Source organism: Arvicanthis niloticus, chromosome 1, assembly GCF_011762505.2.
Source record: "Arvicanthis niloticus isolate mArvNil1 chromosome 1, mArvNil1.pat.X, whole genome shotgun sequence".
Taxonomy (NCBI): Eukaryota; Metazoa; Chordata; class Mammalia; order Rodentia; family Muridae; genus Arvicanthis; species Arvicanthis niloticus.
In genome coordinates, this window is record NC_047658.1 from 119,598,824 (window position 1) to 119,670,912 (window position 72,089).

The 72,089-nt window shown below is 39.0% G+C and overlaps 1 protein-coding gene across 1 annotated transcript; it reads left to right on the forward strand.

Annotated features, from left to right (window-relative positions):
- Positions 1–29,866: 29,866 nt before the first annotated feature.
- Ms4a4a (membrane spanning 4-domains A4A) lies at positions 29,867–48,402 on the forward strand. The gene is made up of 7 exons (XM_034518482.2): positions 29,867–30,005; positions 35,934–36,093; positions 37,896–38,024; positions 41,665–41,721; positions 43,471–43,629; positions 45,531–45,632; positions 48,088–48,402. Exons 2-7 carry the CDS (start codon positions 35,950–35,952, stop codon positions 48,175–48,177), a joined length of 681 nt encoding a protein of 226 aa, XP_034374373.1. The 5' UTR covers positions 29,867–30,005; positions 35,934–35,949; the 3' UTR covers positions 48,178–48,402.
- The last annotated feature ends 23,687 nt before the right edge of the window (positions 48,403–72,089 follow it).

Consider the following 72,089-nt stretch of genomic DNA (forward strand, 5'->3'; position numbering starts at 1 on the left):
AGGCATTTTCTCAATTAGTGGTCAAGGGCCCATTGTGGGTGGTGCCTTCCCTGGGTTGGTGGTCTTAGTTTCTATAAGAAAGCAAGCTGAGCAAGCTAGGAGAAGCAAGCCAGCAAGTAACATCCCTCCACAGCTCCTGCTTCCTGTCCTGCTTGAGTTCTAGTCCTGACTTCCTTTGGTGATGAATAGCAATGTGGAAATATAAGCTGAATAAATCTTTTCCTCCCCAACTTGCTTCTTGGCCATGGTATTTGTGTAGGAATAGAAACCCTGACTAAGACACATACTTACAGTGTGAGTTAGGAGATCTCTACGTGTGTGTGTGTGTGTGTGTGTGTGTGTGTGTTTGAGAGAGAGAGACAGAGACAGAGAGACAGAGAGACACAAAGACACACAGAGAGGGAGATTTCTCCAAAGTACTCTTTGTGTCCCTACCTTTTGTCCTGTCCCATCATTCTACCATCTTCTTCATCTTTATTACTAAGTTCATTCAAGATGACATAAGACATATGCACCCTAGTATAGAACCAGAAAACTTAGGATCTAGCACTGAATCTTTTAAACTATTTTTGGGTTTTTGTTTTGTTTTGTTTGAGACAGGGTTTTTCTGTGTAGTCCTGGCTGTCCTGGAACTCATTCTGTAGACCAGGCTGGCCTCGAACTCAGAAATCCGCCTGCCTCTGCCTCCCAAGTGCTGGGATTAAAGGCATGCGCCACCACTGCCTGGCTCTAGCACTGAATCTTATGTCTTTCGGACTTTCAAACATATTTTCCAAGGTATAGAAATGTTCCCAAGGAAACTTGGTTGTCCTTCTAGGAACATGTCATGTACTTAGCACTTCATGGAAGCTAAAGTCACAAGGAAGCTCATTGAGAACTTTGAATAACACGTGCATGCTCTCTCACACACACACACACACACACACATACACAGTTGTACACACACGTGTACACACACTCACTCAAACACAGACACCCATACGCATAAACACATACTCATACACAAACACATACTCATACACATACAAATGCACACACTCATACACACTCATACCTTATATGTAGAGGTGCTGGGACTAGGCTGTACCTGAGAGGTAAAACACATGCTATAAATACAGAACAGTGGTTGGAAGGAGGGGAAGGAGTTAGAGACCTTCACATGTAGTTTCTTACACTAAAATCTGAGACATTATGATCTGAGGGAAGAAAGTGGCCTGTGAGCCAGGAGGACAATGAATGTTTGTTACCAATCAACTGTACTTGACTATTTTCAGCTTCCCTTCCTTGATACCCAACATCAATGTAATATATTTAATTGAGCCACAAGAGGGAGGTGGTGGGCAAGAATACATGCTCAGAATTCTCAGTGAACTTCTGTTGCCCTGGAAGGTTATCCTGAGATGCAGAAAGACATGCAAACGTGGCTCTGGGCAGTTGCATTCTCATATTTGTGGAAATATGACAGATACATTAATTCATTCTGCTGAAACTCAGTTTTAAAGGTATCATTGCTCATGCTAAGAGGTACTTGTAAAAGCAAATAATCCAATTAAGTAATGGGGTACAGAGATAAACATAATTCTCAACAGAGGAATCTCTAGGAAGCATTTAAAGAAATGTTCAACATCTTTAGTAATCAGTATCATGCAAATCAAAATGACTCTGAGATTCCATCTTACAGCCATCAGAATGGCTAATAAAAACAAACAAACAAACAAACAAAAACAAAAAACCCTCAGGGGACCACACATGAGAGTGCAAACTTGTACAACCACTTTGGAAATCAATTTGGCTGTTTCTCAGAATATTGGGAATATTCTACCTCAAGATCCAGCTCTACCACTCCTGGGAATATACCCATTAGATGTCACACTATACCACAAGGACATTTGCTCTGCTGTGTTCATAGCGGCTTTATTTGTCATACCCAGGAACTGGAAACAACCTAAATGTCCCTCAACTGAGGAATGAATTTTTAAAATGTGGTACATTTACACGATGGAATGCTAATCAGCTATTAAAAACAAGGGCATCATGAAATTTGCAGGCAAATGGATGAGACTAGGAAACACCATCCTGAATGAGGTAACACAGACCCAGAAAGACATGTATGGTATGTACTCACTTAGAAGTGAACGTTATCTATAAAATACAGGAAAACCATGCTACAATCTACAGACCAAAAAGAACTGTGTAATCAAGGGGTCCCAAGGAAGGATGTGTGAATCTCACTCAGAAGGGGAAACAAAATAGTCATTGGAGGTGGATGGAGAGAGGGAACTGAGTGGGAGAGGTGGGGAGGAAAGACACAGGGATAACAATTAGTTGTGGGTAGAAGGAAGCAGGGCAGGTCTGGGAGTGAGAATGGAAAATGGTGGGGGGCATCTCTGGGACTAGCTGTAGGCCTGGGATAGGAGAGGCTATGGGGAGTATATAGGGGTGCCTAGCTGAGATTCCTATCAGTGTGGGGATATAGAAACTGAAGTGGCCACTGCCTGTAGCTAGGCAGGACTTCCAGTGGAAAGAAGGGGACATCAACCCATTCACAAAACCTTCAATCCAAAAGTTGTCCTACCTAGAAGATATGCAGGGATAAAGATGACTGTAGAGTCTGAGGGAATAGTCAATCAATGACTGCCCCAACTTGAGACCTATCATCTCATGGGAGAGGTCTCTGACACTATTAATGATATTCTGCTATGCTTGCAAACAGGAACCTAGCATAACTGTATCCTGAGAGACTTCATCTAGTAGCCAATGGAAACTGAGGCAGGGTTCCACATCCAAACATTAAGCAGAGCTCAGGGATTCTTATGGAAAAGTTGGGGATAGAATTGAGCAAGCCAGAGGGGTCAAGATACCATTATATAGTCAACTAATCTGGGCCCATTGGGGTTCACAGAGATTGAACCACCAACCAAAGAGTATGCAGGGGCTGGACCTAGGCCTCTACACATTGGAGCTGATGTGCAGCTTGGTCTTCATGTGAGTCCTCGACAATTGGAGCAGGGCTGTCTCTGACTCTGTTGCCTTCCATTGGATCCCCTTCTACTCACTGGACTACCTGGTTAGCCTCTGTGGGAGAGGAAGTGTTCAGAAATACTGGGACTAGATGCCACAGGGCAGGGTCCTACCCAAGGAGGGGCAGCTTCCTTTTTCTGAGGAAAAGGGGAGGTGGTAGTGGGGGAAGGATGTTTAAAGGAGGGACTGGGACAAGATGAGAGGTAGGGAGTTGTGATCAGGATGTAAAGTGAATACAAAATTAATCAGAAAAGGTGCTTGTAAGAACATGAAAATAATTAACCAATTAATTATGATAGTGACAAATGTAGTTACAACTTCTAATTTCAGTGTGGTTTTGGTTTCTTCTACCTTCATTCTACCCTGTACTCTTGGTAGAGATAAGGGAATCATCTAGGTTTTGTCTCTTATTTACCCATGTTCCCTTTCCCTTCTTCAATGTTCTTATGACATAGGTGCTAGCAACTGACCCTGGTCCTCTGTAAGAGCAGCAACTTCCGCTAACCACTGAGCAATCTCTCTAGTCCCCCTAAATGTATTTGATCATATCTACTCCCCACTCCATCTCTCCATCTCATCCTCAGGCCCTCCCCAACAAATCTCCCTTCCAATTTCATGTATTTTTTTTAATCCCATTGTTTAAAATGAGAGAATATCGCCTCTAGCACTTTGAAAGCTAGCCAATAGGGATGAAGCTTCCACATCACTAGCGGCTTGATTCAGTCATGTTGTGTGACTCCTGTGTTGTGTCTTCAGTGGTAGGGTCTTACTCTCAAGTGTCAAAGGGTAATCAAGAGCAGTGGTAATAGCATGCTGACATTCGTAAAAGTGTAGCGTCATCTACGGGAGCATGAAAAACTATTGGTGGACACCCACCAAGGGACACTTACTGGTCTTCCCCTAGGAGCTATGAATTGCCAGTCGCTCCTCAGCTAGGGATGGGGCCTCAGCAGTGCTTTCTACTATATGCTAGAAATTTAACCTGCTTGGTCTCATGCAAGTCCTAAGGACATACCTACAGATTCAGTGATTTTAACATGTTTAACAGTGATATGCTGTCCAGAGCACTGCATTCCACAGCACTTCCAGGCTATTTCTTACCCTGTGGTTTAAGACATTTCATTCAGACTGTCAAATCTGTGGGCCAAGCACATGCTGGGAAAGTATGAGCAGCTGAGTTTGGATCCCCAGAACCGTGCAACAATGGAGGTGACCCTTCTGTAATCTCAGTTCTTCCTGCCATGAGATGGCAAGTGAAGGCAGAAGTCATGAAGACGTGTGGATCAGCCAGCCTGACATCTATAGCAGGAAACAGGAAACCCTTTGTCAAGAAAAGTAGACAGTGAGGATCAATGCCTGAGGTTGTCCTTTTCATACTGATGTGGCATGTACATGTACAAATGTATGAACACAAACACATACACATGTTCTACACACACATACAGGAAGATAAGAGGGAAAAAATGGCTAGTAGTTAAATTTATTCTGTACGTTTAAATTTGAAAAATTGTCAGAAGTAAATTAATTGTTATGAGTTGATTTTCAGAATGTGTAAAGTTCTTACATCAATAAGAACATCTTTTGTGGACTTTCCCACAAATTCAGAATGTAACCTGAGTTTAAAATGTCAGATTTTACCAACAAGCAATTGCTGATTACTCATTAGAACAGACATTTCTAATGGGTGGGTTAGAATCCGAGAAGTTACTCAAGGGTGGCAAGTTCCATTTATCTGTAGACAGATAAAGAGAACGAATGTTCAGAGTTTTAGCCTGATTTGTCTCACATTTGCAACAGGAGCTTAAGTTCAAGACTAGAGATGGGAATCCACTTTGAGATGTGGCATACAAATATGCATGCATCAGTACCAACAGGAATAATGGCTTCTACTGAGCATGTGTTGTGCTCTGGACACTCTACTGAAAGTTTTATTGTACAATTCCATGCCAAACAATCACTACAAGCTACCATCACTGTGTAGTGAAGACTCTAGGCCTTCAGTGTGTCAGATGCAGGAGCCAAGGTTAAGAAATAAACAGTGTTCTCTGGAAGAGCACAGGCAGGAGCCTAACCACTTTGCTTTTCTGATCTCATTTTGACTTCCCTTACCTGACCACAGAATTGGGTGTTTCCATTCTGCCACTTCATATTGAATTCTTTTCTAGGAACTGAGAGGGTTGTGAGGGTCACCTGCTGTGCCACTCAGGATCTGACAGCTCACCTCTCAGTGAGCTTTTGTTCAATGCTTTGAAATACTTGCTCATTTCCTGTAATCATCTTCATACTTTGTTTTCAAGTGTCATCTGTGAAATGTCACCTTTTTCCTTTTGATGTGGTACAGCTATACCAGTTGCTTGATCCTCTTAGCTTTGATTTATGTAGTTTCTCTGCCTTGTAAGAAACCTGAAAAAATATCTCCACAAGAGGTTTATTGTTTATGTTTTTGTTTTTCTGGTTTCACCATGTTTCCTTCAGGCACTTTTTATGTATAGTTCACATTCTTTCCTAGTGATAGTCCTCTAGGATGCTTTATAAATGTTTCAGTATTTAAACAAGACTCTCTATTCAATTATTCAACTGTCAAATTGACATTTTAATTTAAATATATATGCAATTGCTTTATAAAATGTTTTTCTAGCTATCTTACTGAATTTCTAAAAACTAATTTTCATTTAGTAATTTATAGAAGTCTGCTATATAAGTTTTATTCACATTTAAATAATAGTAGTTCTAAGCAGTTAGTTCAAATCTTTTCTTTAATGTTTGAAGAACAGTACCATGGAATATCTCCACTCATACACTGATTTTAATTTTAGTAAAGCACACCTACTATTTCCCTTTAAATATTTAATTACAACAAAGGGATTCTGATCAAGACATGTGTCAACACAGCATGATTAATGTTATTCTTCATCTATCATTATATGAAGAGTAATTTAAAATACTAGTGAGAGTTTAATTAGCATTGTAAATAAGAATATCAGGTTACATGTAATTTTTTTAAAAAAGATTTATTTCATTATTTTTCTTTATGTGTTTGTGTGTGTCTATGTATGTGTATATGCATTCCAATAGAAGGCAGAAGAAGACAGATATGGGTCTATTGACATAGGTACTGGAAGTTGAATTCTGATACTCAGCAAGAGCAGCAAATAGTTTCAACCACTGAGCCTACCTCTCAGTGATAGCCTTTCTTTTATACTATACATTTCAATTAGAGTTTCACATTATATGTATTTGTACGTTTAGAGTTGCTCACTTCAGTTTCTTACAGTTTGCACTCTGATCAGCGTTTGTCTCTGTGTTATCCGCTGTCTCCTACAAAAGGAAGTTTTCCTAGTAAGGGTTTAGAGATGAACCTTTTTCTTCTTTATGTGTTAAAACTATAGATGTAAGAACAAGAACACAAAAATTGAGTGGGTAAAGCAGAGGGAATGGGTCTGGGAGAAATGGGACCAGGAGGTAAATATGATCAAAATACATTGTATGAAACTCTGAAAGAACTAACAAAATGAAAAACAAAGTTTTGTGGGTTTGTTCTTTGTTTGTTTTGTTTTTTTAAACTCATAGTTTGAGAGGCATCATCCCTCTGGGTCTGTGCTCTAACTATGTGCTCTGACTATGGATCATGGTGGAAGACCATCGTGAAGCAAACTGTTGACCTCATGGTTGGGAGGACAGAGAAGAGAAAGGATGCTAGCTGCTGCTCTTCATTTTAAGGACAAGCTACCAGTAAGTCTCAGGCGCTCTCACTAAAGCCACTTCCTTAAGATTTCCCACCTACCCAATAGCTCTACCCTGGGTACCAGGAAAGGACCCTGGAGGGACAGTCAACTCTAAATCCAGGGCCATTTGTAGGAAAAGTTCACATTGTCCTGATTTACTTTCCATAGGAGGATGGATGGTTTTATTTTTTGTTATCTTCTAACAGAGATACTGAATTCATTCACAGGAATTACTTTTATCAGCTAATTAGAAATGTGCTGAAGATGATAGTGACCAAGCTGTTTAATTTAACTCATTTGAGTATTAGGATATCATCTTTAAACCTTCTAAAATCAAGCCTAACATACAAACAGCCAGGGCTGTCCTGCTCCATTGTACAAGCTTTGAAGTTCACACTAAATTTGAAGCTTACTTCTTATGGCAAGAAGTCATCTGAAGACCTCAATCTTGAAAGAAACAGGAACACATTTTTGACAAGAGATTTGAAATGAGACTAAAGCCAGAGACACATCAGGAGGCTGTAGAAAGAAGCATGGCAGGGAAACATGTCTTTGGAAGAAGAGTGAGGAGCTTCCAGTAATAGAGGCATTTGTGAGAATGTGGATGAATGGTGTCATTCCTTTCCATTCCCCTCAAGTCCAAGGCAGTAGAGAATGGAACATCACCAGCCCTGCTTCCCACTGCTCTGACAGGGATCTTCAACACTACCCTCAGTTTGATGGTTTTCATCAGATCCATGTTCCACAAGTATATTCCTTCTAATGACCAGGGCTTCTTGTGTTCTTGGATTTATGGTAGAATGAATTCTGATGTTCGTTGACTCCAACAGCATCCTTGAATAGTCATGTCATTTTTGAGAAGATAAAAGTGATGCACATAGTGAGGGTCTTTTATTTAGATGTGTTTCTTTATCTCCCTCCTGCTCTGGAAAAGACAATGATAAAGAAATTCAGAGCCATAAAATGCCCTCTTTAGAGACCAGTGTATCAGCTGCTTGTACCACTTTTTATTAATCTCAAAGCACATACGAGTAGATACTGTGATTCTTCTAAACTTAAAAGCAGAGGTTAGCATTGGAATGAAGAATACACTGAAATTTAGCTTTTACTTTTAGTTAAAACATAAAGAAACAAGTATCATTTGATGCACAACTGAAAGGAATTTGAAGTTGAACATTACACATCTGTTCTTAACTTTGAAGACTTCAAGGACTCCAGATGCACCACTAATGCCAGGGTTGCTTTGAACCCTTTAGAATTGTGCTTTATTATAAGATAGTTGAACATTGCTGCATTTAAAGTTTATCAAAACTGCACCCTTCTCCTTCTCCAAATCTTAAAATAAACAATTTCTTCATTTAAATAGTTACCTTTTGGGTCTTCATGTATTTGCTGTTGCTGTGCAGCAAGACAGGAGACTAGGTAGGATATTTGGGTGGGGAAATGGAAACTTACCTGTTTTGTTCAGGATCTGCAGATCTGATGAAGGTGGGTGTTGTGGATTGCCCATGTGCTCTTTGTATTTTGATGCTAATTCTGTTTTCCCAGGAGGGGCTGCCTAGGAAGGAGTAATCAAGTACTCGGGTGACTTCTTGTGAACCTTCTCCCCATTTTAACTTGTAAAATAAAGGCTAGAGCTGGTGACTGGGCAGTGGAAAGAGAAGGTGGAGCTGAAAAGTCTTAGGAGAAGGAGGTGAGGGGAAGAAAGAGGACAAGGACAGGTGAGGAGGTGAAAGGAAAATGGAGCAGAAGCACATGGCCTGGAGCAAGTTATAAGGGATCTCATAGCTGGGAAATACAGTAGTGTGGTGGTAGATCTGCCCAATCTAGGCGGGAAGCAGCTTGTATTCATATTAACTGAGTTGTGTTTTCTTTGCATGGGCTTATTTGGGTTGGAGATTTACCACAAGAGGTAGGTGCAGAGGTGGGTGCAGAATGGAGGTCTCTTTGGCACATTAGGTTGCTGAGGGCAGCTTTTAGTGCCCCTGAGGACTCAGTGAACAGGGAAGATGGTGGGAGGAGGAAAGCTAACCTGTGTGGTTTAGGCTCTTCAGATCTGATGAAGGTGTGGGGAGAGGTTAGGGTAGAATGGAGGTCCAGAGGGCATAGCAGCCTGCTAGGGCAGCTTGGTGTTCCCCAGAAGACTCTGCAATCAGGGGATATGAGTAGGTTTTTCTCAGTGACTTTGAAGTAGAAAATCTTAGAAAACAGGTTTACATTCACAAAGGCACATTCTTAATAATAGTTCAGCTAAGGATTTTTTTTTAGATCAGGAACAGGAACAATGGCAGCTTCCCTAGCACTGGCTGATGTTGGTCTTTTACTGCGGGTGGGCTGGTGATCAAGTGCTGATTAGTTTCTCATGCCCATTTTTTAACCTCAGCATCCTGATATGATTTAATAAAAAATTGGTAATAGGTAGATATGTACCCTGAGGATTTAAAGTAGAAATGACGGAATTTTTTTATATAAAAGTTTGGACTTACGTTTTTTTTAAGATTTTATAAGATCATTTTTTAATATTCAAAGTCCTTAGTCACCAAAGAAATGCAAATCAAAACAACCCTGAGATTCTACCTCACACAAACCAGAATGGCTAAGATCAAAATCTCAGGTGACAGCACATGCTGGCAAGGATGTGGAGAAAGAGGAACACACTTCTGTTGCTGGTGGGATTGCATACTTGTATAACCACTCTGGAAATCAATCTGGCAGTTCTTCAGAAAACTGACAATAGTTCTACCTAAAGATGTAGCCATACCACTCTTGGGCCTATACCCAAAAGACACTCTGCCATACCACAAGGACAGGTGCTCCTCCATGTTCATAGCAGCCTTATTTGTAACAGCCAGAAGCTAGTAACAACCCAGATGTCCCTTAACCAAAGAATGGATATAGAAAATATGGTTCATTTACAAAGTGGAATATTTTTCAGCTATTAAGAACAAGTTCATCATGAATGTTGCAGGCAAATGAATGGAACTAGAAAATATCATCCTGACTAAGGTAACTAAGACCCCAACAGACATTAGTGGATATTAGACAAAAAGTACAGAATACCTAGGATACAACAGCTTGTATAACAAGCAGAAAAACCCAAGTGAGGATGCTTCAATTCTACTTAGAAGGGGGAAGGAAATAATCATGGTAGGCAGAGGGAGGGAAAGACTTATGTAAGAGAGGGAACAGAAAAAGGGAACAGGATCAGGTATGGGGGTGGAGGTGAAGGAGAGAAGCCCAGAGTGTCAAGAGAATAAATGTTGCTAAGCAGCATCAGGGGTGAGAGGTGGGGACCCTCTAGAAAGTACCAGAGACCTAGCAGGTGACAGACTCTAAGGACTTGGTGGGGATGACCTTAGCCAAAATGCCCAACTCTGGGGAGAGGGAACTTGAAGAGTCCACCTCTAGTAGATAGAGAGGGCCTCAAGCGGAGGGACAGGGTTACTAACCCATCGTCAAAATTTGTGGCCCAGAACTGTTTCTGTCTAAAAGAACTTCAAGGACAAAAACAGAGAAGAGACTGGAGGAAAGGCAGTCCAATGACCAGCCCAACTTGAGATCCCTCTCATGGAGGTTTGGGGGGAACCAAGGCTGACACTATTACTGATGCTATGACGTGCTTACAGACAGGAGCCTGGCATGACTGTCCTCTGAGAGGCCCTATCAGCAGCTGACTGAGACAGGAACGGATTTACACACTAACTCAGACCCTAGGGAGATCCCAGAGACTAAGCCACCAACCAGGAGCATACATGGGCTGATCTATGGCCCCTGAAACAAACATAGCAGAAGTCTGCCTGGTCAGGCCTCAGTGGGAGAAGATGCACTTAATCCTGGAGAGAGTTGAGGCCCCAGGGAGGAGGTGGTGGGTGGGGAAACACCCTCTCTGAGACTAGGGGCAGGAGGAATGGGATAAGGAACTGTGGTAGGGGTGATTGAGAGGGGGGCAATGACTGGAATGTAAATATATAAAATAATAATAAATAAATATAAATTCTAAAAAAGGTAAATTATAAAATAACTAATGCTTTCTTTATAACTGCAAATTCTAGCCTGCTAAGAGAAAGTGGCTGAGAAAATTACCTTGCTTCCTTACAATTTGTTAATGTGTAATAAGTTGCTTAGTTATGAATGATTGTGGTCTCTTGGGAATAATTTGCTACTTCTTATTTGTAACATAAAATGTTTATTTGTGTCAGTCTATTGAGGAGCATATTTTTCTTTTATATACCCATTGTTATCATTCACTAGAAGAAAAACAATGTAAACACATTATAATTTTTATTCTGCTTGAAAGAATTTACTGGGATACATAAGGAGTGGGAGAATAATTAAGTTATTGGAACTTGCTTGATTAAGCTTTTTTCCATCCAGCTAATGTTCATAAGTGCATATATATGTAAACATATATGTGTGTATATGCATATATGTGCATATGTGTATTATGTATTTACATATATGTATGCGTATATATGTATATGTGTGCATATATGTACATGTGTATATGTTTATATGTGTACATATACATATGTGTATATATGTATATATAATTTGGTTGGAGGAAATGGGTGAATGTATGTATAGGTATAAATGTGTGTATGTATATAAGTATGTATGTATGTATGTATGTATGTATGTGTACATGTGAAGTTTCTGGAACTTGTCTTGCTTCATCCACTGTGTGTGTGTCTATGACTTTTTTTGCCCTCTTTTTTTTCCTACCTGACCCTCAGAGAGTTCAAAGAGTCTGTCACTGTCACAAGGTGTGCCAACCTCAGAGAATCAAGTTTTACTCATTCAAGAAATATATGCTAAGTGATCTGTCACCATCTCTAAGCCTTGGCTCAGGTCAACTTGGATGTCAAGGCTGGTTTTCAACAGTGTATCTGCTTTACCTGCATGTACATTTGTGTACCACATGTATGCCTAGAGCCCACAGAATCCAGAAGAAATCTGATCCCTTAAAACTGAAGTTATAGATATTTATGAGACACCCTGTGGTAATTGTAAATTGACCATGGTTCCTATAGAAGAGCAGCTGGAACCCTTAACCTGTGTACTATCTCAGACACCACAGAGAATGTTCTTGTCCTCTAACAGAAGAGTTACCTTTTATGAGATAAATGGACCCTTGACACTCAGTGGCTCCATCTAACCAACTTTATTCCTTAATTGTATTAAATCCTCTTAAATCTATGCGAACTGGGGCCATACTCTGGCACCCAGCAAGGGAATGGATATTCACAGCCACCTTTAGCCTATCCACGATGTGCCATATTAACCCTTGTCAGGTACAGGATCTGATGGCCCAGTCAGGAAGAGGTGACATTGCTTCTGTCCATCCATCTCCATGAACCAGAAAGGGTGGGACATGATATTAACAGTGTCAGAAAAGATCCTGTTGATTTAGAGGGTCTTGTGACCTTGGGGTCCTTTATCCCTTCTAGCTCTTACATTCTTTCTGTGTCCTCTTCCACAGGGGTTCTCTGAGCCCTGAAGGGATGGATTTGATAGAGACATCCCTTTAGGACTGAGTATTCCAAAGTCTCTCTCTCTCTCTCTCTCTCTCTCTCTCTCTCTCTCTCTCTCTCTCTCTCTCTGCATAATGTCTGGCTGTGGGTCTCTGTATTTCTTCTCACCTTCTGCAGATCGATGATGATGACAGAGCAAGTCACTGTATGAGTGTAGCAAAAGGTCAGTAGGAGTAATTTTATTAATATTGTTTAATTTTAATTTTTATTATGGAATGTCTTATTTTCTCTGTTTATTACAGTTGAGCGTTTTCCTAGGTGTTTTAGTCTAAGCTAGTATACTGGTTGGTTTTGTGTTAACTTGACACAAGTTAGACTCATCAGAGAGAAAGGAGCCCCAGCTGAGAAAATGCCTCCATGAGATTCAGCTGTAAGGCATTTTCTCCCAGACCATCGTAGATGGTACCATCCCTGGGCTGATGGTCCTGGGTTCTCCAAGAAAGCAGGCTGAGCAAGCTAGAAGAAGCAAGCCAGTAATCACCAGCCCTCCATGGCCTCTACATCAGCTCCTGCCCTGTTTGAGTTTCTGTCTTGACTTCCTTCAATAATGACCAGCAATATGGAAATGTAAGCCAAATGTATCATTTTCTCTCCGACTTGCTGTTTGGTCTTCATGTTTTGTCAAAGGAATAGAATCCCTAATACAACTGGCATTTGTGATCTCTTAAAGTCTGTTGAACATCTGCACAGACCCTTCTATTTTTTAGAGTCTCCCTTGAGAAGTCAATGTTATTTTAATAGGTCTGCCTTTATATATCACTTGATCTTCTCTTCTTGCAGTTTTGCTCTGTATGTTTAGTGTTTGGAATGTTGTGTGCCAAGGGGAATTTTTTTGTGCTCCAGTCTATTTGGTGTTCTGTACTCGCACCTCGATAGGCAACCCCGTTGGGTTAGGAAAATTTTCCTCTGTGGTTTTGTTGAAAATATTTTCTTGACCTTTGCCCTGGGGTTCTTCTCCTTTTATTGCTAATATTATTAGATTTAGTCTCTTCATAGATTTTCTAGATGTTTTGTGTCAGCTGTTTTGTTGTTTGTTTGCTTAATTATTTTTACCTTTAACATTTTCCTTGACTGAATATTTGTTTCTTGTGTGGTGTGTGCGATGCCTCAGGTTTTCTACTCTATCTCTATGTTCTGTCGGTAAGGTTTGCATCTGTGGTTCCCATTTGTGTTCCTAACATTTTCATTTCTAGATTTCCCTCAATTTGGATTTCATTTATTGGTTCTATATCCACTTTCATGGCTTGAACTCTTGTTCATTTCCTTCCACTGTTTGTGTTTTCATAGATTTCTTTAAGGGATTCATTCATTTCCTTTCTAAAGACCTCTATTAGATTCACAAAGGCTACTTTAAGGTCTGTGTCTTGTGTTTCAGCTATGTTGCAATTCACAGGGCCTACTGTGGTAGGGTTGCTTGACTCTAGTGAAGACATATTGTCCTGACTGTTTTTGATTGTGTTTTTTATGTTGGCATCTACATATCTGGGTTTTATAAGATTGTAATTTGGGGTGCTGATATTCGGTCTTTTCTTTGTTAGGTGGGTGTTTTGTGTCTTGCTTTCTATTGCCTGATCTGGTGGTTCTTAGGAGGGTGTAGTGGTTGCCTGGTAGGTAATTCTTCTGGATTCTGATATGTCTGGCCACAGGGGGTTCTGAGTTCAGTATGTTTCTATGTATGGGAAATTGACTTTTAGGAATGGTGATGGCCTAGGAAGGGTCTACATGATAGAGGTGAGCAGAGTGTTCTACCAGAGAGTGCTTAGCCTTCTCACTTCTCTGAAGTGGTAGACCAGATTGATGGTTAGGGAGCTGGAGTTAAGACTTGGGAATTGGATTTGGAGCAGAGGAGAGAGTGAAGGTCTGAAACTTGTCTATTTGCTTTGATGGCCTACTTGTTTGTTTAGCAAGCTTGTCTGACAGGTCCTTAGAAAATGCTTGCTCAAGCTGAGGGCTGGGATGAGGTGATGAGTTAGGGAAAAGAAATGTTGAAAGGAAAAGTCTTTACCAAGGCTAGAGAGGAAGGCAGGAGCTGCATCAGGTGGTCTGCTATAGAGCTAGTGGTAAGACTAAGGAGTTGGATTTGGAATATTTAGGGTAGAGGTACAGATATGTAATTACCCTACCTGCCTTTTTGGCCAGAGTGGCTTTTGAGTTCCCAGGGAATATGTGTTGGATTGAAGGCTGGGATAAAGCAATTGCATGGGAGAAGAAAGTTTGGATGAGACCTGTGTGATCTATTTGGAGGTGTGTGTGTGTGTGTGTGTGTGTGTGTGTGAGAGAGAGAGAGAGAGAGAGAGAGAGAGAGAAGCTGTAGCAGGTGGCCCACTATAGGGCTGAGGGTCAGAATGTAGGGATGGATTTGGAAGAAAGGAGGGAGAGTGAAAATCTGTAGTTATTCTATCTCCTTCTCTGGCTAGAGTGGCCTGCTAGTTCCTACAGGGGAGATGGAAGCTCAGTTAAAGCAATGAGTGGGAGGAAGGAAGTTTGAAATGGAAGATCAATCTCATCCATTGGTCATGGGGGCAGAATGAAAGGAGAGACTTTTGAGTGTGGTTTGCTACAGAGCTGGTGGTGACTCTAGGGGATAGGATGTGGAGGCGAGAAGGGAGAGGTGAAGATATTCATTTTGGTTACCTACTTCCCTGACCAATCTGATGGTGAATTTTAAAGGGTTAGAGATGATTAAAAATATCAGTTAATATCCATTTTCTTCCATAGCCTTATTATCTGAATTTGACTATGGAATATTACCCATCAGTAAATATGCATCTATTTATTGTCTGTTTAATTTACTCTTGTTACATGATCTAGACAATAGGGTGCAGCAGACATGTTGGTAGAATCCACTTAGAGAACTGTTCAGCTGCCATATAAAGAATCCTGCTTCTCTGGAAGAGGATGTGATGCCTACACTTGCTTGTCAACTTGACTGTATCTGAAATGGATCACAATCCATAAATGGAAGCTACACCGATGAGTGATTTTTCTGCTTGGTTTGAAATGGGTGAATCCTCTTCTAGTCTAGACCATTAAGGTTCAATATAGACCTTTAATCTGAGCCACACCTTCTTCTGGAGACCAATACAAAGACATGAAAGAAATAAGCTTTTGTTCTTTGCTTGCTAGTATTCACTGTGCTTGCACATCTATTCCTTCAGTGGCACTAGGCCAGTGTCTCCAGGATTCCAGCATATACAGAAGATGAGCTGCTATGTCCAACCTTGTAGGACTGAGCAATTAAGAGGTTCCTGAAATTTCTGGTCACACCTAGCCATCATTGGGCTAAGTGAACTGCAGCCTGTAAGCCAGTCAATAATTCACACACAAATGCACACACAAATGCACACACACACACACACACACACACATTAGTTCTGTGATTTTAGAGAACCCTGACTAATACAGAGGACCTTAACCCTTAACCAAGTCAGTCCAAATTTCAGAGCTGTGACCCTGATAGTGAGAGATCAGAACAAACTAATAAAAACTGTTTTGCCCAATAAAAACTGTTTTCCCTCCTGTGTTACCCATTTTCATTCTGTAATCAATTGGAATATCTTTGAAAAAGTGGAAAGACCAGTGAGATGCCAGAGACTGACAATGTGGTCATTTGATCTGAGCTTTCAAGTAGGAGGGGGAAAGGTCATTTATCTACAAAATTTTATGTGTATTTTTTGGAACATACTTAGTAAGTAAATTGCAAGCACTTGCCGGGAGCCAAACCCAGGAAATTACCTGCTATTCTAGAAAGTCTAGTCAGTACAAGATTAAGAAAGAACTTTCACAGGTCTCAGGTCCCAGGAACGTTAAAGAACGTCTGGCATTTCCTTGGAGCTGGTTATGACTGACAGTGGGATGGTCTAGGGCAATAAGGATATGACAGTGGACTGGTCTTAGACAATAAGGATTCCATAATAGGCTAGCCCTAAGCAATGGCCCTCTCCCAAACTTCCCAGTTTGCTGTGTCTTTATAACCTGCCCCCAAAATTAAAGTTTCAGAGCTTGATCAGAACCCAGACTTGCTCTCATTCTTTGTGTTTCTTGTCCTTTCATTCCTTTGCCCCCTTCCCTAAGGTCTCGTCGAATCCCCGCGGGCCAGGGCAAGCACATGTGAATGAACGAGTGCTAGAGGAACAGTGTAAGTTGATGCAATTGTCAAAGGAACAGTGCAAGTTGATGCAGCTGTGAAAGGAGAAAGGACTTATTACACATCAGTAGAAGGTCGTGCGATCAGGAACTGCTCCTCTATTGTGGTAGAAATAGTAGATGGGCAAGACAGAGAGATTTTTTTGTCTAGAATTTTTCTGAGCTTCAGTGAAAAAAAAATATCAAACAAAGAAGGTTGTTCTATTTGTTTGTTTGAAGGTAAGATGCAGTAATAAGGGTAAGATTCTCACTCAGGTATATGAACCTGGCAAAATCCTATACAGAAAGTATTAATGTCAATTCACATGGAGTATCTAGGTAGAATTGGAGACATGAAGGCCTTAAGGAACTGTTTGAGGTGACTGGCCTGCACTGACACCTGATGCCTTGGTGATGGTGATGTTTGAGCCCATGCTGTTGGCCATGTCTAGGTCCATGGCCCTACCACGGCAGAGGTCTAGGTCAAAATCCATGGATTGTATTACCACCAATGGCCAAGTGGGCATTCTTGGTTTGGGCTGCCACCTATGGCCATGCCAATGGTTATGAGCCCTGCCGAGCTGGCCCTCCTCTTCACTGGCCATCACACAGTGGTGCCAGTTGTGGCATGGGTGCAGGAGAGGTGGCTGCACCCATCACCTGGCAAATTCAAAGACTTAGCACCACCCTGTGCTAGATCTGGCATTCAGGAGAGCTGGCTCTTACCCTTACCTCACACCCCAAGAGAGCTGGCCCTAGTGGTGTGGGTGCAGGAGAGCTAGTGATCTATCTCAGCTGCCACCCTAGGCCCGGATCCAGGGTTTTAAGCTGGACTACCCCAGCATCTTCCCCACTTATGAGCTGATGCAGCATTTGAAGTGGCTGGTCCTGCAGAACTAAAGCTTTAGGAGCCCCATGACTCGGGGCAATAGCAGAATATCAGAGAGGAGTCTTGGCCCAGTACTGTTGGTGTAGAAAAAAGTAAGAGGTCTAGAATCAGATCATTGCAATGGATCCTGTTTCTTGGCATTTTAAACACATTTTCCTAGGTGAGAAAATGTCTTAAAGGGCCCTTGCTTTTCCTGCTATGAACATGTGATGTACTGACGAACTTAGCACTACATGTATCTTCTCCTTTTCTTTCAGATGCAATGCTCAAGTCACTAGGAAGCTCATTGAGAAGTTTGAATCACACACACACAAACACATACTTTTCACACATAAACATACTTACATCATACAGACACAAACATGTACACATTCATAGACACAAAGCACACACTAATTTACACACAAACATATATACTCATTTACACACAAACACACTCATACACATACAAAAACACACATATTTATATACAGACAAACACACACTCATATACAAACACACATATTCATACACACACACTCAGCCATATACAAACACACATATTCATACACACACACACTCAGCCATACACAAACACACATATATACTCATGCACATAAATACTCATACACACAAATGCACACACACACACATGTTCACACATAACTTATATGTAGAGGTTCTGGGACTAGGCTGTATCTGAGAGGTGAAACACATCCTATAAATACAAAACAGTGGGTGAAAGGAGAGGGAGGTGTTAGAGATCTTCACATATAGTTTCTTACACTAAAATCTGAGATATTATGATCTGAGGAAAGAAAGTGGCCTGTGAGCCAGGAGGACAATGAATGTTTGTTACCAATCAACTGTACTTGACTATTTTCAGCTTCCCTTCCTTGCTACCCAGCATCAATGTAATATATTTAATTGAGCCACAAGAGGGAGGTGGTGGGCAAGAATACATGCTCAGAATTCTCAGTGAACTTCTGTTGCCCTGGAAGGTTATCCTGAGATGCAGAAAGACATGCAACCCTGGCTCTGGGCAGTGACATTGTCATATTTGGAGAAATATGACAGATAATGTGAATTTATTCTGCTGAAACACAGTTTTAAAGGTATTATTGTTCATGTTAAAAAGTGTTTGTAAAACCAAATAACCCAATTTAAAAATGGGGTACAAAAATACACAGAGAATTCTTGAGAGGAAGCTCTAAGGGCTGAGAAACACTTAAAGATATGTTCAATGTCTTTAGTCATTAGGGAAATGCAAATCAAAACAACTCTGAGATTCCACCTTACAGCCATCAGAATGGCTAAGATCAAAAACTCAAGGGATGTCACATGATGGTAAGGAAGTGGAGCAAGTGGAACACTCCTCCATTGCTGGTGAGAGTGCAAACAGTAGTATCACTTTGGAAATTAATTTGGTGGTTTCTCAGAAAATTGAGAATAGTTCTACCTCAAGACCCAGCTTTACCACTTGTGGCCATATACCCCAAAGATACATATAATTATGTATCTATCAGTACCAACACAAATAGTAGCTTTTATTAAGTGTGTGTTGTGTCTGGACACTCTCCTGAGCATTTTATTGTACAATTTCATGCCAAGCAATCACTACTAGCTAGCATCACCATGTTAGTGAAGAGTCTAGGCCTTCAAAGTGTCAGATACTGAAGCCAGTTGAGAAATAAACAATCTTCTCCGGAAGTGCATAGACAGGAACCTAGCCACTTTGCTTTTCTGATCTCATTTTGACTTCCCTTTCCTGACCACAGAATTGGGTGTTTCCAATCTGCTACTTCTACCAAGGTTGAAGTGAACCTTTCTGAGAAACTGAGTGGGCTTTTAGGGTCAACTGCTGTGGTATCAGGTTCTGACAGGTTGGCATCAGATAGTGAGCCTTTGTTCAATGCTTTGAAATATTTATTCATTTCCTTAATTATCTTCACACTTTGCTTTCAAACTTTTTGCTTTTATACATCAACAGCTACATCAGTTACTTGATCTTTTTAGCTTTGATTTATATAATTTCTCTGTTTTGTAAGAAACCTGGAAACATATTTCCACAAGAGGATTTTTTGTTTGTTTTTGTTTTTCTGATTTCCTCATATTTACTTCAGGCACTTTTATTATGTATATTTCACATTCTTTCCTAATGGTATTCCTCTGAGATGCTTTATAAATATTTAGTATTTAAGCAAGAGTCTCTTTTCAATTCTTAAACAGTCAAATGCACATTTTTATTTAAATATATACCAAATTTCTTTATAAAATGTTTTACTAGCTACCTTTATGAACTTTTGATAGCTTTAATTAGTTTTCATTTAGTACTTTTTAGATGTTTGCCATATAAGTATTATTCATATTTAAATAATAATTGTTATCCCTTAGTTCAAATCTTTTTCTTAATGTTTGCATCAAGGTATCATGAGATATCTCCATCCATACACAGATTTTAAGTTTAATAAAGCACATTTACTATTTCCCATTAGTTATTTAATTATGATATAGGTTTTCAGATCAAGACCTATGTCAACACTGCATGATTAATGTTATTCTTCATCCATGTTTAAACAAAGAGTGATTTTTGAGTAATAGTGAGAGTTTAATTGACATTGTAAATAAGATTATAGAATTACCTGTTGTGTGCTTGTGTATGTCTCTTTGTATGTGTATACATATAAATCTGCAGAAGCCAGAAGAAGGCAGACATGAATCTACTGACATTGGTACTAGAAACAGTTCTGGTTCACTGGAAGAGCAGCATACCCTCTCAACCACTGAGCCAACCTTTCAAACCCCAGCCTTCATTTTATAAATTTTTGTCATATTTTCATGTTATAAGTATTTATACATTTATAGTTGCCCACTTTCCATCAGTATGGCAAATAGTCATGCCAATTAACTTATAAAGATTTTGCAGTCATCCTCTTTTCTTACTTTTTTTTTTTTTTCAAATTTTCTGCTCCCTGTATCACAATGACCCCTGAATCTTGGGAGAACAGGGTGTGATATAGATATCCCAGTTAGAGCTTGCAAGCCTTCAGTTCTTTATCATTTGCACACTGGTCAGCTCTTGGTCTCTGTGTTAGCCATTGTCTACTACAAAAGGAAGCTTCTCTAATAAGGGTTGAGAGATGAACTTTTTCTCATTCATGTGTTAACACTACAGATATAAGAACAAGAAGACAAAGGTGAGTGGGTAAAGCAGAGGTAATGGGTCTGGGAGAAGTTGGACCAGGAGGTAAATATGATCAAAAGACATTGTATGAAACTCTGAAAGAACTAATAAAATGAAAAGTAAAGTTTTGTGGGTTTGTTGTTGTTTTTGTTTGTTTTGATTTGTAAACTCACAGTTTGAGAGGCATCAGTCCATTATGAAATAATTCTGAATGGGGGAGGGGAGATTTGTGCTCTGACTGCCCTTCATGGTGCAAGATTGTGGTGACACAAACTGTTGACTTCATGGTTAGGTGGACAGAGAGGAGGAAGGATGCTAGGCACTGCTCTTCATTTTAAGGGCAAGCTACCAGTAAGTCAGGTGCTCTCACTAAAGCCACTTCCTTAAGCTTTCACACCTACCCAAGAACACCACAGAAGATAACAGACTGTTAACACAGAGTCCTGGAAGAACACCCAACTCAAAATCCAGGGCCATCTTCCTGATTTATTTTTGATGGGAGGATGAGTGGTTTTATTTTCTGTTATTTCCCACCAAAATTATTGAATTGATTGACATAAATTACTTTTATTAACTTATTAGAAATGCGATGAAGAAGATAGTGACTATGCTGTTTAAAGTCATTTGAGTATTAGGATATAATTTTTAAACCTTCTAAAACCAAGCTTAGCATATAAACAGACAGGGCTGTCCGGCTCCAGTGTGCATACTTTGAAGTTCACACTAAATTTGAAGCTTACTTCTTATGACAAGAAGTCATCTGAAGAACTCAATCTTGAAAGAAACAGGAACACATTTTTGACAAGAGATTTGAGATGAGACTAAAGCCAGAGACATATCAGGAGGCTGTAGAAAGAAGCATGGCAGGGAAACATGTCTTTGGGAGAAGGGTGAGGAGCTTCCAGTCATAGAGGCATTTGTGAGAATGTGGATGAATGGTGTCATTCCTTTCCATTCCCCTCAAGTCCAAGGCAGTAGAGAATGGAACATCACCAGCCCTGCTTCCCATTGCTCTGACAGGGATCTTCAACACTACCCTCAGCTTGATGATTTTCATTTGCCTTCCTCAACTGCAGTAGAACCTGATATCAGATACAGTTTTCACTAGTATATTCATAATATTCATCAGGGCTCCTTGTGTTCATGGATTTATGGTAGAAAGAAATCTGATGCACATTGGCTCGAACATTCTTGAAAAGCAGCATCAGGTTTAAGAATCTAGTAATGATGGACTTCCAGTGAGGGTCTTTTTTTTTTTTTTTTTTTTTTTTAGATGTAAAGTCTACATTTCACTTTCTTTCCTCCTCTACATAGGGATAAAGAAGCTCAGAGCCATAGAATGCCCTCTTTAGAAATAATTGCATCAGCTGCTTATCACTGTTTATTTGTCTCATATCACATACCAGCAGATACTGTGATTCTTTTAAACTTAAGAGCAGAGATTAACTTTGCCTTCTAGGATTTCTGGTAGGGTTATATAGTTCTTTAGTATTTTTGAAAGTATTTAATAGGAATAAAACCATTTAAAGCTGTATTCTTTTTTGATGTTTCTAATTATTTTTATAACAATACAATTGCCAACTCATCTAGTTTTTGTCAAGTTTTGTTAACTTGGAAAAATTTTGAATTTGCACAATGACCTTTTTTTTTTTTTTAATATTATACTGACACAAGATTCAACTGTAGGAGTTGCCAAGTTTCTAGATGCCAGCCTCGTGTCTTTTTCTTTCCTGTGGCAATTAGTAGCAAGCATTTGAGACTGTATCCTCTACTCTTCATAGTCCTCTGTCATGAATATATTTCCAGGGTCTGCTGCTGATATGAATTGCTCTAGAATTCTGTATTGCTGTCTCCTTCTGTCTCTTGGTACAAACTGACCTGTTATAATCCTGGCGGGGTTAGTAGGGACCTTTACTTAAAGATGTACTTTAGTTTTTGTTGTACTGTAATCAACTCTACAAACAAAAGCTAAAAGAATGTGTTTCAAAAGTCTGTTTCCATAGGTCACAACTCTGGAAGCCATAGGTCTTGGCTTAGGATCTTACAAGGATGTACCCATGGAGTTGGCTGAGCTGTAGCCTCACTGGCTGCCTCTGATCCTCTTCCATGGGACATGGTGAGATTCATTTTCTCTCTTATGTAGAAACTGTAACACTTTTCTTTGACACCAGGGAACAAAGGTATCAAATTCTTTTAGGATCCTTTCCAAATATACACTGATCTGTCCTTGTTAATACAAAGTCAGTGAACAGTGGCCCGCTCATAGAGGTGGTACTCCCCCATACCCAGAGGTCTCGCCCACTCTTTATTCATATCAGAATGAATAAAGAACAAGTGTTTTTCATCAACTCTGTCCCACTAGGCATCCTCTTTGAGTCCAGCCCAGGGACAACTTCACTTCCTAGAAGTCCACAGAAATTGCTCACCCTGATTCCTAGTTACCATAACTGCTTCTGGCTATTTAACTAATGTGAGTGATCAAACTTCTCTATCCGTTTATGCATACTCATCTGTCCCTGAGACATCCAGCAGTTTCTCATGGCTGTTAGAAATAAAGAATATTACACACAGAGGTAAAGAATTGGAAATGAGAAAAGAGAAGAAACCAAAAGGTATTTCATTCCAAAAAAAAAAAAGACAGAAACATTCTCCAAGAACTGCTGATCCGAGTTTGGGGAAGTGACTGTTTTTTAGTCTTGTTTTTCTCAGAACCAGGAAAACACATTCCTCTGTGCCAAAAATAAAATGATAATGGTGTCGTGAGAATGTTCAGCACCAACTTACATCAGTTTGTGCTTCCTTATTTCTTTAGGGCTCTTAGGAAGTACCACATCCTATAACCCAGCTGACCTGTCCTTTAGAGGAGACTGGTAAAATGGTTGTATCTTCTTTCTTGATTTCATGTTTGTCGGGGCACTAAAGACAACACTACTTCCTGAAAACACATACAAAACAGTTTTCTGATGTGATAGGTCTATTGCACACATGAACTCACAGCAGCTGTGACTACATGCACAAAATTTGTGTGAATCTATTGGCAGTTGATGGCTTCTAGGGAGGTAGAATCAGTTTTCTTCAAGGCTAAGGACTTTGAGAGGCTACTTATCCACGGTCTAGTAGATTGTTTTATACCCATGTACATATAGACAATACTAGTGAACTCAGTAGGTTTAAAAAGAAAAGAATGTAAGAAGCTTGGAGGGAAATGTGATGAGGGATTAGGGAAGAATTGGAGGAATGGGAAAGGGTGGTGCATTTGGTCAAAATACATGTGTGTTAATCCCAACTCTCTTGAAGATCACTACTACCTTCAAGGTTACTACCACCCTCTGGGTTCTCTCACACTGTGAAGGGTATATGAATTCCTTTTTTTTTTTTTCTAATTAATTAATTAGTTAAATACCCCAACCATAGTTTCCACTTTTTCTCTTCTCCCAGTCCTTCCTCTGTACTCCCATCCTCCTCACTTCCCCATCCACTCTACCTCCATTTCTCTTCAGAAAAGGGAAGGCCTCCCATGGATATCAACCAGCCCTGGCATACCAAGTTACAGAAAGACTAGGCACATCTTCTCCTATGAAGGATAGATACGGCAGCTCAGTAGGAGGAATGGGTCTGCAAGGCAGGCAACAGAGTCAAAGATAGCACCTGCTCCTGCTGTTGGGATTCTTACATGAAGACCAAGCTACACAAACTATAACATATGTGCAGAGGGCCTTGTTCAGTCCCATGCAGGCTCTCTGGTTGACAGTTCAGTTTCTGTAGGGCCCTGTGGACACAGGTTAGTTGATTTTGTGGGTATTCTTGTAATGACCTTGAACCTTATGGCTCCTACAATCCTTCTTTCTTTTGCATAATTCCCTAATCTCTGCCTAATGTTTGGCTGTGGGTCTCTGCATTTGTTTCTATCAGTTGCTGGGTGAAGCCTCTCTGATGACAGTTATGCTAGGCTCCTGTCTGCAAATGCAGCAGAATACCATTAGCAGTTCAGAGGAAGGTTCCCTCTTATGGCATGGGTCTCAAGTTGGAACAGCCCTTGTTTAGCCATTTCCTCAATCTCTGCTCCATCTTTACCACAGCACATGTTGTAGTCAGACAAAATTGTAGGTTGAAGCTTTTGTGGCTGGGTTAGTAGCCTACTAATTTCATGATGACCTTGTTTGTAATAGCTGAGTAGTATTCCATTGTGTAGATGTACCACATTTTCTTTATCCATTCTTTAGTTGAGGGTCATCTAGGTTGTTTCCAGTTCCTGGCTATTATGAATAAAGCTTCTGTGAATATAGTTGAGCACGTGTCCTTATAGTATGGTGGAGCATCTTTTGGGTATATGCCTGGGAGTGGTATAGCTGAGTCTTGAGATAGATCAATTCCCAGTTTTCTAAGAAATCACCAAATGGATTTCTGAAGTGGCTGTACAGTTTCGCAGTCTCACCAGCACTTGAAGAGTGTTCTCCATGTTCCACATCCACCACAGTATGAGTTGTCACTCAAGTGTTTGCTCTTAGTTATTTTGATGGGTGTAAGATGGAATCTCAGAGTTACTTTGATTTGCATTTCCCTGATGGCTAAGGATGTTGAATATTTCTTTAAGTGCTTCTCAGTCATTAGAAATTCCTCTGTTTAGATCTGTACCCCATGTTAAAATTGAATTATTTATTAATCTCAATAAGTTACTGGGTAATCACTTATCCAGTGGCATTCTTATGCTTATGAGCAAATTTCTGCTTTTTTTCTTACACAACAAAATGAAACATAATTGTGTAAATTCAAGTTTTTCAATAATTTTCAATAATTTTCTTCTCTTATTAAAATCTCCTAACTCATAACTTAACCATGATCATATATATTAATGTAATCCCTGAGAAATTGTTTTATTTTATTTTAATTTAAGGCAAGGTATCCCTATATAGACCATAATGCCCTTGAACTCACATCTTTTTCCATCTACATCTGAGAATCCTGGGATTTTAGGCACAAACTGCTACATCCTTAAGGTTTCTTGGTTGGATGTTGTCCAGGGATGTCAGACAATAATAACCAAAAAAAAAAAAAAAAAGAAATGAAGATGAATACATGCTAAAATGATCCCATTATTAAAATGGCAAATGTATGTGAAACATCTCAGGTATTAGAAGCTAAGGCTCTATATTTTATAGTATAGGATAGAACAAAATGTAACTGTGTCTTTGGAGCATGAGATGTCTTCTAATTTGTTTTTCAGTCTGGGATATAGACAGATAGTTGTGTTTATTTTGTGATAAGTAACTGAGGTACACATGCTTTCATCCATCTATAGTATTAGCAGTATTAACTCTGTCTCAAGCTTCGAGTTTGTTCAAAGAGTGAACCCAAACTGATGCAAAAATATCATTCTGAAAGGTTTTCCACATTCCTATGCAAATAGATTGCATAGTAAAAAATTGTTCTATATGTAATACATGAAGATTTTTTAAAGCATTAATTATGTTTTCTATCATGTCTATTTAGGAGCAAGCCATGTTTAAAGTTTATCAAAACTTTACCCTTCTCCAAATCCTAAAAGAAACCAATTTCTTCCTTTGAATAGATAAAAGACTAACTAGGATATGTGTTAGACCTCCATCAGATGATAATTTGGTGGTAGCTATCAATTTATACAGACAACACACCCCACACAAATTCACATACACACACATACACACACATACACACACTACTGAAACATTTGTAAAGACTCTAGGAAAATGGTGGAAAAGAAGTTCCTAGAACTCATCCTTCTTACCAAAAATACCAAAACAATATATAAACAAATATATTTTCAAGAAAACAACTGAAGGAAAACATAGAGATATAGTACAAAGATGTTGTAAATCATACAGAGCACTCTGGTGGGTATATTTATAGGTTGGGGGAACTGGATTCCTCAGTGAATATACACAGTCTTGTTCTTAGTAGTTAGTACAACATTTCCCACTTTGCATATGTCTTCTCAACGGGGAAAAAAACAGCCATCTTTTACTCCAAGTACCTGAATAGTCATGGTGCCCTGTCTACTTGGGAAATGGTGCCATTGTTGACCCAAGCAGTTGTGCCTCTAAGAGCCTTCTCCTCCTGGGGAGCTAGAGGGCTGGCTGAGATGTATTTACTGCTCTCCATGTTACAGGTCCAATAGGGGCAAAACTTTTCCCTTCTGATCAAGAGAAAGAGAATACCTGAACTGGTTGGAGACAAAACGTCTGAATTGCACAGCTCAATTCATTAGCTAATGGACTATTCCTCAGAAAAGTATAATTTTGTCTACTCTTCTGTCCATTTTCCAGTTGCTAGTCAGAGCTTAAGTACACTTTTCCTGGTACTCTGGACTTCCTTATTCTCTCCAAATCTTTCAGCTGGTTTTTATTTATTTTTGCCATACAGCTGCTTATCTTCCATGTGGTAGTTGATCTTCACGAGTAACTCAAATTACATGACTTGGTTTTCTCTCTTCCTCTTTTGTGTCTCATTTCTTCAGGCAGCTGCTGAGACTTACAGCTTGCTTGTTTTGGAATGCTTCTTTTCAAATGCTAGTAAAATTGTGCTCAAGCTTTCTTCTTAGACTGCTCTTAAAATCTCTCATTGGTTTTCCTTATAATATCAAGTGCAAACAGCCAGCACTCCTTGCCTTACAATATTTGGATCTGGGCTACAGCAGTCCTCTGCTCCCCAGGTAATAAGTAGACATATCATTGAATCCCCTGTTTTCTTGAACAGAACAATAACTATGTCGTGCCTGTCTTAAAAACTGAATTTCTGTGTTCCTGGCCTCACAGGTCTTGGATCCCTGACTTTGTCCAACCTTAGCAGGACAGAGAGTCACCATATTGCTTTTGAGCCCTCATGGCTCCAGGATCCAAATTGCAATTGCATCCTGATGCCCTGAGCCCAAACTTCTTTTCCATAGCCATGTGAGTACTTTGTCCCACATCCAGAGCTGTAATCATGAGTAAATGTTTTTCTGAGCCTTCAGGATGCTCAGAGTCACAAATCTTTGTGTGTGTTGGTTACTCACCATGACATAGAGACTGAACATATACCCCAACTTCAGGTGAAATGTGACTCACCTGGAAGAAAGGGGGAAAGAGACACTTGTCCTCCTCCCTTGGCAATCAGATCTTTGAAATGGTAGTTCCCAAGAAATTTAAATTTCTCATAAATTTTGGGCTGGACAGAAGAAAGAGTAAAGTCTTGGTTCCAGCAGAAGAGGAATCTGTCTCCATGAAAGAGTTTATTGCAGTTCTGACAGTTTGTCAAGCCACCTTTCAAGAGAGCCAAAACAATGCTGAATCAGTGATAGGTAGAACCACACCTGGACCAGGACTGCTTAGATATGAATTTGTGTTCCCCTTTATTTAAACTTAAAACTCATGTGGAGACTCTGACAAAGTACTTGGAGGTAGGGGAGCTCATTGGATCCCTTTGTTTTCTCAATGTAGCCACATGGAACGAATCTCCTTTCTCAATTCTTTGCTACTAATTTTATCTTTAACTGGCCCATTGAAAACGAATGGTAGAGTCTAGCTCATTAAGACCCCAAAGGCTCTAACCCAAATGACTCTAGTACTAAATAGACTTTTACACCTTACAAAGCCCAAGGTCCCAGATCTACAGTGACTCTAAAAAATACATGCATTGTGTTCTGGTACTGTATTCTTGTACATCTGGATTGTGTCCGATCCAGCCCTTGTAGCGGTTGCTTCAGCTAATTCTTACCAGTATGGGGAAAATGAGAATAAAATAACCTTGAACCATTGCTACTAAGAAACCTTTTCTTCCCCCACTGCCCCAACCTTGCTAATAACTTCTATAGTTTCAACCACCAAGACACCTTCAGTTATTGGTGAGATTCATCACAACTGAAGAAGCTACATAGAACCTGTACCCCAGCATTCCCTGGAGCAAAAGAGCCACCACAACCCCCTTTAATACATTTGCTGTTGAAAGTTTTGCTTGGTTAAAATTGCTCTGTAAAAGTTTTAAAGAAATGACTACTGAATCAGTACATAAGATCTCCGTCCATCTCCAACCCTTTTACATCTGGTTATCTCATTCATCAAGTCTCCTTTTGGATGTCATCACCTCTGGAAAGTCATCTCTTTATTTCCAAGGCTGGGGTCAATGGGGTTTGATGATGACCAAACTCAGTTTGTTATATGTTACCTTGCAGAGCACTGGTTAGCCAGGATTTTCACATGTTTATTTGTGTTGACTTGTCTGAATTTTTCAGTAGCTTATAAACTGCCCAGGAGCAGATATTTGTATTTTTCTATACCATACCATCTTATCTATGGCACATTGCTTGATATATGGAAATTTTTCTTTAGGGAATTATTGAATGACTAAAAATTGCCAACCACTTTCCTTTCCTCTTTGCTGTGGCTTGGATGTATCTGTCCTTTGAAAATTCACAAGTTGAAGTTGTGATCTGCGGTAGGGAAAGGTGAAGGTAGGTGGAAGCTTTAAGATGTGTTACCTAGCAATGAGACAATACATTTTCATCTTTTCACCTTTCCATATGATCTCAACCTCTTGTCTAGCTTGCCACAATTTTCCTATCTTTCATGGTGTGTTGAGCCCAGAGAGCCCTAATTAAGACCAGCAAGTGTCAAGGCCATGCTTTTGAGATTTTAAAACTTTGAGTGAAGTAAGTGTATTTTTATATGTAAATTATACAACACCAGATATTGTTTTACAGTAATGGAAAAGAGACTAATACTTATGTTACTTGGGATTATTTTATTTTATCAATGAACAGTCCTCTATTCTGGAAGATGACAAGATCATGTAGTAAATTATTGCAATAGAATTTGTCTTTAATGCATCTTTGACTTAGAAAGGTGTTATTTACTTAAAAATTGCAAAGCACCATTTATCTTTTTGTAACCAACTTGCTGCTACTTGATTGATCTTTGTAGTAAACCTCAAATGGCAGCATTTCATAAAAACCACACATTAAAAGCATGTATAGATAGTTTTCTAAGAAAAGAAAGATAACAGTAAATGTGTGGAATTATTATAAACAGGCATTTGTTAGTTTTGGCTGTTTTGAGAGAGGTTCTCTTTAGGTAGCTCAAATGGGCTACAAGTCACAGTTCTCCTGCCTCAGATACCTGGATAATGAGTAATGGGATTCCAGGAATAAATCACCAATCTTGCCTGAAATAAAGGGCCATGATATTGACTCTTGTCTGTTAAGTATGGACTTACACTGATATGCTCAGTAAAACCTGTGCTGCTGCTTTTTGTAGGAAAGATTGTGACAGCCACTGCTTTCCCAGTAGATTTCAAAGAAGCCACATGCCCACAGCAAGGATGCAGAGTCAGGGGATACTTCATCTAATAAAAAAGGGAACTAGCTGTGTTTTTCAAGATCCTCAGCAGTAACCTTTAGGAGCTAGAAAACATACTACACTTAAGTTTTAGTGACACATGAGCTGTGGGCAAGCCATTGCATCTGAACAAAGAACCCGGGGTACGTTCCTGGAGACAGTTCCTCATCTGACACATAACAGGCTTTCCAGTTGAGAAGAAAGGTAGGTGCTGCCTTACCTTTCCTAGGCTCTCCTTGTTTTTTCATCTCTTGTTCTAGGACACCTGCAAGTAGAATAAGGGGGGAAAAAGAGGCCATGCCCTGTGGTACAAGCCACCATTCTGGATGAAGGGTGGAAAGAGTTCACATGTACTGTGGGGCCTTTTGAGGACCAATCTGTGCTGCAATCCTGGGAGAAAAGAAAAGAAAGCCTAACAGGAGTGAAAAGTGGGGTGTAAAGAAGACCTTTAGCTATTTTTGTTATTAAAAATGGAACCAGTATCTTCACCTTTGATTATTTCTGATTGTCTTTTCTTCCACTGTATTTGTTCGCATCTAGAGAAACTTTTTTTTGTTGTTGTTTTGTTTTTTGAGACAGGGTTTCCCTATGTAACCCTGGCTGTCCTGGAACTCACTCTGTAAGTCCAGGCCAGCCTCAAACTCAGAAATCTGCCTGCCTCTGCCTCTCAAGTGCTGGGATTTAAGGTGTGCGCCACCACTGCCTGATTTGTTCACGTCTAATACAGTTATTTTTACAACTCATTAGTTAAGAAACTACCTGCCACATGCAGGCTGTGGTGTGGACTGTATAAGTCAAGGTTGAGACATCAGTTAAACATACTTAGTCTGATCCTGAGAAAGATCATGATCTGACCTAGGTCCCCACCAATCTTCGGCACCATTCATGGGACTCTGAAGACATAAACTTAAGGTCCTTTTTAGAAAAATCTATTAATGGAAGAGGCTTGAAGATTCTTAGTGTGGCCATTGTGTAAAGGACAAAGGAAACTGTGTGAGTCTTTCTTCAGAAGAGATGGAACATACACAGAAGTGGGAAATGACTAGAAACTTCTATCTTAAGGAAGAGCTTAAAATGCAAGGCACACTTATTGGATCTTAGTCTAGGATTTTCACATCTCAGGTCATCATTTTCTTTTTGTATTAGCACCATCATCTTGTACAAAAATGATCTATATGATTTCCACTTTATTTTATAATATAGTCCTGGGAGAGACTAGTCCTATAGACCATCTTCTTTATGATCTTCTATAGACCATTTTGATCTATGAGATAGATGTCCATACAAAAACAAGATAACATGACTGGTGGTAGTATTGATCCACTGGGGATTTGGTACTATTAGTAGGACTGGGGCTGCCTGTGTTTTTCTATCTCTGTACTAGCAATAAAAAAAAAAAAATAAAGGCACCATACTTGCCAATAGTTTCATAAATGTCATAGATAATATAAAGCCATGGCAGATCCTTTCCCAGTCTGGAGAACTATCCCTCATACCCATGTAATATTCTTTCTTGGCTTATATGAAAGTTGAAACACGCCGGGCGGTGGTGGCGCACACCTTTAATCCCAGCACTTGGGAGGCAGAGGCAGGCGGATTTCTGAGTTCGAGGCCAGCCTGGTCTACAGAGTGAGTTCCAGGACAGCCAGGGCTACACAGAGAAACCCTGTCTGGAAAAAACAAAAAAAAACAAAAAAACAAACAAAAAAAAAGTATACTGCGATCTAGACCATAAACACACATTTTTTTTTTTTTTTTTGTTCTTGTGGAGTTTATTTACCCTGTGTCAAAAAGTATATTTCTATATTGTGAATGTAGGGGAAAGCTGCGTGAATTTACTTCCAGAGTTCCTTAGAAATAAGTAATATTAGCCCCAAATATTCAGAACATGGCTCACATTACCAGAGAACCATGAAAATACCATATAAGTCCCTGCTGATAAAAAGTCTGTTGTGGAGAAGATTTCAGTATAACCAGAAAAGAGGCCACAAATGCAGAAGAAGCTCCAACATTGTTTTGCAGTGTCATGCCCAAGTTCATTGCCAGCCACTTGAAAAGGTCTACTTGGAAGACGAGTTGTTAGAGCAAGAAACAAAGACTGATTTGAAACCAAGCAGCCCAAAGAAGATAGACACTATTATCAATGAGGCCATCTTATGGGTTGTTCACATTAGGTGTATACAGAGGTTCTAGTTTAGCCATTTAAAATATGTGGGTGACAGGGTAGTTACCATAAAAGGGAAGTTACAGACTCGGCATGCTCTTTATTGCTGATGTATAGGCTGCGATTGCCTGAAGGTGTCAGATGTGCTGGGCTTTGGAAATGTAAAGAAAATACACTGATGGCTAAGTGTTATAATCATTGCTGTTGTAGTTTTCCTAAGTAGTTCATCCTATAATTAATTATTAAGATATAAAAAGTATTTCTCATCAAAAACTAGGAAGGTAGTAAAAGGTAACATTCCCCTTCCAAAAACAAAACAAAACAAAACAAAACAAAACAAACACCCCAGAGAAGCATAGGACTGACAATATTCACTGGAGAGTTGCTATTAGCTCCTGAGAGGACTTCACACAGAGGCCCTAAACTACAAAGCTCTTAGAAGATTCATACTGTCTTGTTCAATTGCTTGGCTTCAAATATAGTGATTTCCAAAAATCAACCTGAAGCAAGTGGAGCTAGAGTACTTATTTAGTGTATGAGAATGAGTGGGCATGCATGAGTGGGCATGCATGCATGTGCATGCATGTATGGATGGTGTCATGTGTGTGAAAGTGAATGCGTGTGTGTGTGTGTGTGTGTGTGTGTGTGTGTGTGTGTGTGCATGTGTAGGCCAGCAGCAAACCTTGGGTGTTGTTTCTCACACACATAAAAAAAACTATGTATAAATTTTTTCTTGGTACAGGATTTCTCTCTGGCCTGGAACTTTCCAAATAGGGTAGGCTAGTGGGTTATCAAGCCCTGGTGATCCACCCATCTCTGCCTTCCCAGAACAGAGATTACAAACTTGTGCCACTGCCTTTTAATTTTTTAATGTGAGTGCTGACGATCAAATGTTTTCCTGCTTGCAAGGCCAGCACTTTAGCCTTTCTAGGGAGCTTTCTCTTGAGACCTATTTAGGTTTTAGTGGTTTAAATTAGATAAAGTCTTCATTTTCTAAATCTTCTGAATGTATGTCTGAAAAAATAAGGACAAAATAATTGTAGTAAACAAATAAACCAAAGTACACATTAAATCGGACTGAAAAGAAACATCTGTTAATTTCACCTCTATTGCTTGTGAGGGAAGTCACAAAGATTTCTCCAACACTTCCTTAGCACTGTTGGTTAAGTAACTCATGTGTGATGGGAAGTTGTGTGTGAAGGAAGGCAGAACACATGTAACACTATCTGTTCCCAAGAAGAAATGAGACTGGAAGTTTTGTTGTGGTGGCAGAGCAGAAAGGGATGTGGTCGAGATTTTCTGCAATGTGGCTGAATGTGTCCAGAACTCAAGGGCAGGAATACAATTGTTGATATCTGAAAACTGAAGTTTATCCAATATACTTGATATGCCCAAAACAAAAGGTGATAAGGAAATAATGTTAGAAATATAGATTGGGGTTGAAATATGAGTTTTTCTTAATAAGAAATTAAAACTGTTTTATATTTTAAAATGATCACCATGGATATTAAGTGGGGTAAGATTAAATATTCAAGGATCAGATGGATGCTTAAAGGTTGTCAGATACTATGATGAATTCCTTTGATAAAGCAGAAGAAATGTAGATTTGAAAAAAAGACTTATTGGACATGGAGCACAGGTAAGAACAATTATTGACTTTAAAAAAATCAGTTTTCTAACATAGCCAACTGAGTTCATTGTTGGGCCTTCTGTGAAGGAAGGGCATGTGGATTGTCACAGCACTCTGCGGGTTCTTTGTCAAAACTTTCACTCTACATTGGGGGACACTTTAAATACCATGATTTCCAAATTCAAGCTGAGGCGAGTGGAACTAGAGCATTTATTTAGTGTGTATGTGAACGTTTGTGCACACATGTGTGAATGATTGTGTATGGGGGTGAATGTGTGTGAGCCCCATTAGGATTTAAATTAATGCCACATAAGCTAAATTTTCACAAGGAAAAATGAATGAGTTGCTGTGTGTTAGATTTAAGATTATCCTAAGCTTTGCAAATTTAGACTTGATGTTCTGCTCAGGGGATGATAAAGTCTATAGACGGGTTGAAATATCCCTATTCAATAATATATAATATGTACCTCACTTCATCCAATATTGCTCTCCCAATAACTTCCACAAGATATATAGACACAAATGCAAGGATGTAACAGGAACTTAAAATTAAGGAACTATGACTCTGCAAAAGGCATACATTAATTCTTCAATAACAGACTCTACAGGCAGTGAAATACATGAATTGCCTGACAATGAATTCATATCATATTTATAATCCTGAGGAATTCAGTAAAATAAAAGAGAACACAGTCAGACAAGTCAATGTAATAAGAAAATTCACACTATTAGTAAGAATTTTGGCATTCACAGCACAAAAAGAACGAAACAGAAAGTTTGAAGATGAAGATCTCAATAGAGTTAAAATAGAATAGTTTTAACAGCAGAGTACATCAAGCAGAAATTTTAAAATCTGAGAAGTTAAAAACTGATTCATTTTGAAATTTCCCACAGTAGAAAAAGAAAAAAATTTTGAAAAGACTCTAAAATATTGGATTTCTTTTTTTTTTGTTTTTGTTTTCTTTTCTTTAAATTTTTATTGGTTATTTTATTTATTTACATTTCAAATGTTATCCCCCTTGTTAATTTCCCTTCCTCAAACCTCCTATCAACTCCTTCTTCCTCTCTGCTTCTATGAGGGCACTCCCCCTCCTGCCCATTCCCTTATGCTGGGGCATCACGCCTTCACAGGACCAAGGGCTTCCCCTCCCATTGATAAAGCCATTCTCTGCTACATATGCATCTGGAGCCATGGGTCTCTCCATGTGTATTCTTTGATTAGTGGTCAAAGCACCTGGGAGCTCTGGGGTGGTCTGGTTGGTTGATAGTGCTGTTCTTCCTATGGGGTTGCAAATCCCTTCAGCTCCTTCAGACCTTCCCCTAACTTCTCCACTGGGGATCCCATGCTCAGTTTGATGGTTGACTGCAGTCATCTGCATCTGTATTGGTAAGGTTCTGGCAGAGCCTCTCAGAAGACAGTTATATCAGACTCCTGTCAGCAAACACTTCTTGGAATCAGCAATAATGTCTGGGTTTGCTGGTTGCATATGGAATGAATCCCCGGGTGGGGCAGTCTCTGGATGGCGTCTCCTCCAGTCTCTGCTTCACTCTTTGTCCCTGTATTTTCTTTTGACAGAATTTCAATAACAAACAAGTTTTCTTACTATAAAACTAGCAGCAGAAATGATAAAACAAGAAGATTAATTTAATGAAGCAGTTGGTAAGTCCTAGGAGAGATATGAACATCTAGGTACTGTAAGCACATGTGTTCCAAGTGTATTTTCTCCTATCATAATGAACTTGTTAAAAGCAAAGACAAAAGAACTTTCAAAACATTGAGAGCAAAACATGTCACATATAAGGGGATGATCAGTCTTGAAGTGCATTTTTTTTTTCAGCAAAATACTCTTAGTTCAGGAAACCCTAGGTTGATATATTCAAAGTGCTTAAAGAAAGAATACTTGACAGCCAAGACCATAGTAACTAGAAAAAATTATCTTTCAGAATATAGGAAAAGCAAAATATTTTCTCAGACTGTAGGATTCTGATTGTTTTCTGAAGCAGGAAAGAATCTATGACTCAGGACTGTTTATAGAAAATACTAAATGGAGATATACAGGTATAAAGTAAGAAATGATAATTATGAGAAATATGAATATGAGCAATTCACAGTAGAGGTAAGTACATAATCAAGTTCAGAATATACAGTGTTAGTTAGTAATACATCATTAACTAGAATGATGGCATGAAATGTCCTTGATTTGTAGGTTCCAGCATATGTAACTCAGTTCTATCTACATTGCTTCTCCTGACAATTTGTATCTTTGTGTTATATTGTATTTAGACTCCCCAGTCCCTCTTTCTAGGAATAAACCCTAAATTATATTTCTTCTTCTAGTATTGTTTCTGCTGCCATGATTGCCATACAAGGAACAGAACAGACTGTATTAGAAGCTGGTTATGGGGCACAGCAGAATGGACAACCTTTATATGTGAATTCACATTCATGGAAAAGAATGACAGAGAAGTTCTTGAAGGGAGAACCCAAAATCCTTGGGGTATGTTGATTCTCAGAGAACAACAGCACTACAATTTCACAGATGACCAGTATAACACCAACACCAACCACAGTGTCCTGCTAGTCTCATTATGCATCCAATGGTCTTGGAGTCATTGGTGTATAATTTGTAGAACTTAGCTTTTGAAAAAAAACCATATTCTTTATATGTTATTTCATATTCAATCCATAAATCTAGAACTAATATCTTCCTTGATCATTCTTTGTCAGGGGTTCTATTGCTGCAACAGAACACCATGACCAAAAAACAAAACAAAACAAAACAAAAAAAACAAAAAACAAACCCAAAAACCAAGTTTGGGAGGAAAGAGTTTACATGTCTACATTGTAATCTAGCATTGAAGGAAGACAAGATAGGAACTCAAACAGAGCAAGAATCCAAAGTCAGGAGCTGATGCTGAGGCTGTGGAGGGGTGTTGCTTACTGGCTTGCTTTCCATGGCTTGTTCTGCCTGTTTTTATATAGAAGCTAAAACCATCATCCCGGGAATGGCACCAATCACAGTGGACTGGGCCTTCCCCCATTGATCACTAATTAAGAAAATGTTCTACAGGCTTGCCTATAGCCATATGCTTATAAAGGCATTTCCTAAGTAGGGGTTTCTGTCTCTCAGATGACTAATGTCTGTGTCTAGTTGACATAAATCTAGCCAGCAACTTGTCTTTTAAGGTTTCCACTACCTCAACATTGCCACTCTGAGGACTAAGTTTCCTGTGGCTGAACCTCTATGCATCAATCTGAACCCTAGCAGTTTAAAAAACTGTATTTAGTTTTCAAAGCTGATGCCTGATACATGGGACTGTGTCATCTTGAGTATTTCAAACAGCACTGACAAGTGCTCTTGTGGCTCCACAACTTCTATGTACCCTATGCTGGCTTGGAACTTATGATGTAGAAGCCCAGGCTAAGTGTCAAGTTTTAGAGAATTATAACATAAATTACTGGAATTTTGCATTTTATTAAATTAGTGTATGATGGTGAGACGATTCTACAATTTTCCATTCTTTTTGTATCTAGTCTAGTGTAGTTAGACTGTTTGTTGTATAATAACTATATTCTAAACACATATTTATTTACTTATTTGTGTGTGTGCATGAGTGTGCGTGTGTGTGTGCGTGTGCATGTGCGTGTGTATGTGTTGGGCTGCTTATGGGATCCAGAAGCTCTCTGGAATCAGAAGCATCAGATTCTCAGAGTTACTGGTAGTTATGAGTCCTCAGATGTGGGTGCTGGAAACAGGACTCTGGGCTTCTGCAAGAACAGTATGTACACTTAATTGCTGAGCCATGTCTCCAGTTGTAGATTCTCCCATTTCCCAGGGTACTTTATTTATACTTCTTATTCCTCAGATCCCAGATTCCAAGACAATGCTATATTTACTCTCCCTTTTCTTCACTCAATTTCTAATTACTTTCAAGTTACTTCTTAGAGTAAGTATTTACTTCCCGGTCACTCTTGTCGGAACACTTGACTAAGAAGGGCAGCTATAGAAGTAACATCTTGAGTATCAGAAAATGCATCTTTGGGCAGGTTTTGGAATATTATTTCTAACTGTAAAATTATTAGCATTATGATAGACTTTCTCTAGGGCAATTTTGATAAGTTATTATATCCACACCTCTATGGAGAACAACAACAAACAACAAACCGCAAAACAAAACAAGAGAAGATTATTCAGAACTTCATCTTAGTGTATCAAAGATGGAGAATGAGAGTGCCTTAGTGGTTGTGTAAGTAATGACATGGGCAAACATGTTCTTATTTCTTTACTGTTATCTCTAGATTGTGCAGATTGTGATTGCCATTATGAACTTCAGCATAGGAATCATGATGATAAGTGCTACTGTGTCATCTGGTGAAGTACTCCCTGTATCAGTGTACATAGGATACCCAATTTGGGGGTCCCTAATGGTGAGTTGCATAACTTATGATATAATTGGGTCTAGCATAACATAATTCTTATGATTTTTAATTAATTAATTCATCTATTTACTAATTTATTTATGAGGGCTCTTATTTTAAATTATTTTTTTAAATAAGCAATAAAATATTTGTATATAGTACACTCTGCTTTTATCTTCCCCCTTGTAAATGTTGTTTTTGTTTCCTCAGAGGAAGGGATGAGATGAGAGTGTGAATACACAGCTTGGGCTGAGCCCAGAGCATTTCTCTGTTCTAGCTATCCTTACGCCTAGGCCTGAATCTTCCAGCCTCTGTACAATCTAATCTTCTGCAAGCCCAGATCTTGAAGCAGTTTCCAGCCTTTCTGCTGAATAAGTTCACCCTTTCTAGTTCTTTTGGAGCACTGGCTGTTTTGGTTCAGTTCAGCTGCTCTGGCTAAAACCTCTTCTCCAAGCTGACTCATTCAAACTGGCTTCTCTCCACTTCTCACTGAATTGCTCTGCTTTGAAAAATTGCCTCTAAACTCAACAAACTGAACTTCATGAACTCAACTGCACTCAACTGAACTGCAACGAACTGTACAGTATTCCTAAACCCTACGGTACTGTCTCCCCAAACTACTGTATTCTTGTACTGTACTCTCCTTCACTATACTGTTTGTGTATTCCTGTACTACTGTACTCCACTGTATTGTCTTTCCAGCTCTCTGTGCTGTTCTTGAGTAGTCTCTCTCTCTCTCTCTCTCTCTCTCTCTCTCTCTCTCTTTCTCTCTCTCTCTCTTTCTCTCTCTCTCTTGAATGTTGGGCATATCCCCACTCTGTCTCAGTCAAATCTTTCCCTGATTCATCAATTTATCTGTTCCTCAGCTAGATGTAAAAGCAAGTCCTATTTTCCTATTGTAATTGTTGTCTGGGATGATTACTGACTCTGTCTACTAAAGTAAGCCTAGTCCTGGAAACTTCCAGCCTCCATACAATCTAAATCTAAGCCTAGAAAGTTTTCAGCCTTTGAGACTTATGCTAAATAAACCCATCTTTTCTAGTTTTTCTGAACTAGTTCAACTCAGCTGTTCTGGCTCAAACTCCTCTCCTACTTGACTTAATCAGTCTGGTTTTTCTCTTGGTATCTTCAACAATAGGCTCTTACTTTTTGCCATGTAACCAGAAACAATGACAGTAACGTACATTGTTTTTGGAAGCCTCTGTAAATTCCCTGGTCAGTATCCCACGCAATCCTCTCCTATCAAGTATTTCTGCAACTTTGAGAAAAAAATATCTTAAAAATATATTTGACTCATATAATATAAATGTCACAGGTAGTTTAAAATTTTAATATGTATCAGTGAAGATATATTGCATTACTATGTAACCATGTACTCAGATCAGAATAAATTGGACATTGTTTACATTCCTTCACAAGATGAAGGCTAGTGACTTATCATTTCTGGTGTTGTTTAATTTAGTGATGTAAACTACTCAATGAGTATTGCTGGAACAATCTGACTTGTTAGCATATTTCATTTCTCATATGTGTTTTCTTTTTTATTGGATATTGCATTTACATTTCAGATTTTATTCCTTTACCCCATTCCCCCCACCACCCAGGAACCTCCTATCCCATCCCCCCTCCTCTTGCTTCTATGAAGATGTGCCCCCACCTACCTCCCCACTCCCAACTCCCCACTCTCGAATCCCCCCCCCCCCAACTCGGTGTTCAGCCTTTATGGGACCAAGGATCTCCTCTCCCACCTATGCCTGACAAGGTTATCCTCCCCTATATACACAAATGGAGTCATGGGTCCCTCCCTATGTGCTCCCAGGCTGGTGGTTTAGACCCTGGGGAGCTCTGGTTGGTTGGTATGGTTGCTCTTCTCATGGGGCCACAAACTCTTTCAGCTCCTTCAGTCTTCTCTCTAACTTCTCCATTGGGAACCCCTTGATCAGATCAGTGGTTAGCTGTGAGCATCTGCCTCTGAATATGTCAGACTGTGTTTTCTATATGTATTTTCAAACCAATAATTAACAAGGGTGAAGAATTTACTATCATTAACTTGTACCAGTTGTGGTTCACATCTGTAGTTTATCCTTTGTCCTTCTGTGAAACTCATAGAAGAATGAACAAAATGAATTGAATATTCTGTGCCTTACTGAATGCTTAGTCTCTTAGTCACTAGTTTTAAGTGACAGTTTTATATGTTGGTACTATAAATTATATTAATATCTAAATCATTGCTATTTTAACCATTATATTCAAATATTTTTCCCAAATAATTATGTTGCTTGATATATCATCTAAAGTATCCACTATTTTGCTTTTGTTTATTTTCATTTAATACTTTTATAAAAGCTACCTTATAAACCTATATAGGAGACCTGTGAAAGTCTGTGAGTCTAAATGTGCTGACATTAGCCATTTTAGGTAAAGTGAAAACACTTTCCCAGCTGAAAGAACCCAATGAACCCCAAAATATACTAGTCATTATCCCCCAAATAGTTAATTTTTCCCTCTGCCATCTTTTGTTTATACCACGTAGTAATTATTTTATCTTATTTTTTTAATAAGATAAGGACAATTTTATCAGGTCAGAAATAAAGTCCTAGGAAAGGCACTTTGAGGATCCCAGTAGTTGCTGAGAGAATAGAGGAGAAAATAAGAATCCTTACTACCTGAGTTAAGTTGGCATGGATGGCAGCCCTGTAATGCCAAGCAGCCATACAATGGGAGATATGTTTTAGAGAAAAAGCAAGGAAGCCAAAAGTACCAAATAAAAACCATACTTCAGCTCTGGCCAGCATGCACAAAGGAGGCAAAGAAGAAAACAATAGAAGTCTTTTCTAAGCAAGGACTTGGAAAAGTGGACAGACTAGTTGAACTACATAGTAGCCTCTAGGAACTGCACCTGGAGGGCCAGAATTCTGGCAAGAAAAACCACAGGATATTATCAAAGGGAAAATTACTCCTCCTATTTCTTGAACATGGTTTAAAATAAGTCCAAATTCCTGAGAGATTTTCCTTTGGCCAGGTGACTGAATAGGCCAAGTGGATTATAGTAGCTATTTTAAATAATAACATTTAATCTCTTTCTTTGTTTTAATAAATCCTTAAATTTTGCTGCCACATAAATAATAATCACTTTTAGAAATTTAGAGATTTATGTCTCAGGGCTCTCAAACAGTCTTACTAGTATTACTAGTGTTACTAGTATTACTGGGGTGTGTGTGTGTGTGTTGATATTAAAAATTATTGGAACAAAGAGCTTAAGTGGGAGCAGGAGAATGATAAAGGGTACTGGTGTGGGGAGGTAAAATGACTATATATATGTATATATATACATATATTTGTATATATGTATATATATATATTTCAGGCATATATATGCATAAAATTGTTAAAGAATTGAAAATATTAATGAATTGTATTAGAGAGACCTGTCTGGTAAAATTCTTCTGTTTTATAGGAAAAAAAGAAACTTCCTTTCCTTTTGTGGTTCTTTTAAGATAGTCTGTTTCACCTGCATATCAAATTTAGTAGTAGGTTTCAAAATGTTATAATTTCCAATAATATATATATGTGTGTGTGTGTGTGTGTGTGTGTGTGTGTGTGTGTAATATATATATTATTTTAACCTGTATTTTCCATTTTTTTCTAGTTTATTATTTCAGGATCATTTTCAATTGTAGCAGGAAGAAGAACTACAAAAGGTTTGGTGAGTTTTTTTATGTTATTTTGATATTAGAAGAGCAGCACTATAATCAAAGCATATGTTCTGCCAGGATTTGAAAAAAGAGCATTTCTTAACATCTAAGAAACAAAGTATAACTTTGCATTTCATCTAGAAGAGTCTGCCTGTTAAAACTTTTAGCCAAAAAAGTGGCTAAGTCCTGATGTGAGGTTGGATATTGTGTCACAACAATTTTCAGAGAGAATCAGATGTGGAGAATTCAGAAGAAAAGTCAAGAATGGTTGTGTGAATCAAATCTACATTGAAGTTTACTGATCATACTCATGACCATGACAGTAAACATTTGATTGACATAACACTCATTGACTGATCAGAGCGTGTATTCTCACTTTATCCAGACTTTGAATATTCAATAAAAGAAGTTTACAATGAGACATTTCTCAGGAAGAAATAAATTTAAAATATAACATGCCAGGATATCTGTCACAAAGTCAAGAAAAAGACCCCAAACCAAGATCTCAATAAACTTGACAGTAGTTAGGAGAACATTTGCATTCTCCTTACTCAAAAGAGAAACATCGAGCTCTAGAGTGCAATTAGCACATTTCCCAGTCTTTGCCCCAGCTTGTTCCCCACCTGTGACTTTTAGTCTATATCTACCATGCTGCATCCTCACCAAACCCCTTACACTTTCCTGAAAAAGTTTCTTTGTTTCTTATAAAAAGTGGAAATACGTTCAATACTGGAAGACAATTGAAGAAAGGAATAAACAGCAGAAAAGGAAATGCGCAGGGCCATGAGAGGCCAGGAAATTTATCCAAGCAGAAGAGGTCAGGGAATCTTGTAGCAGAGAATGGTAAGAGACTGACACACAGATGTGCAACAGATGTATAATAGACAGCCCAGGAAGATGACTCAGAATTGGCATGATAACCCGAGTTGAGCCTCAGGACACATAGGTGGCTAGCTGAGCTGTGCAGCTTCAGAAATAAAAAGAAGACATCCTACCTCCAGCATCGTGAGAGCAGAGAGCTAACCCCAGCAATTCTTTGAACTCTACAGACACACACATCCAAAATTAAATAAATAAACTTATTTTTAAAGTATAGTCATTTTGAAATCCCCTCTAGGAGAAATTTGGATTATGCTTCATGTAGGCTTATATTTTTTAAAGTCACAACAAATGATAATCAACAAAAATAATAAGGCAAGCCAATACAACACGGCATCATCAGCAAAGACCAGCATCAACAAAGACCAACAAAGAATGATAAGACAAACCAATACCACACAGCATCGTCCGCTGTCTGTTGGGTTGTATTTAAACCCTTTTCAAACATCAGTTATTCATTCAAGCATCCGTTCTAGCAAAACATCATATGGCCCCATTTTTAGATAGTTTTCAAAAAATACTACATGTCTGTTCTCAACAAAACATCCTCCCATGTGTCTGCTTCAACAAAAACATCCTCTCATATGACAGTTTAAACAAAATCACATGATACAACTGAGTCTCCAAAAAGCCCCAAAACTTTCACTTTAGCTTCATGTGTCTGTAGGGGATAATCTGAAATATTTAATTGTGAAATGGCATTCACATTTTTATTTTAACAAGAGATTTTAATTGGAAATAATGGTAGAGATAAATTAGGAAACCTTTGAATTAATCAAAAAAATGAGCATGAAATATGTAAGAAAAGAATTGAAGAATTTAAACTGATATGTAGAGATAGATTTGTGGATATTGGATTAATCAATTTCATTCCTTTCTAGGTTCGAAGCAGCCTAGGCTTGAACATTACCAGCTCTGTGTTTGCCTTCTCAGGGATTATAATCAGCTCCCTGAGCCCAGGCATTTATTCTTACCATGTATATTACTGTAACTATAGAAGTTCATCAGAAGGCTGCCACATGTCCTTGTCCATTTTAATGGTGCGTAGTTTCTGTTTTCATGGAGTTAAGGTTGAAGCACACTGGGCAAACTGACTCAGAGAAAACCAGGAGTAACATTCCTCAGTTCTAGAATCACCTTGAGAAGTTAGGAACCATCAAGAAATAGATTAATCTTTTATTTAGGAATGGGAGTCACATCTCACACTTGCATGCCTGTGTACAATGAGACCAAATGAGAGAAAAATTCAGGTAAATATAAGGAATCAACATTCTCATTCCTTATGCAGAATAAACTGCATTGTCTTTATTTTACTTTGAGTTAAAGTCTTGAGCCCTATGTATTTACACCAAAACAGTTGCCTAAGGGACATTGATAACTAATTACCTCCTAGAACATTTAAAAAGTCTTTATAGTAAGCAATTCAATCTCCAACCACTCAACTAAAATGAGATACAGATGTTTAGTGGATGGAACAGTTTTCCAAAACCACTAAGACACTGGCAAAGATACATTCTGGAATTTCCTGCCTGTAACTCACCTATTCTATGTATTTCTTCTGATTAAGAATCTAGCTTGCTATTTCTGAAGATCTGTTTTGTTACCTTGTAGACATCCAAGGTGCAATGACAAGTACACAGCTCTGGGATTAACAGCTGTGTAGGATGGTTTTCTTGGTCATGGGGCCTGTGAACTCACACAATACTTCATGCTTAAAGTAACCTTGGTTTGCTATAAGCTCTGCAGATGCTTTTTTCACTCATCTCAACCAACCACCTTCTTGTTAAGGTCAAAAGTCTTCTGAATTGTGTAAGTCTTATTTTGTATATGTGCTGCTTCATCTTATGCCTGAGGACCTCCATAAGGAAGGACCTCATTAAGCCTGAAGTGCCAAGTATATTCCTACCTGGGCACCAGTGGCATCATTCTACAATCTTGGAGCACACACTTTTTTTTTGTTGCATGTTTCGTTTGTGTGTGGTGTGCATGAAAATATGTGTGCATGAAAATATGTGTGCATGTGCATGTTCTCTTGAGTATTTGTGCCAATACAATACATGCACATGTGTGTGTTTCTGTCTGTCCTCTCTCTCTCTCTCTCTCTCTCTCTCTCTCTCTCTCTCTCTCTCTCTCTCTCTCTCTCTCTCACTCACTCTCTGTGTGTGTGTATGTGTGTGTGTGTGTGTGTGTGTATGTGTATGTGTATGTGTATATGTATATGTGTATGTAGGCCAAAGTCTTTCTTGATTGCTCTCTACTTTAAGGTAGGGTCTCTCATTTTTAACCCACAACTCAAGATTCAGCTTGTCTAGCTAGTCTTCTTGTTCCAAAGATTCTTCTTGTCCTCTGTCTGCATTTGGGGATTGAATGCATGCCATCACACCTACCTGACATTTATGTGGGTGCTACAGATCTGACCTCTGATTCTAATACTTGCACAGAAAGCATTTTATCTGCTAAACCATCACCCCAGGCTCTGAGATATATAATTTACACAAGATATCAGGGTTAGTACTGGGAGAGTTAAAGGAGAAAAACAGCTCTCTTAATTCAAGAAGCTTTCATCCTCTTGGAAGAAAGAGATACATTATGAAGCACGTGATTGTAAACAAAGAGGTCAGTTAAAGTGAGATCTTTGTAAGAAAGAGCAGGCAGAGATATTACTGTGTGAAACAACCGAACTGTACCACATGAAATTAGCAAGACTAAGCTGCAAGTGGCCTAGAAAGATCACAGTTTCATAGGATTTAAACTAATACATGTGCTTCAAGAAAAAAACAGAATATGAGCCACTTATAAAGCCAAGAACTGGCTAAAGATAAAGCTGTGCCAGAAGCCATGTTCCTAGACTCTTGGGCCATGTCTCTACCCCTTAAGTGTATAAATGTTTAGAACATGTGATTCCCACTCCTTACATGCCTGTGTTATGAATTGTTGACAGAGTCTGGATATCGTGGTAGTCGTTTTAAGTGTGCTGGAATTCTGCATAGGAATATCCCTCTCTGCCTTTGGATGCAGGGTAATGTGTTGTAACCCTGGTGGGGTAAGTTTTCACTTTAAATATGTCTCTTTATGTTTTCTGTCACTCTGTAATAAATCATACAAAGAAGTTTAACCTAATTCTCACTAATCCCCTCTCAGTTCCAATGGGTGAAGTATGGGCACAGCTTATTGTTTACCCAAGCTTTCTTTCCAGAGACTCACAAGATTATGTTTATGCAGTTAGAAGTTCTGTGGGATCCTCTGAAGTTTCAGATTCTCTCAAATAGTCATGTAGCAAAATTCATATCCTCTGTAGTATAGAAATTATGATAGTGTACTTCTTTGAAGATACCAAAGGAAGCAATGTCTTGAGGGTTTTTTTTCTTAGTTTCACACAACTTGAAAAGGTTCATTTAAAATATAGTCATTGTTAACTGACTCAAAGTCAACTGATCTGTGGCCTACTCACAGGAATGATATTCAGTTCTATTCACAGGTCTTATTCATACTCAAGGAAAAGAATCACAAGAGGGTCACTGAGAGCCATGTAGTATTTTTGTTTTTATTATAATCAAAATAGTACAATTTACCATCCTATCATAAGTGATGTCCCCTTAGAATCCAGGCCAGAGAACAACTTACATCTTAGAAGTCCACAAGGGTACCATTACCCTACTTTTTAAAAATCATAGCAGCCTTCCCTGGCTACTGAAGAAACATTGGAGATAAGACTTCTCTGTCACTGGCCACCCACCTGGGCATTGTCTTACCCTAAGACTTTTAGCAAATCCTTCTGGCTGCTGATGAAAACATTGATCTCACTGAGTGGGAATGGAAGAAGAGACAGAGAAGTAGGCAAGAACAAGAGTATGACCATTGTGTTAAGTATTGAGGACTCTAGAATGAGTCAGAGGCTAGGAAAACCTCATAGCTGCTCAATAGTCTCATTGTCCACAAGCCCAGGGATGGACAGGAGTCACAGTCAGTAATTAACTGACAATAAAATGATGAAGTCAGTGGGTGATCATTTATATCCTTTCATCCATTTTGGGGTGCTTTCAGGAAACACCACATTTATATGTCCACAGGCTCAACCAAAAGAAGAACATTGGACTAGATCAGAACAAAGCTTATAATAGGTGTAAGGCTCTAGAGTTTTCAGTTTCTTGGGTATTTTTGAAGTTTTTTGTGATTTCATTGAGTGATGAAGCATTTTGGCATAGGCAAATTCCTTCATACCCTTCAGACCTTAGTATTTCCTGAAAAGATATGTATTGTTTCTCGACAACCCAAGACCAAGCTCTGAGCACAAAAGGAGATTTATTTGTCCCAGAGAGACAAAAGACAGTGAATAATAGGCAAAGACAGGAGATAGAGGACAAGAGAGAAGGGAAAGGGAACAATGGAGAGGGGTAAGGGGTATTTATCTTGAGGGGAGAAGGCAAAGGACTGCCTCTGAAGACAGATGTGACCCATAGGAAGATGGCAGTTTATAAAGATAAAGAGGGAAACGTCATGTTAGGATGAGGTGTTTAACTTAATTGGGCATGTAAATTGGGTGAGCCAAAGGGGGCTTTTGATTGCGGGACTTCAATACTTTAATAGTTGGACCTTGGTAGTCAGTCTCAGGAGGAGAAAGTGACCAAATAAAAAGAGATAGAGAAGTAGGCAAGAACAAGAGTATGACCATTGTGTTAAGTATTGAGGACTCTAGAATGAGCCGGAGGCTAGGAAAACCTCATAGCCAATAATTGGCCAATAATTGGCCATGGTGGCTAGCTTTGGGAATACAATCCAACAGTTTTTAACAAGACAGGGAGAATGGGGGAGGAGGGCAAGACCTGCCAGAGCAATGTTTGCTATGCTTGAGCTGACTAGAGTCCCTTCACACACTATATGGAAATCCGTGCTTCTCATGAACTCTATAACAGTAGTAAAGCTGATCTCCCCAATCTCTGAGTCTAGACATGTAATGACATGTAACATATAATGAAAGTCCCATATTCTCTGGAATCTTCAACCATTGCTGTCAAACTCCATGTCACATGGCTTTGTAGAACAAGGATGTGACTTCTCCATGTTTTCAGTGTGCTTCCTTCCACTCTGGACCAGTCTGGTCATCATAGTGCTTTATGTAGTGCTTCGTGATATGGCAACCACATCATGAATTGCATCTGTTGCTGCCATCAGTCTAGGAAATTACTTTGGGAAAAGAGGTCTGTATTTTATATAAAATATCATTTTAAGCAAACTCACTGGTATTCTCATTCACACCTTAGACTGCTTCATTCTAAGACTCAACAACAGCCAGAAGCTTCTAAAGGGCAAAATTCTACAACTCATTGTGTGTCCTAGATATAGCCGGATCAAAGGATGCCTGAGAAATACCTGTGATTAATGTGAGATTCATATCTATAGTGACAGGGTGAACATTGGTAATGGTGATAATATGTGGGTAAGAAAAGGAATTCCTTAGAATCTCTGAATGATGCAACAATATCTGATTAACCTTACAGGTCGTGGTAATTATGCCATCGAATCCTGCCAAGGCAGAGACAGCATATCCTGCATCACTTCAAAGTGGATTGATGCCACCAGAACAATGAGAGAAAAATGTTCCAGAAAATATGCACTGATTATTTTTCAGGAACCACATATGGGAAAGCACAAGAACCCAACTCTGATGTCTACGTATGAGTGCACATGTATGTTGTGTGTGTGATTGAAATGACATTCTCATGTTTCATCAGAAAGTTGGCAGATCATTCCACTAGCTCCCCCTAAGAGTGTCAGAATGTAATAAATAAATCAACCATATACTGGCTAAATAACACTTGAACATGTTTTTATTCATCTGTAGGACATTCTAAAAGTGTTTTAAATACACAAAGAAGATTTTAAAGTAAAAAGATGAACTGGATTAAATCATAGGCTATTTTTCACACAGACTACACCTACACACTTCTGTTACTTTGTCTAATGCTCTTTCTGTTTGTCCAACTTTAGGATTTGTTTTTTTTTTTTTTATATATAACAAATTTGGAGATGTATTTTTTTCCTTCAAAAAGTACAGAAATGTGAATTTTGCTTCTCCTTTTTATCATATTTCTTTTGGATGCCATAAAAGAATGTAACACAGAATAGCCAAGTCAGTGCTTACCTCTGTCCAAGTGAGTGTATTTCAGTACATGTAGCTAAGATCCAACCTATTTTTATCTTTCTCTCCTTTCTAATCAGGATGTTACCCAGTTAAACTCCTACCTGATGCCTTGTATGTCAATATAGGACTATGCATGTTTATCAGATATGCATTAAGTGAGTTTTATTTTTGGTTGCAGAACAAAATTAAGTTAGACATACTGCATCCATGTGCTAAATACTTTCCACTCACCTGTGATGTTAGAGAAAATAATCTAAGTTATAAGGTTGGGAAGTATAGCAAAATAGAAAAGATTGGGGGGCAGGTGGTTGGTGTGTCACACCATGAGCTTTCTTCTTGAGAATCTCATCTTTCTCATTTGTACATATGAAAACCACAGAAATTTACAGCAAAATTCCTCTGTGCCTCATGCCTCTCTTCAGGGAATGACTATGAGCTCACCAACCTGTAGTCATAATTGGTAATACACAGGTAAAACAACCAGTGCTCTGATTGTGACCTATTGTCTCTCAAAAGTTTATTTATGTATTTTAAAAATTAGCATACAAAGTGGTGGGCTTTGTTGTGGCACTTTCATAATATTCTTATGTATCTTTCTCTCCACTCTCTTCCCCTGTTCCCTGACCCTCCACCAGGCCCTCTTCTCCCCCCTGCAATAGCTCTCAGTCTGATTTCATATCACCTCTATTCTGTTACCCTCTCCCCATCTTTGTTAGGTGGATGGTGATTAATAGGGAGACTCACAATTGGTCAAAGTGAAGAAAAGAAGAAGGTGGGGTGTAGGAAGCCGCTGTTAGCGGTAGTATAATTTGCCATTCCAAGATGGCGCAGACATCGTGTCCTTCCCACTAGTAAACAATGGACTGCGCAGGTGCAAAAAGGCAAAAGCGCGCCAAAAGTCACTTTTGGCCCATCCCAGGCGTATTATGGGTAAGGAGTGAACAGCCAATCAGAAGTGAATACGTCACTCTAGGGTGTATTTAAGCTGTGCCTCTTCCTGTCTTTGGCCCTTCCGCGTCTTTCACGTCTGCTGATACAAGATTAAACCCTCGCTGTGGTAACCACCCGAATTCTGCCTCTCGTGTTTCTCTTCCACGGGTGAAAAGGGGACACGGGAGGCACGCGGAACAGTGGGGCATTCAGCCATAAATGGAACATCTATATCACACCCCCTCTCACCACAGCTCAGAAAACATTGTGAAAGGAGTAGTAGGAGACTGTAAGAGCCAGAAGTCTGGGAGAACTGAGGCAAGACAGAGGCTTCTAGACATGACAGGGCTGTTGTGTACCCTTCCCCCCACCATGAGCAAGCCTGAAGAGACCTTGTTTACCACAACAAGGTCAAGTGACAGGATCTAGATGGAGTTACCCACCTTGGCTGCCCAGAACACAGAAGCAGAACTGCCCCTGGGCTTGCCTTGAGACATCTCCGGCCATGACCTGGAACAGACTATGGATTATCCCACCCATCTGAAACCAGGAGGGGTTGTGGGTTGGGTCTTCCCCTTTAAATTGAGAGCTGAACATTAAAGCTTGGGGCCTTGATCAGAGAACTTTGTCTTGGCCTCATCTCTTCTTGCCCTCCTTCCCCCTTCAATTCCCAGCCCCCCTTTCAGGTGAACCCAGTTGACTTGTAGCGGGCGGCTGCAGATTGGCGCGCACAACGTGGGACTTGAAAACGGGGGAGCAGCTGAGGAAAGCTGTCTTAGGTGGGGCTCCACGGAAAACGGGAATAAGAAGGTATCCCACACACTTGGGAAATAGCAAACAGTATTGAAGCTAGCGCTAGTTAAGTTTGGGAGGCCATGTTTGCAGGAAGTGTGTTTTAGGGGATATGGTCTAGGTCAAATAGGTGTTGACCCAATGCCTAATCTTGCCTAGGAGGTGACAGTGAATTTTGGGATAGGAGAATTTTAAAAGGGCATCTGCCGGCAGCCTTCAAGAGCTGCTTCAGACAAGAGAAGCAGGGTTAGAAGAAATTGGAAAACTAAGAAAGCAGACACAGCTATTTCCTAAAGAAAGGGATAAAGTGCTAGATCTTGAATATCAGAGAAAGTGTTTTGAAAAGCAGTTGTTCTCTCTCTGGGTTATGCCAGCAAAAAGAATGAAAATGCTGTTTCAGAGCTCTCCTAGGAACAAGAGAAAATTCAGGAGACGTTTTAGACTTAGAGAAACTAAGAGAAATCCTTAGTTCTGCTTTCTTTGTTTATTGTCTTGTCCTTGGTGCACCAATGTCCATGTGTGTCTCATTGTGTTTTCTGTCCACGTGTCTCATTGTATGAACGATTGGTCATCTATGTTTTATGTTCTATGTTTAATGTTTAAAAGATCGTTAAAATTGCTTGATTCAACACTTGGTCTAGTTTAACTTGGTTTTCAAAGGCAGTTTTAATATGTAGAGCAGTGGCTGATAAGTTTGCTTAACACCTATAGCTAAAAGTCTACAGAGCTGAGCTGGAAAGGCTGCTTTTAAAGGGACAGGCAGGTTTCTTGGATTAAATAAGGAAGTTAAGAGTTGTTTGTCGTGGAAAAATCTCAGTGATAAGGTGCTTTTATTTTAGAATTGTGGCTAGAAAAAGCGAGAAATTTGGTTTAAATATATAAGATGTGTTGTCAATTCATTTTTGTTTGTAATTGGTTTTAAGGTATAAATATGTTCTACATATTTTGTTTATAAATCATTGGCCTAAAGTTATTGGGTTTGATTAAAAATTTACAACTTGGGTAACAAAAAGTTGGCTTAAAACTGACACAGGGTTAGTCATTCAAAAACCAGATGTATAAAAGATTTAAAAGCAATATCTATTTAGTGAGATATTAAAGGCTGCACTATCATGCATTCATATATAAGAACTGGCAGCCAAACTTTGCAACGTAAAAGTAACCCACTTGGTGTTGATTTTAGAGAAAATAGATTGCTTACATTGTTAAAAATTGGTTTTGTTTCCAAAAATTATGGTTGTATGCTAATATTGCAAAGGAAACTTAAAAATGTGGTTAACTGCCAACATTCCTTTGGCTGCAGCTGACAGGCAGTTCAATCGTGAGCTTGAAATTTTTTGACTCGGTTATGTTTATAGAAGAAAGGCTAGAACAGGTAGAGTTAAATAAAAGAGTTAAAAAAAAAATTGTGGCACAATATGGGTCTACTGACCCCTTCACACAAGCTTTATTGGATACTGTGGTAGAAGCAAATTTAATGCCCAAATATTGGAAAACTATATGTAAGGCTACTTTGTTAGTAGGAGATTACTTGCTTTGGAGCTCAAAATGGCGTGATACCAGTAAGAAAACCGCCATGATGATTGCCCAGGCAGGCAATACAGATTGGGATCTTAACATGCTTCTACGAGAAGGTTAATATGAAGATAATGCTAATCAGGTTAAACTGCCTGCAGGAGTGTATACATAGATTGCAATGGCTGCCTGCTGTGCTTGAAATCAATTACCTACTAAAGGGGATCTTAGTGGAAATTTATTCAGTATTAAACAGGGTTCTGAGGAACCATTCCAGAAATTTGTGGACAGGCTGCTGAAAGCAGCTGGTAGAATTTTTGGAGATCCTCAAACAGGAATTCCTTTTGTTACTCATTTGGCTTATGAGAATGCTAATGCAGCCTGTTGCACAAAGCAAAGACAGACTTACATGGATACATTCGTCTTTGCGTTAAAATTGGGCCCTCTTACAATCAGGGTCTGTCCATGGCTGCTGCCTTACAAGGGACCACTGTACAAGCAATGCTTGCACAGAACTGTAAAGATAAAAGATGTTTTTAAATGTGGAGATTCAAGTCATTTTTAAAATGACTGTCCCCAAAACAGGCACAAGCAAATAATCCGGTCACATGACACATTTGTCCTTGGTGCAGGAAAGATAATCTCTGGGCCAGGCCTCAGGATATAGGCCAAGATTAAAAACATTTACATTTGAATTAACTTGATATACAATGGGTGCAGCAGAAGCTTGTGTGACAAATACTCCTTTGCCTCGGTCATCCTGACCAGCCCCTTGAAGGCTGTTTTCTGGAATTTGTTTATTGCCTAGTTTGTTCCTTGGGGAGGGGTCAGCCTCAGGCCCAAAGACATTCACAATAGTCTTCAGGGCCAAGAGTTGTAATGATTATGCTGGAGAAATTTAAATAATGGCTGCTTCTCCCATGGCATTGTAACTACCTGGAAAAAGAATTGTTCAACTTGTTTTTGTTCCTTGCATATGCTTCCTCCCAAATTGTTAAGAAAGAGAAAGGACAAGATGGCTTTGGTTCCTCTAATATATTGGGTTCACTCTGTTACTAGCAAGAGACCTAATCTTAAGTTATGTAACAATTATTAGAAGATTGCCTTCAGCTTGACATTCATCTTATACTCTCACTCAGCTAAAAAAGATTGGTTATTGAATTAGTCCAAAACAAAGTTTAAACTTAAGAGTTATAAAACTAATGGGGCATTACAGCCTGACTTGCCTACTCCAGCTGCCATTTCAGTAAATACATATATAATTATAGATCTAGAAGATTGTTTTCATACCATTCCTTTACATTTCTGGTTAAGGTGTTAGGTTTGCATTCAGTAAATTTGCTTGTAATTGAGAATCCAAGGTTCTCATATTATTGGAAAGGTTTGCCTCAAAATGGTTAATTGCCTTACATTATATATAAATTGTTGTTACTTTAATATAAGAAATTAAGAGTTTTGAATTGTTTAGTGTATGTTATTCCTTGTATGATTTTATTAGTTGAACTCTCTAAAGAAGTTTTTCTGCAAGCCTTTGCTCTAATATAACAAGCTTTAAAATTTTGGAGTACTAGTTGCTCCAGAAAAGATTCAAAGGCAATATCTTTTTAATATTTGAAACCTCAGTTATATCCCAAACAAATTGTGGCACAGAAAATTCTAATAAATGATAGTTAGGGCTGGAGAGATGGCTCAGCTGTTAAAAGCTAGGCTCACAACCAAAAATATGAGTTCGGTTCCCAGCAATCACGTGGTGGCTCACAACCATTTGTGGTGGGATCTAGTGTCCTCTTCTGGTTTACAGGTATACATGCAAACAGGAAAAGGTTTGCTTTTAATTTCATTTGCAGTTAATGATTTTCAAAAGTTGTTAAGAGATATTATTTGGCTAAAACCTCATCTTAAGCTTACCATAAGAGGATTTGAACTTCTGCTTGATATTCTCAAGGGAGATACAAGTCCTAATTCCCCTTGACAATTAACTAAAGGAAAAATAGCTTTGCAGAAAGTAGAGTAAGCTGTTAGTTATCAACAGACAAATTATATGGACTATAAAAAATTGTTGGCTGTTTGTGTTATTATTACTCATATGCCCACAGCAGCCCTTTGGCAAAAGAAACCATTAATGTAGATTCATCCTTCTTCATCTACAAGTAAAGTTTGTGTTAATAAAACATTGTAAGATAGAATCCTAAAAACATTTTCAATAAAATGTTTATTCCTTATTCCAAATAGCAATTAAATTGGTTATTGAAAAACAATGATATTTGGCCTATTATGGCAAACATTTTAAGCAAATTTGGTGATCATTATCCAAAAGTTGTTACAGTTTTTCTCTGCATGCTTTTATATTTCCTGAAATTTACTATGCATGCAGCTCATAGAAAAGACATTTGCTGTATTTACAGATGCCTCATCTATTGAGAAGGCAGTATATGTAATTAGATCACATATTTAGATCACATGTTTATTTTCTTGAGTTTTCTCTACTTGAGCACAAATAATTAAATTATGTGTTGTAGCCACTGTTTAAAATACTAGAAAATCAAGCTTTCAATTTATATACTTATAGCCAGTATATGGCTCATAATTTATAATTATTTAAAATTGTTCCTTTTTTAGATATTGCTAATTCTCAAATTTTATAGTTATTTATAAAAATACAGCTTAATTTTAAAAACATGTACTGTTTCTTAACTTTATAAAACATTTAAAAGCTCATTGGATTGCCTGAACCCCAGGACAATGCCAGAGCAGATTTGTATACTAGACAGATTATAGTCCTCGAAAATAATTGGCCATACTATCTTATTCTTTACAGCATCAAAATAGTAATAGCTTGACACAATAATTTAGCATTTCTAAAAAGTGTGCAAGTTAAATTGCAAAAACTTGTTTTCAGTATTCTCAATTTTTTTCATATTGGTGTTAAACCTTGAGGACTTATGTAATCAATTTTGGCAAATAGCTGTTACTTATTTTTGATTTAAAAAAAAAATTAAAATATGTACATGTGACTTGACACTTTTTAGGCTTTCTAGTTGCAACTACTTTAACAAGAGAAGCAACTAAAAATATAATTAGTTATTGCCTATATTATTTTCCTGTGCTTGGTGTTCCATACCAGACTAAGACAGGTAATGGAACTGGCTATTGCAGTTATTTGACTACAGTCAAACATTTGAGAGGTTTTGTTGACAACTTCATTACCAAGATTCCTTATTATCCTCAAAGACAAAAAATTGTGAAAGAGAGGTTATGAGACTTTAATATCTTTATAACTCTCTGAGTGTGGGAAAAGCAACTATTGGTGCTTCCCTGATTTTACAAAAACTCTAAAAGGTTGGCTTTTTAAACTAAAGGGTGTGGAGAATTATACCCTCCAAGGTCACCAAAAGCACATCTTGCTTCTGTGTTATTTCTTTTAAATTTTCTGCAAACTGATGTTAAAAGTCAGTCTGCAGCAGATTGCCACTGGCATCCAGTCACTTCCAGGGTCTAATGGAGAGACCCCCTAACTAATTCTTGGAATGGTCCTGACCCTGTCTTAATTTGGGGTTGTGGATCAGTCTGTATTTTTTCAGAAAAAGAAAATGGAGCCCGATGGCTGCCTGAAAGATTGGTCCATCAAGTGGACACAGATCTTGAGCCTAATAATTATGATTCTGATGATGAAGAATCTGATAACAAAATTTAGTCAGACACATTATCATGTGTTAGCCATGGAGGACCCAAGACTCTAGATAAAGTTGTTACTCTATCCAGGGTGTTCCCAAGTCTCATCTCCACCCAACCTAAAAGAGGGGACTTCCGCCCCTAGACCAAGCAGAGAGGGGCCACCCAGAACCCCCTCTGTCTGGCGATCTGAATTCTTGCTAAGGCTTCGAGGCTAAGCACTGCAAGGGAATATAAATAAAAGTTAAGAATATGTTTCTGGGTTTCCTGAGGGACAAGCCTGATTGCATAGGGGTTGATGTCAAAAGTATCCCTTCTCCAGGAAAAAGACATTGGGACAGGTATGGCCCTTATGCCTTACTGGACAACGACAGGAGGACTGGAGCCATTACAAGGTTCCCTTTAATTACTGGAGGTCAGGCCTCTATCCCCGCCTTGGTAAGATCAGAATTGCCACGGTCCTTCTATACTTGGAGAAGAGAGGAGACGTCAGGGACAGCCCTGCTTAACACTGAAGGCCTAAAATCAGCTATAAGCCTAAATTCAGCAATAGGCCTGGCATTCATGCCTGCTAACAAAGTCTTGTGTCTCCATGGAAAAACACTGAAACAGAGGGCTATACTTGGCTTGGATAATCATGTTGCTGTTAACTTTTGAACCTTGTGTCTCAAGCAGATAAGTTGCCTTCACACAAGATCTCTCTCAACAAGCCCGGCTATTCGGTACCCCAGATGGGATGAAATCGTGTACCCCACACAGCTGCTTCTACTGGACAGGTTCCTCCTGACCTATCCTCAGATGGGCTCCATAAACCCTGGACAGCAGGACACAGCCAACTCTCCTAAGACTGGACAAACATCCCCCATACCCATTCTTCTAGGTTCCCCCTAGAGACACGTCGCCCCCAATGTCAGCAGGAAGTAGCCAGATATCACAACGACCCTATTCCTGTTTCACCTCTCTCTTTTTAAGTTAACCAAATTGGGGAAAACTGTACCCTTCCCCCCACCATGAGCAAGCCTGAAGAGACCTTGTTTACCACAACAAGGTCAAGTGACAGGATCTAGATGGAGTTACCCACCTTGGCTGCCCAGAACACAGAAGCAGAACTGCCCCTGGGCTTGCCTTGAGACATCTCTGGCCGTGACCTGGAACGGACTATGGATTATCCCACCCATCTGAAACCAGGAGGGGTTGTGGGTTGGGTCTTCCCCTTTAAATTGAGAGCTGAACATTAAAGCTTGGGGCCTTGATCAGAGAACTTTGTCTTGGCCTCATCTCTTCTTGCCCTCCTTCCCCCTTCAATTCCCAGCCCCCCTTTCAGGTGAACTTAGTTGACTTGTGGCCGCGGGCAGCTACACTGTTGCAGTCATGAGCTCACAGAAACTGCGATTGCCTGCTAAAGACCTTTATGAATCCAGAAAGGGCACACAAGCCACCACCCACAAAAATGCTCTTGACAGCAACTGATGACTGCCAAGAGAGGGAGAATTAGTTTTCCCCAGGGATGAGCCCCTAATTGGTTAGCCAATGCTAAGTGGTCAACCCTGAAATCACATACATGCAAGCAGCTCTGAATGGACTTGACACATTGTGTTTATATATTTATGATATATTATTACAAAAATAATAATCAAGGAAAAGGATACTGTGAATCAGAGAGAGTGAGGAAGGGCAGAAAGACTGAAGAGAGGGAACATGGAATCGGTTTGGGAAAGAAAACGGAAGAGGAAAAATAATGTAATTATATTTTAGTTATAATATACATATGAATGAGCAAATGATATACTCTGATGTAGACAATCAAATCAGGAATAAAAAGTATTGTGCACAACGAGTGTGCTGGTGAAAATTGAAGACATTTCTATTACTCTCTTTCAGGCTCAAGAAGACATACAACTACAGTAGTACCTGACTTGAACTGCCAGATCTAATGTGTGTGTGTGTGTGTGTGTGTGTGTGTGTGTGTGTGTGTGTGTGTTTGTATCACAACAATTTAAAAAGAAGGGGTCATAATTTGAGAGGGTATGGGAGGGACATGATAGGACTTGGAGTGGGGACAAGAGGGCTGGAAATAATGAGGCCCTGTCTGTTTACTGGAGGTAGACTCTTGGAGTGCCCTCTCCCCAATGTTGGTCATTTTGGTTAAAGTCAACCCCCCACTGAGTCCTGAGAGTCTCTCACCTCTAGAGTCTCCCATACTTTCTAGAGGTTCTCCCCATAGCTCCCCCCCCCGCCCCCGCCCCCCCCAGGCTGATTATTTCCTGCCTCTCCTGTAACACCCCCCCACCCCCCCACAAGAAACAAAAGGACTGTGGTTTTGATTTCATAATGGACCAGTTAGTCTTTGTGACCTCTAATATGAAGATTTGGCTAGAGAAACTCACATGCCAGAAAAAAAAATCTTTTTTATTTTTCTGCTAGAGCCAAAGAGGCCAAATGGGAGTTGGGAAGCTGGTCCCTGCAGCCTTTCTATCACAGGCAGTATCCCACTTCTGTGTAGCACTCTGTCCGTGCCATTACATGTAGAAGAGGGGGAAGGAGACCCTGTGTAGTATTTCCTCATGTTCCTCATACATTACAGATTTTATTAATATCTGAAATCTCTACCTAGGTTGTGTAGTCTGCTAGACAGTGAAATGAAGGCTATTTTGCATCTAAGGTTTCTTCTCATTTCCTCATGGAAAGTACCCATCCTGTTTTAAGCAAACAGAGGCTCACATAAGAAAGCATCAAAGCTTTATGTTCACCTCAGGAAACTTGGTTGAAATACCACAGAATAATACCAAGGGTGTTATCTCTGTAAAACCTTTATCTTGTATCTTAACCCCTTCTGTCTCTTTCTCATCTTTAGATTGTTGCCTGTCTTTAATCTTTGTCCAATAAAGTAGAGGCATATTTGTGTTCATTATGTGGTCCTTAACTTACTTTATGCCAACAACTTTTCTTCGAATAAAGCAATAACACCAATTCTCTGTCTCTGTTATTTAAAAGCAATCACAAACTAAATAACAAATAACAACAAAAACTTTAAAAAGAGTTTGTCCCATGTCTATGCAAACAGATTATATCTGAGAACATGAATCTTCATTCAATATTTATACACCGAACTTTTATTTTATGGAATATTCTTTCCTTACTGAAAACATAAAGACAAAGGCATTACTCCAGGATTTAAACTTTTGTTTAGAGTTCAAAAAGAAGGAAACTTATCTTGCCTCTGAAGTAGAAGCAATTGGTATAGGAGCCACCACACTCTGCTCAACCCAGCCAGTGGTGCCAAAGGGATTTTAGGATTAAATATACATAAAGTTTATAGTTTTCAAGAGAAACAAAAACTTGAACTACTGTTCCAGGATTGTTCCTAAATCCTCTTACATACATATCTAATTAACTTTAAGCCAGTTGAAATGGACTACATTTAAAGTTTACCTAACAGTCATCCTTCAAACTCTAAATTAAGGTTGTAACTTATTTTGTTAGAGTAGATAGATACCTCTTGGTTCTTCTGGTGTCTCTTGTTGCATGGGGCTACAAGCCAATAAATATACATTATGTTGGTTCTTGGTAGTGGTTGTTGGATGGAAAGTTATCTATCTATCTATCTATCTATCTATCTATCTATCATCTATCTATCTATTATCTATGATCTATCTATCTATCTATCTATCTATCTATCTATCTATCTATCTATCTATCTTCCTATTTACCATCTATCCATTTCTATCTATTTATACATATAACTATTTTTATCTATATCATCTATTTCTATCTATATCATCAATATTTGCTGATGACATTTTTCTTTTTGAGATTATAATATAATTACATTTCTTCCTTCTCTCCAACTGCTCCCCAATATATCTCTTCTTTATCTATTTTGAGCTCATTGCCTCTTTTTTATTAATTTTTGTTATATACACAAATTATATATATATATATATATATATATATATATATATATATATATTCCTAAATATAACCTGCTCAGTCTGTATAATGTTACTTATATGTTTTCAGGGCTGATTATTTGGTATTAGATAACCATTTGGTGTCCTCTTCCCTAAGGATGAATATTTCTCCACATTCAGAATTCCTTAGTTGCCTATAGTTCTTCATGTTAGGGTTGGCCTTGTGGTCTTTCCCCATAACTTTGGCATGTTTATTGCTGTTGTCCTTGGTTAGCTCGTGTTTATGTAGTCATACTGGTATGACTTTGTAGGTGAAGCTTCTGACATGTCTAGGAGACACAACCTTACAGCAAAATCTATGACCTTCTGGCTCTTACACTCTCTCCATCCTCTCTTCCACAATTTCCCTAAGCTTTAGGTGTGAAGGTTATTTTGTAAATGCATCCACTTGGACTGGGATACACAGCTCTGCATATTGATTGGCTGTGGTTTTTTGTAATGGTCTTGTTTGTTGCAAACAGAAGTTTGTTGGACAAGGCAGGAGGACTACTACACTTATATCTGAAAATATGGAGCTAGAACCCTTCAGTGAGAGAGAACACATGAGTAGGTCTGAGTTTTTTTCTTTATTTTTTATAGTTCCATCTATTTACTCCAAATTTCATAATTTAATTTTTGTTTACATCTGAATAGTATTCCATAGTATATGTGTACTGCATTTTCACTATCCATTTTTCAGTTGAAGACTATTTAGGTTGTTTCCTAGCTATTGTGAATAGAAAAGCAATGAACATGGTGAGTAAGCACCTGTGGATCAGGATGTCAAATTTTTGGGCATATGCCAATGGTGTAGCTAGATCATATAGTAGATATATTTTTATCATTTTGAGAGTCTTCCACACTGGTTTCCATAGGGGTTGAAGAAGTTTGCAATCTCACTAACAATGAATGACGGTTCCCCTTTTCTTACACCCCCTTCCATCAGTTGCTGTCTGTTGTTTTGTTGATCTTTGGCATTTTGATTTGGGTAAGAAGAAATTTTTTTGACCAAATCTGTTCAGTTTCTATTTCTTACCTTCATAGTGGATAGCTCACACATTGACACAACATTAAAAATTCTTTAGGACAACAGATACATATTCATACACTCTTCTCTGTAGGTTTCGATAAAACAAAATGAAAATTGCACAGTAAAACACCTTTCTACATTAAACTTGGATTACTATGCTTAACTCCAAAGCTGCATGGAGATAGATGATTACTTGATTATAATTTTTCTCAGTTATACATTTCTGTCTCAAACTCTTTAAAATAACAGGTACAATTATACTGTGGTATTTTGTTTAAGAATATACAATTAAAGGGTTACCTCTGAATTGTGATAGTGTGCAACATTTTCTAACTGCTAGAGGGATAATATACCATTTTTTCGGTGTGTATCTGCTTCTACTGGATTTTATCTCATAGATTTATATATCAAAAGCCTCTCCTTCTTTCTGCCACACTCTCTGGGGTTCACAGTCTATAAAAGTCTTTTAGACAATGTCTAGAAGATGCTGTTTTCTCATTATTATACACTCTTAAATATTACATATTTAAGATATGTTATACACTCTTAAATAGTAGCTTTTTAAACCCCAAATTTTCAGAGTGGTAATGCTCTATTTGTATGGTGTTGTAGATGCTAAAGTCAGAATCTGGACTATGAGAAGAAAGGACCCTTGTCCATTCAGTTAAGCTTGACTAGTGAGCAGAGGAAATCACAGGAATGAATTGTAATTTCACTTATTTCTACTACATTGTCTTTCACAGAAAACTCTCCAACTCAGTGTATTCCAAATGTCATTATTTTCTTATTTCCTGTGAATCCTGGCTGCTCTATAAGACTGGAAATATAGCTTTGAGTTTTGCTCTTTAGATGGCTAATTCATACAAGGTTCAGTAAAGATTCCTTGAATTAAGTCCAGAGTTTTACAAGAGGGCTTATCTGCAAGGTAATAGTAAATTAGAAAATGGGTGTATTTGAACACTGGCAAGAGCTCCTGAATGCTAACCTCTTTCTGTGAGAGTCATGAATATGCTTTGTGACTATTTTGCAGTAGATATAGGAGTAATAGTGTTTTCTGTATAGTACAGTAATTACAGTGTTCACAGAAAAGCCACTTTTGTCATTCAACCACTTGGCAAAAACCACTATTTCTTTTTTAGTGTATTCTACTACCAGAGTTCTTCACCCCATTCTCCTCTCGTGAGAGGGTGATCCTTGACCCTCTAGGCATCCCCCTTCTCTGGGGTCATCAAGTCTCTACAGGATTAGGCACATCCTCCCCCACTGAGGCTCATAATCAGATTCCTATAAACATGTATGTTGCGGGAGATATTAGAAAAACTGGTGTGGTCCGGCTAGTTCCTGATCTGTCCGCTATGTTTCTGCTCTAATTTCTCCTCACTAATGGCGGCACCGGCTGGCCAGAGGTGCCAGCCTGGGACTCACGAGACATTGGCATGGTTTTTGCCTCCGCCGGTCAGCTCCGTGGCCTTCAGTCCCCCCAAACCCAGGGAATAACCGCCACCCCCAGGTGGTAGATATAACAATTCCAGTACCTGGTAGAAATAAGATTCTTAATGCTTAAAGATTAACCAAATAGGTTTATATATCAGCAAATACTCAATACACAAATGCCCACACAATTAAAATTGTTTTCCCAAATATCTAACCTTGATAATAATAACTACCTTTGATAGTTAGAGACACGAGGGTAACATCTGCTTCCATCTCTCCTTTCCTCCTGTTTCTTCTCTTCCTCGTTCCTTCCTCCTCCCAACTCCTAGCTCTGCCTACATCCTCTGTATCCTATAGCAGAGCTTCACTGCAAATGCAATGGGCAGGAAAGTCCATCCGTGTGTGTGTGTGTGTGTGTGTGTGTGTGTGTGTGTGTGTACCTATTCCATTTTCTTTCTCTCTAATAAGTTTTCATACACAATTGAGATCCATTCATCTTCATTCTGAGAAAAACATATGTATGACACAGTGGCTATGTGAACGTAGGTTTCTAAAAAACTATTTATCTAAATACTCTACTCTGTAGTAGGACTTAGCATTAGTAATTTAAAATGAGTATTATTATAGAATTTATCTTGGTTTTGACCCACTTATTCTGAACCATATTAAGGGCCTGTAATATACTGTATAAATGTGTATATATATATATATATATATATATATATATATATATATATATATACAGACAATAGGAGTATAATTTAATAAACTTTCACAAAATAATCCTAGTTTGTATTTCTAAACAGAAAAATACATCTTAAAAGTGTTCCCATGATTTCTTCCAGTCATCAATCTGTCATCTAAAAGAGACAGCATCTGTTTTTTTGATGCCATAAATTTATTTTGTCTGACTTTAAACTATATGTAAATCAAATTATACAACATGCATTCATGTTTTTAAGTTTTATCTACCCTATTGTTTTTAATTTATGTTCTGTTTGCATATATTACTATTTAGTATAAAATGTATATAATGATTTGAAGACATATAACTACATGAATGTTAAAATAATAGCATTTAAATCTTAACAAGGGGCATTGGCTCAAATCTCAGGCTATAAAATAGACTGATGAAACTAAACAAAAGTTAGCCTAAGCAGTCCTCCAGGTTACTTCCTCCCACAATACTTCCCCTCAGCTAGAAAAGCATATCCCACAAACAGGCAACAGCTTTTGGGATAGCCCCTGCTCCAGTTGTTTGAGACTCACATGACAACCAAGCTACTCATCTGCTATATATGTATGAGGAGCCTAGATCCAGCCCATGTATGTTCTTTAATTAATGGTTCAGTCTCTGAGAGCCTCAAGGTCCCAGGTTAAGTTGACTTTGTTGGTCTTCCTGTAGAGTTCCTATCCCCTTCAGTGCCAGAATCCTTCCCCCTATTCTTCAATAAGAGTTCCCAAGCTCAATCCACTGTTTGGCTGTGGGTGTCTGCATCTGTTTGAGTCAGCTGGATGGAACCTCTCAGAGACAGCCATGCTATGCTAGACTCTTATCTGCAAGCATAACAGAGTATCATTAATAGTGTTAGGGATTGGTCCTTGCCCATGGGATAGATCTCAAATTAGGCCAGTTATTGGTTAGCTGTTCTGACAGTCTCTGCTCCAGAGCCAAATTTTAATAATTTGCTTTAATTCTTCTTCAAACCCAATATCAAAGATACAATCAGCCTCATCAATAACCAGACACCGTAGATTCTTGTACATAAACCATGGTGTATTCTGCATGTGGTCTAGGAGCCGGCCTGGTGTGGCCATGATGCTGTTGATCCCATTGACAGACGAGCTTCTGCACTTCGGCGAATCTGTTGCTACATGATCAGCTCATTCACGTGAACATGGTGCATCATCAGTTCCTTAAGAACACCAAAGGTCTGCATGGCCAGTTTTCTGGTAGGAGAGAGAATCTGGACTCCTGTTCCATTTCTGGGCATGAACTTCAATTTGACAATTCCTCAATTGCAGGGATGAGGAAAGTAAGGGTTTTGCCGCTGCCAGTTTTTGCAGCTGCCCGAAGATCCCTGCCTTCCAGAAGTGGCCAGATACTTTTATGCTGGAAGCAAATGAAGTGTCCTCAAAAGCACACGTCAGTCCTGGGATTCTTCATACCATCTTCTGGTTCCTCACGAGCCTCAGTGCTTTCATCAGTTTTTACTTTTTAATATCAGACCCAGCGTCATTTGCCATTTCTCTCTTTTTCTTCTTTTAAATTTTTGGTTGTGAGTCAGGAGACAGCGTTGCTGATGCCTCTCTGTTGGTTAAGGTGGTAAGTTTTTGGCGTGACTTTTCCACTGGCTCCTCAGGCATGTCTCCATATGTGCTTCTGCAGAGCCCATAGTCACAGAATGTTTCAGGAACTTTTTAGATTTTCCATGTTATCCTGTTTCTTCAGGCACAGCTCCATTTTGAGGTTGTGATAGGCTTCTTGCAGCTTCAGGTTCTCCAGCCACAACTTGACATTCCAAATCTGGGTCTTCTTGCACAGGAATTTCATCTGTAACTGTGGCATGTTGCTGGGAAGCCAAATCGGTCTGCACCTAGCAAAAGATGCCTGTAGCCCATTTTTTTTTTTTTTTAACTGGGTTACTTGGGATGTTAGTGTCTCAATTTGAATTCAATGAACTCAATTCTTGAGTTCTTTATAAATTTTGGATACTAGCCCTCTGTCAGATGAAGGGCTGATAAATAACCTTTCCCAATCTGCAGACTGCTTTTTTTTTTTTTTTTTTGTCCTATTGATAGTATCCTTTGCTTTACAGAAACGTTTCAGTTTCATGAGGTCCTATTTATCAGTTGTTGATCTTAGAGCCTGAGCCACTGGTGTTCTGTTCAGGAAATCGTCTCCAGTACCAACATGTTCAAGGGTATTTCCCAATTTCTCTTCTGTAAGATTTAGTGTAACCAGTTGTTGGGAGCCTACTTGTAGCAGAAAGCAGCTATCAGCTTTGCAGCCATCTTGAGCCATATACCCTGACGTGAGACTTGTTTTTCAACAGCCTACAACAGCTGAAGCACACTCTGATATCCCACATATTTTGTTTTGCTGTTTACTGCCCCCAGCTGCAAGGCGCACGTGGTAGCCACACCTACAAGGCATGCAGTTCACGTGCTGTCCACGTGCTATCTTGGCCATACATGCCTGTAAGGCGCACATGGTATCCAAGCCTGCAAGGCGCTCGGTGCATGTGCTATCCACGCTATAGACGCCTGTAAGGATTATGTCATATCTACACCTGCAAGGCACGTGGCAAAAGCCTATAAATATCCCAGATTTCCCTTCAATAAACAAGACTTGATCAGAACTTCTGTCTTGTCTCCATTCTTCGAGTCTCTTCCCCTTCTTCCTCTCTCTCTCTCTCTCTCTCTCTCTCTCTCTCTCTCTCTCTCTCTCTCTCTCTCTCAGCTAGACCCTGACCTGACCGGAGAGGCACCTTGGGCTGGGAAACAGTGGCCTCCAAGCGAGGAGTGGAGAGGGCTGCAACAACCAGTTTTATATCGAGGTCCTTGATCCATTTGGACTTCAGTTTTAGGCAGGGTGATAAATGTGGATCTATATTCATCCTTCTACATGTAGACATCTAGTTAGACTAGCACCATTTGTTAAAGATGTTTTTATTTTTCCATTGTATGGTTTTGGCTTCTTTATTAAAATACCAAGTGTCCATAGATATGTGGATTTATTTCTGGATCTTCAATTTGATTTCATTGATAAACATGTTGTTTCTGTACCAGTAAACTTTTTATTGAATATTTTATTTATTTACATTTCAAATGTTATTCTCTTTCCTGGTTTCCCCTCCGCAAACACCCTATCCCATTCCCCCTGCTTCTATGAGGGTGCTCCCCCACTCATACACCTACTCCTGTCTCACCTCCATAGCATTTCCCTACACTGGGATATTGAGCCTCCATAGGACCAAGGGCCTCCCCTCCCATTGATGCCAGATAAGGCCATCCTCTGTTACAAATGCAGCTGGAGCCATGGGTCCCTCCATGTATACTCATTGGTTGGTGATTAAGTCCCTGGGAGCTCTGGAAGGGGGAGGGGCTGGTTGGTTGATATTGTTGTTCTTCTTATGGGGTTGCAAACTACTTCAGCTCCATTAGTCCTTCCCCTAACTCCTCCATTGGATTCTCATGCTCAGACTGATGGTTGGCTGCAAGCATCCACATCTGTATTGGTCAGGCTCTGGCAGAGACTCTCAGAAGACAGTTATATCAGACTCCCGGCTGCAAGCACTTCTTGGCATCAGCAATAGTGTCTGGCTTTGGTGTCCCCATATGGGATGGATCCCCAGGTGGAGCAGTCTCTGGATGGTCTTTCCTTCAGTCTCTGCTCCACTCTTTGTCCCCATGTTTCCTTTAGACAGGGACAATTCAGGGTTGAAACTTTGGAGATGAGTGGGTGGCTACATCCCTCAACCAGGGGCTGTGCCTAACCTCTGGATATGGTCTCAACAGATTCTCTTTAACCTTTGTTGGGTATTTCAGCTAATGTCATCCCCATTGGATCCTGGGAGCCTCTTGCTTTCCTGGCATCTGGGACTTTCTGAGGGCTACCCGAGGTTTCCTATCCTCCATTGCTATACACCTCTGCTCAATTTCCTAACACTCTGTACATCACCCCCATCTTCTCCTATACCTGATCCTGCCCTCCCTTTTCATTCCCCCTCTCTCTTCCTCCCATGTCCCTCCCACACTCTATCTCCTGTGATTATTTTGTTCCCCCTTATAAATAGGACTGAAGTATCCACACTTTGGTCTTCCTTCTTCTTGAGCTTCATGTGGTCTGTGAGTTGTATCATGGGTATTCCAAGCTTTTTGCCTAGTATCTAAGTATCAGTGAGTACATACCATGTGTGTTCTTTTGTGACTGGGTTACCTCATTCAGGATGATATTGTACAGTTCCATCCATCTGCCTGCGAATTTCATAAAGTCATTATTTTTAATAGCTAAGTAGTGCTCCATTGTGTAAATGTACCACATTTTCTGTATCCATTCCTCTGTTGAAGGACATTTGGGTTGTTTTCACCTTCTGGCTATTATAAATAAAACTGCTATGAACATAGTGGAGCATGTGTCCTTGTTATATGTTGGAGCATCTTCTGGATATATGCCTAAGAGTGGTATAGCTGGGTCCTTAGGTAGTACTATGTCCAGTTTTCTGAGGAGCTGCCAGATTGATTTCCAGAGTAGTTGTACCAACTTGCAATCCCACCAACAATGGAGGAGTGTTCCTCTTTCTCCACATCCTCGACAGCTTCTGCTGTCACCTGAGTTTTTGATCTTAGCCATTCTGCCTGGTGTGAGGTGGAATCTCAGGGTTGTTTTGATTTGCATTTCCCTGATAACTAAGGATGCTGAACATTTCTTAAGGTGCTTCTCAGCCATTTAGTATTCTTCAGTTGAGAATTCTTTGTTTAGCTCTGCACCCCATTTCAATAGGGTTATTTGGTTCTCTGAAGTCTAACTTCTTGAGTTCTTTGTATATATTGGATATTAGCCCTCTACCAGATGTGGGATTGGTGAAGATCTTTTCCCAATCTGTTGGTTGCCATTTTGTCCTATTGACAGTGTCCTTTGCCTAACAGAAGCTTTTCAATTTTATGAGGTCCCATTTGTAGATTGTTGATTTAGGGCATAAGCCATTGGTGTTCTGCTCAGGAAAATTTCCCTTGTGCCCATGTGTTTGAGGCTCTTTCCCACTTTCTCTCCTAGAGTCAGTGTATCTGGTTTTATGTGGAGGTCCTTGATCCACTTGGACTTGAGCTTTGTACAAGGAGATAAGAATGGCTCAATTTTCATTCTTCTACATGATGACCACCAGTTGAATCAGCGCCACTGTTGAAAATGCTGTCTTTTTTTCCACTGTATGGTTTTAGCTTCTTTGTCAAAGATCAAGTGACCATAGGTGTATGGGTCCATTTCTGAGTGTTCAGTTCTATTCTGTTGATCTACCTGCATGTCTATGTACCAATACCATGTAGTTTTTATCACTATTGCTCTGTAGTACAGGTTGAGGTCATGTATGGGTATTCTGCTAAAAGTTCTGTTATTGTTGAGAATAGTTTTCACTATCTTGGTTTTTTGATTATTTCAAATGAATTTGCAAATTGCTCTTTCTAACTTAATGAAGAATTGAATTGGACTTTTGATGGGGATTGCATTGAAACTATAGGTTGATTTTGGCAAGACAGCTATTTTTACTATATTAATCCTGCCAATCCATGACCATATTCACAGATAGGTAGGATTAACATACTGAAAATGGCTACTGGCCAAAAGCAATCTACAGATTTAATGCAATTCCCATCAACATTCCAACAGTTTTTTAAATAGACCTTGAAAGAGAAATTCTCAACTTCATATGGAAAAACAAAAAACCCAGGATAGCCAAAGCAATCCTGAGCAAAGTAGGATGAAATCTTAAAGTTGTACTGATTTACATTTCCCTAATGCTGGCAACAGTGAACATTTTTTTGAAATATTTCTTAGCCATTTTTTTGTTATTGTTTTTTGGAGAACTCAATTAGTCTGATAGACTTATATTAAGTCTCAGGCTCATTTCTTCAATAGATAATTTGATTTTGTTTGTTTCTGTGTTCTTTATATATTCTATATATGAATTTTCTGTCAGATGTATAGTTGGTGGTGTTATTGCCCATTCTATGGGCTTCCTATTCACCTGGTCGACTGTTTCTTTAGCTATGTATAAGCTTTCTAGTTTTATGAAGCTCTGGTGTTCAGTTACTGGTCTTAAAGCTTGAACACATGGAAACTTATTCAGAAGTCCTTTCCTACACCTATATCATCCAGGTTACTGGCTATTTCTTTTTCCCTAGCAGTTTCAGTGTTTTAGGTTCCAAGTTTAGGTCTTTGATCCATTTGCTATTAGTTTCTTTGCAACGTGATAAGGCTCTATTTTCATTCTTCTGCATGTAGACTTTCAGTTTTCCCAGCACCATTTTTTTATTGGATATTTTATTTATTTGCATTTCAAATGTTATCCTTTTTCCTGGTTTCCCCTCTGCACACCCCTTATCCTGTCCTATCCCCCTCACTGCTCTAGCATTCCCCTACACTGGGGCATTGAGTCTTCACAGGACCAATGGCCTCTCCTCCCACTGATGACAGACAATGCCATCCTCTGCTACATATGTAGCTGGAGACATGGGTCCCTTTATGTGTACTCTTTGGTTGGTGGTTTAGTTCCTGGGAGCTCTGTGGGTCTGGTTGGTTGATATTGTTGTTCTTTCTATGGGGTTGCAAATACCTTCAGCTCCTTCAGTCCTTTCTGTAACTTCTCTGTTGGGGTCTACATGCTTAGTCCAATTGTTGGCTGCAAGCATCCACCTCTGTATTTGTCAGGCTCTGGTAGAGTCTCTCAGGAGACAGCTATATCAGGCTCCTGTCAGGAAGCACGTTTTGGCATCTGCAGCACCATTTACTGAAGATACCTTCTTTCCTTCAGTTTATGTTTTTGTCATCTTTGTCAGGTATTAATTGGCTGAAGTTGTGTGTTCATATTTGAATCTTCACTTTTATTCCATTGGTCTATACGTCTGGTTTTGTTCCAGTATCATTCAGTTTTTATTGTCATGGCTCTGTAATATATCTTAAGATCTGGAATGATAATCTTTCCAGCATTTCTCTTTTTGTTCAGGATTTTTTTGTCTATCTGGGTTCTTTTGTAGTTCCATATAGGTTTTAGGATAGTTTTCTATTTCTGTGAAGAATGATATGGGGATTTTGATTGGGAGTTCTTTAAATCTGTAAATAGATTTTGGTTAAACGATCATTTTTACAAAGTTAATTTTACCAGTCCACAAGTAAGGGTTGTCTTTACATTTTCTAGTATCTTTCTGCACAACTGTGAAGTTTTCCTCACAGAGCTCCTTCTCTTCCTTGGTTATGTTTATTACTACATATTTTGTTTTCTTTGAGGACATTGTGAATGGGAGTATATCAGTGATCTCCTTCTGTGTATGTTTGCTGTGTAGAAAAGATACTGATCTGTGTAAGTTGATTCCATATCTTGCTATGTTCCTGAATTTGTTTTTCATTTGGAGAAACTTTCTAGTACAATTTTTGGGATCTCTATTATATAGTATTATGCCATCTGAGAATGGCAACAGTTTGTTGTCTTCTTTCCCTATTTGTATTCATTTCAATTTCCTTCACTTGCCTTATTGTTCCAACTAGTATTCAGAACACAATACTGAAAAGGGATAAGAATAATAGAATTTCTGCCTCTTTCTTGACTTCAGTGGGATTGCTTCAAGCTTTTCTTCATTTGCAATGATATTGGTTATGAGTTTCTAATATAAAGCTTTTATTATATTGAGATGTGTTCCTGCTTGCTCTACATTCTGTAGAAATTTTATCATGAAGATCTGTTGGACTTTCTCAAATGGCCTTTTCACATCTCTTGATATGATTGTGTATTTTTTTCTTTAAGTTCATTTACATGATTAATTATATTAACCAACTTGTGAAGATTGAGCCATTTCATGTTTTATGGATACAGCCAACGTCATCATTGTAGATTATCATTTTTTATATATGTTTGTATTTATTTTGTCAGTATTCTATTGAGCATTTTTAGATCTGTGTTCATCAGGAAAATGCCATTTAATTTTCATTTGTGTGTGTGTGTGTGTGTGTGTATGTGTGTATGTGTGTCTTTACCTGGTTTTGGAATTAGAGTGACACTGGTTTCGTAGAGGGGGGTTGGTAATGCACCTTCTGTTTTGGCAAAGACAAGCTTTGACTTCTAGGGTAAACTGGAGTGGGTCATAGAGTAGGCAATTGGTCATTCAGTAGACTTTTCTCTGTGGGAACAAAACCTGATTCTCTGGGGGGCTAGTAGAAGACTCTCTGGGGCCGGAAGAAAAAACTCTGGGTCCAGTGAAACTTTCTAGAACCATCAAGAAAAAGGTGGGAAAAAATCACACAAACCCAGACAAGCATACACACACACACATACACACACACACACACGCACACACACACAAATTTAGTGGATGAACCAAACCTCAAAAAGCTCCAACATCTTCACCCATTACATAATACATACATAATACATACATACATACATACATACATTTGATGGATAAAGCAAAGCTACAACCAACTTCACATATATACATATATGCATATATAGATACACATACACACATTTGTTAGGTGGATCAAAGCTCCAACAACTTTATTTTTTTCTCCCACATCTTATATATCTCTGCCAGGAGCCATAATGGGACAAGCTAATAACTAGCAGGTGATCATCCTGAAATGGCTTGCCTTGGATTAGTATATATTCTGTGACAGGTGTGCCCTTATTCAGCAAGGCTGTAAGTGATTCATTTTAGGAAAGATTTCTGCTATTAATATGCTTTTCCTATTATTATTAAAAATATTAGTATTCTGTCTAAACTCCACCTTCACAGTTACCTGGCAACCTCCAGGTAAGCCTGGTCCATTATAAAAGGGGCTGCTTGCCCCCTCCTCACTCTCTTAATCTCTTACTCTCTTATACTCTTACACTCTTAATCTCTTACCCTCTTGCCTCTCTGTCCTCTTCCCCCCCCCTTCCTCTCTCTACATGTGGTCATGGCCAGCCTCTACTTCTCTACTCCTCTGCTTCTCTGCTTCTCTGCCTCTCTCTCTCTCTCTCTCTCTCTCTCTCTCTCTCTCTCTCTCTCTCTCTCTCTCTGCCTTTGCTACCCTCCTGGCTCCCTTCCCCATGCCCTCAATAAACTCTATTCTATACTACACCCGTGTGTGACTGGTCCCTCATGGGAAGAGATGCCTCTATATAGGCCCACTGAGACATCCCCTTCCCCATACTTCTCCACACACCCACAGCACATACTCTCTTTATCTCTTTATCTTTTTATAAACACTTCAAAAAATATATAACAATCACTAAACAGTAACACACCCCTTTGAAGCAGATCTCTGCAGATCCATGAAGA

Bases quoted from the DNA above. Each gene is read 5' to 3' on its own strand.
- Ms4a4a (XM_034518482.2), top strand. From the start codon at position 35,950: ATGATTGCCATACAAGGAACAGAACAGACTGTATTAGAAGCTGGTTAT. The intron at 36,094-37,895 runs GTATGTTGATTC...TGTTATCTCTAG, and splicing joins GAGAACCCAAAATCCTTGGG to ATTGTGCAGATTGTGATTGC. The intron at 38,025-41,664 runs GTGAGTTGCATA...ATTTTTTTCTAG, and splicing joins CAATTTGGGGGTCCCTAATG to TTTATTATTTCAGGATCATT.